At 37.2% G+C, this 72,089-nt stretch overlaps 2 protein-coding genes and 1 non-coding gene across 5 annotated transcripts; 2 read left to right on the top strand and 1 right to left on the bottom strand.

Moving 5' to 3' along the window:
* The first annotated feature begins 12,090 nt into the window (after window positions 1-12,090).
* Window positions 12,091-30,574, top strand: LOC107617892 (uncharacterized). Of its 3 annotated transcripts, none has more exons than XM_088498500.1 (20): window positions 12,091-12,323; window positions 14,856-14,965; window positions 15,299-15,457; window positions 16,367-16,432; window positions 16,547-16,636; window positions 16,806-17,105; window positions 17,265-17,362; window positions 17,773-17,808; window positions 17,884-18,004; window positions 18,119-18,355; window positions 18,597-18,692; window positions 18,795-18,860; window positions 19,015-19,053; window positions 19,172-19,306; window positions 22,103-22,455; window positions 23,044-23,137; window positions 23,560-23,751; window positions 28,097-28,217; window positions 30,033-30,151; window positions 30,228-30,574. In XM_088498500.1, the coding sequence occupies exons 2-18, from the start codon at window positions 14,864-14,866 to the stop codon at window positions 28,193-28,195; spliced, it is 2,283 nt and encodes a 760-aa protein (XP_088354626.1). In that variant the 5' UTR covers window positions 12,091-12,323; window positions 14,856-14,863; the 3' UTR covers window positions 28,196-28,217; window positions 30,033-30,151; window positions 30,228-30,574. The 3 variants fall into 3 exon arrangements, with proteins under 3 accessions (XP_088354626.1, XP_020968038.1, XP_088354627.1); XM_021112379.2 differs by having other exon boundaries at window positions 12,176-12,323; window positions 14,844-14,965; XM_088498501.1 differs by lacking the exon at window positions 12,091-12,323 and having other exon boundaries at window positions 14,724-14,965.
* Window positions 30,575-31,303: 729 nt separating this feature from the next.
* On the top strand, window positions 31,304-33,522 carry LOC148544698 (uncharacterized). The gene has a single exon (XM_088500260.1). It carries the CDS (start codon window positions 31,976-31,978, stop codon window positions 33,353-33,355), a length of 1,380 nt encoding a protein of 459 aa, XP_088356386.1. The 5' UTR covers window positions 31,304-31,975; the 3' UTR covers window positions 33,356-33,522.
* A 33,730-nt stretch (window positions 33,523-67,252) lies between these two features.
* On the bottom strand, window positions 67,253-67,360 carry LOC148544697 (small nucleolar RNA R71). The gene has a single exon (XR_015901348.1). It is a non-coding gene; the product is annotated as a small nucleolar RNA R71 (small nucleolar RNA).
* Between the last annotated feature and the right edge of the window lie 4,729 nt (window positions 67,361-72,089).

The following is a 72,089-nucleotide window of genomic DNA, read 5'->3' as shown; positions in this document are numbered from 1 at the left end:
GTAATAATCTGTAGACATCCTGATCTACTTCCATATCACGTACTGTGTCAGCAATTCGTAAGAACTGTGCCAGAAACTCAGTAGGTTCTTCCTAGGAAAGACCGGAATACTGGCAGTTTTGCTGCACCATGATAATGAGCTGAGGGTTTAGCTCAAAACTGCTGGCTCTGATGGGGGGTATACAGATACTACTCCCATAGGAAGCATTAGTGGGGTTAGCTCCTGGACTGTTCATTTCCACTTAGGTCCATGATGGAGAAAGGGAGATGATGTGGATTGCAAATAAAATATATTTTTATTTTTATTTTATTTAATTAAGAATAAACTAAATTAAAAAAATAAAATAAAATAAAAAAATTCGAATACTAAAATGGCTAATTAATTAAAAAGATTTGAAAATTTTTTTATATAATTTTCGAAAATTAAAGAAAGAGAAAGTGGTTAGGAAGTTTTGAAAAATATATGTCTTAAAATTAAAGATACTTGTAAAAATAAATAAATAAAAGAAAAGATTTGAAAAAGATATGATTTTAAAATTTGAAGATTGAAACTTTCTCAACAAGGAAACACCAAACTTAAAATTTTTCAATCAAAATAATAAAATAGTAAAAGTAATTCGAAAATTATGAATAAGAAAAGAAAAAGATTTTGAAAAATTTTATAAAGGATTTTCGAAAAGTATGAAAAAAGAAAATTGGAAAAGATTTAAAAAAGATAATTTTAAAATTGAAATTCTAACTTGACTAACAAGAAACTACCAAATTTTAAAAATTTTGACTAGGTCAACCTAGATAATTCGAAAATGATGAGTAATTAAAGGAAAAGATATTTTTTTTTGAATTTAATGAGGAAAGAGAAAAACAATAAAATGACACCAAACTTAGAATTTTAAATCAAAACAAAGAAAACAAACAAGAAAACTTTGAATGTCAAGATGAACACCAAGAACACTTTGAAGATCAAGATGAATACCAAGAACAAATTTTGAAAATTTTTAAGGAAGTAAGGACACAAAGGACACCAAACTTAAAAATTTTTATACTTTGGACACTAATAATTCGAAAATGCACAAGAAAAACAAGGAAAGACACAAAACAAGAAAAACTAAAGATCAAACAAAAAAATAACAAGAACAGCTTGAAGTCAATGAAGAACACAATGCATATATTTTCGAAAATTAAAGAAAAATTAAAACATGCAATTGACACCAAATTTAAAGCATGAAACTAAACTCAATTATTAGTTTGTTGGTTTTTATCTATTTATTAAAAATTTTTGAAAAAAAATCTAGCAAAAGAAAATAAGGATTTAAAAAATTTTTAACAAAAACAATAATAAAAGACTCAAATTTAATGACTCTAAACCAAAAAGATGAATTTTTCCTAATCTAAGCAACAAAATAAACCGTCAGTTGTCCAAACTCGAACAATCCCCGGCAACGGTGCCAAAAACTTGGTGCACGAAATTGTGATTACACTTTTCACAACTCCGCACAACTAACCGGCAAGTGCACTGGATCATCCAAGTAATACCTTACGTGAGTAAGGGTCGATACCACGGAGATTGTCGGCTTGAAGCAAGCTATGGTTATTTTGTAAATCTTAGTCAGGAGATTAATGATAAGAGTGATTGTATTTATAAAAACTAAATAACATGAAATAAATAGTACTTGTGATTCAGTAATGAGAAACGGGCTTAGGTTCCGGAGATGCTCTGTCATCTGAATCTCTGCTTTCCTACTGTCTTCTTCTCCAAACACGCATGACTTCCTTCAATGGCAAGCTTTATGATCCTCTCGGATGAAAAATACCAGGTACGATCTCTACACGGCTAATCAACTGTCGGATTTCTCGTCTCGGATGAAAAATACCATGTACAGCTACCGCACGGCTAATCATCTGTCGGTTCCCACTAGCGTCGGAATAGGACCCTTGTCCTTTTGCACACTGTCACTGCGCCCAACATTCGCAGGTTTGGAGCTCGTCATGGTCATCCTTTCCCAGATCCTACTCGGAATACCACAGACAAGGTTTAGACTTTCCGGATCCCAGGAATGCTGCAAAGTGGTTCAAGCCTATACCACGAAGGTTCTGATCTCACGAACTCGGTCCGTGGATCAGAGACCCAAAAGATACACACTCAAGATGTCGCCCAATGACTATGTTGAGCTTAGATAGAATGGAAGTGATTGTCAGGCACGCGTTCATAGAATGGATAATAATGATGAGTGTCACGGATCATATCATTCTCTAGATTGAAGTACGAGTGAGTATCTTAGAATAGAATCAAGTGTGATTGAATAGAAAACAGTAGTAATTGCATTAATCCATTGAAACACAGCAAAGCTCCTCACCCCCACCTATGGGGTTTAGAGACTCATGCCGTAGAAGATACAATATGAAGTATAAAATGTCATGAGTTGTAAACTGAATCTCTAAAAGTAGTTTTTATACTAAACTAGTAACTTAGGTTTACAGAAAAATGAGTAGCTAAGTGCAGACAGTGCAAAAATCTACTTCCAGGATCCACTTGGCGAGTGTTTGGGCTGAGCTCTCAAGCTTTCACGTGCATATGCCTCAAGTTGGAGTTAAACGCCACCCTGGGTGCCAAAATGGGCGTTTAACGCCAAGAATTATGCCAGTTTTGGCGTTTTACGCTAGAAAGTTTTTAGCTGGATTTCAATGCCAGTTTGGGCCATCAAATCTCGGGCAAATTATGGACTATTATATATTGCTGGAAAGCCCAAGATGTCTACTTTCCAAAGCAATTGAGAGCGCGCCAATTGGGCTTCTGTAGCTCAAGAAAATCCACTTCAAGTGTAGGAGGGTCAGAATCCAACAGCATCTGCAGTCCTTTTTCAGCCTCTGAATCAGATTTTTGCTCAGGTCCCTCAATTTCAGCCAGAAAATACCTGAAATCACAAAAAAACAAACAAACTCATAGTAAAGTCTAAAAATGTGATTTTGAATAAAAACTAATAAAATATAATAAAAAAGTAACCAAATCATACTAAAAACTATGTAAAAACAATGCCAAAAAGGGTATAAATTATCCGCTCATCACTCTCCCTTGGGAAGGACTAGCGTTAGTAAATAGAGAATTAGCCAACAACTTTCAATTTAACTAATCACTTGAGCATTCCAACTCACGTGTCTCCTCTTAATCAACCCCCATGTCAAGTTGGGGATCTACTTCATTGACATGAATATAACGCTCACAAAAGTATGAGAAGAAAACATGATCAATTAAATAAAATAGGGATTGAAAATTAATTAAAGGGAAAAGTAATTCTCTGTATTAATAAATCCAAAATGTAACATACCTATCTGAACAGGATTAATAAGTAATCAAAAGAGTAAAGGAATAAGAAAAAAAACTAGAATAGTAACTTTAACGGAGGTGATGACTCTCTCAATATCCAAAGCAAAAGCATAAAACTAGAATTCTATGAATGTGAAGAAAACCTAGAGGAAGAGTAATTTTCTCTCTAGATTCAGATCTAAAACTAAAAACTATGCTAATGAGAATGTGTGTTGAGTCTCTGCCTGTTCCCTGGCTCTAGTCTGTGTTTTTGGGCCGGAAACTGGGTCCAAACTCGGCCCAAAATCGCCCCAGTGTTTTCTGAATTTTCTGCAAATTGCGCATGTCACGCGTACGCGTCAGTCATGCGTACGCGTCGCTGGTCATCTTCGCGTGTCACGCGCACGCGTTAAGCACACGCACGCGTCGTTTTACAGAACTCCAATCCACGCGTACGCGTACGCGTACGCGTCGCTGTGAATATCTCTAGATCACGCACACGCGTGAGCCATGCGTGCGCGTCGCTCCTCGCTGATTGTCTTCTTTATTTCTTGTGCTCCTTCCATTTTTGCAAGCTTCCTCTCCATCCTCCAAGCCATTCCTGCCCTATAAAGTCTGAAACACTGAACACACGGATCACGGTATCGAATGGTATAAAGGGGATTTAAAATACACAAATTAAAGACTTTAGGAAGCAAGTTCTCAACTATAGAACAAAACTAGGAAGGAATTGTGAAATCATGCAAATCATATGAATAAGTGGGTAAGGACTTGATAAAAACCACTCAAATTAGCACAAGATAAACCATGAAATAGTGGTTTATCATTCAGCAGCTGTGAAGCTCGACTCGGCACTCGTTGTTTCAGCAAATTTCAATGCCGTCGTCACCCCAACATCTACCACTACGTCTGCCAGGACTTCAAGCTCTGACACTGTCGGCTCAAAGGGCTGAGTTGTTTGAGTCACTGTCACTTGAGACAGGGGGAGTTGGTTGAGATGCTGAGGGACTTATCCCAAGGCTGAAGGAAGGCACATCATCTTCCCATTGTCTAGGACGAGCAGTACTACAGACGACAGAGAGAGTAATTGATTTTTGGACTAAACAAATTGGTAAACCGAAATTAAACAAACCAGTGAACCGAAATTATGCAGATTTAAACAAGCAGAAAACTTACAAATCAGGCTGTGCTTCTTCTTCCAATTGCCGTGCTGCCAGAGCTTGTTGGCATGGTTGTTGTTGTTCTTCGGGAGGGCTGCTGCATTAAACAGAAAAGAGTTCATTAACGACCCAGAATTATTATCCTATAACATTAAAACTAATAAAAAGAATTCTAATTACAACGTAAAGAAACAATGAAATAGTAGTATATAACACATAAGATGATAAAAAATGATATTAATTAAAACTTACACATTCAATGGAGGTTCTGGCTTCGTCTTCCTTGGGAAAGATTCCTCCACGGCCTGCTTTTCGGGTTCCCCAGGGCAACTGGAAGAAACAAAAGAAAGTCCAAAAATAAGAACACGTTGAATTCATTTTTGGATGCAACTGAACCACAACTAAACCATGTAGTGAACTGAAATTATCAAGATTTGTACAAGTAGTAAAACTTACATATCAACAGGTGCTTCTTGTTCCGATTGCCGTGCCGGTAGGGGTGGCAAGCGGGGAAGCCCACCCTACCAGAAGCCCGCCTTTTGGCGGGCCGCCCCGCGCCTGCCCCGCCTAGTGAGGCGGTCTCAGAATCCCACCCCGCCCCGCCTAACGGCGGACTGGCGGGACGGCAGGCTAAACCCGCCAAATATCCTCTTTTTTTTAACCTATAACTATTAAATAATATATTTAAAGGCATAAAAAAAATTTCTTCTGTTTTTTACTTTTAACTATTATAATTTCTAAAGGTATAAACAAATTATAATTTTTATATTCACAAACATTAAAGTCTTTGTAATTATAAATATTGTTCCCAAAGCAAAATAAATATAATCCAAAACATAATTATAAATATTGTCTTTAAAACAAAATAAACATAATCCAAAACACTCAATTTTCATCTTCATTCTCTTATAAGTTGGGTTGGGGGAAGTTGGGTTTTGGCAAAAAAATTATAAAAATACCCCTTGCTAAGAAAATACTAAGCCCAGCGGGGAAGCCCGCTTCGCCCCGCCAAAGCCCACCAAAGCCCGCGATTTAGGCGGTGCGGGTTAGGCGGGCTTTTGCTATTTGGCGGTCCCAATTTTCCAGCCCCGCCCGCCTTTTTTGGTGGGTTACATAGGCCGGTCCGACGGATTTAGGCCTGTTTGCCACCCCTAAGTGCCGGTGCTTCTTCGCAGGGCTGCTGTTGTGTTTCCGGAGCGCTGCTGCATTACACAGAAAACAGTTCAATAATGACCCCAAATTATTATCCTATACCATTAATATTAATAAAAAGAATTTTATGTGTGACTTACTCGTTATCAGAAGGGATATAGATATAGTCATCTTTTAGTAACTCTTCCTTATGAGAACTCGGAAGAGATATCGCAATAGGATCTCTAGGGATTGTAAAGAAGGAAGAAGTTAATGTTGAATAATGTTGAATAATTAGAATAAGTTTTGAGAAATCGAAAATTGCACATTGAAAAACTCACATTTTCAAAGGTTGAGAACATGTTTCTTCTCGAACCTCAATTATTTGTAGGTCGGAAACAGGTGTAGTGCTACTGACATTTAAACACAATTTCCGTGTTATTAATTAAACAAAATTTATTACCTAAATCTAAAAGAGCAACATAAATATTTTTAACTTACGCTGGTGGAGTTTTAAAACTTTTCTTTTGATGGATTTTCTTTCTTCGAAAAACTTTTACCGGGGTTTTCGGGGTATTTTTCCTAATAAAAAAGATACTAAATTAAAATCAGCAACCAAGATTAAAAGCAGAGGTCTAGAAACACATGAAATTCATTTCTGGACCCCACTGAACCGAAAGTAAAGGCCACACTGAACAAATTTACCTGGTATTGTCTGGGGCATTCACAGACGGTGTGGAGCTCGCTTGAGTCTGTAAGATAGGTTTGCTATCCAGATTTACAGTCGGCAGTCTAAGGAAGATAAATAAATATTACTCAGTGAATGCAGAGGAATTATAAGAGGTTCTATAAAATGTTAGCAAACAAAGAAAAAGAACTCAATATAAGAAACCGAATCTTACGTCTCAGAAAAATCATTTCGTGCCTCTGTGGAGTCAAACCTATATGGAGCAATGATGAGCGGATAATTTATACGCTTTTTGGCATTGTTTTTAGGTAGTTTTTAGTATGTTTTAGTTAGTTTTTATTATATTTTTATTAGTTTTTAAATAAAAATCACATTTCTGAACTTTACTATGAGTTTGTGTATTTTTCTGTGATTTCAGGTATTTTTTGGCTGAAATTGAGGGACCTGAGCAAAAATCTGATTCAGAGGCTGAAAAAGAACTGCAGATGCTGTTGGATTCTGACCTCCCTGCACTCAAAGTGGATTTTCTAGAGTTACAGAAGCCCAATTGGCGCGCTCTCAATTGCGTTGGAAAGTTAGACATCATGGGCTTTCCAGAAATATATGATAGTCCATACTTTGCCCAAGATTTGATGGCCCAAACCGGCGTTCCAAGTCAGCATAAAAATTCTGGCGTCAAAACGCCAGAACTGGCATAAAATCTGGAGTTAAACACCCAAACTGGCACAAAAGCTGGCGTTTAACTCCAAGAAAAGTCTCTACACATGAAAACTTCAATGCTCAGCCCAAGCACACACCAAATGGGCCCGAAAGTGAATCTCTGTATTAATTACTTATTTCTGTAACCCTAGGCTACTAATTTTCTATAAATAGGACCTTTTGCTATTGTATTTTCATACTTTGGAGATACCTTTTCATATTTGGAACTTATATGTTCACGTTTGAGGCTGGCCTCATGGCCATGCCTAGAGCTTTTATTCTTATGTATTTTCAACGGTGGAGTTTTTACACACCATAGATTAAGGTGTGGAGCTCTGTTGTTCTTCATGAATTAATGCAATTAATACTGTTTTCTATTCAATTCACACCTACTTCTTCTCCAAGATATACTCTTGTACTTAATTCAGTTAAGTCAGAATGAAGGGGTGATCCGTGACAATCACCCAATCTTCGTTACTCGCTTAGCCAAGGTCGCGTGTCTGACAATCACAAAGCGATCTACATGATGTTCAACGTAGTCATTGGACGACAGCTGGAGTATACTCTCTTGGGTTTTTAATCTAAGATTAGAACCTTCGTGGTATAGGCTAGAACTATTGGCAGCCATTCTTGAGATCCGGAAAGTCTAAACCTTGTCTATGGTATTCCGAGTAGGATCTGGGAAGGGATGTCTGTGACAAGCTTCAAACTCGCGAGTGTTGGGCGTAGTGACAGACGCAAAAGGATCAATGGATCCTATTCCAACATGATCGAGAATCGACAGATGATTAGCCGTGCGGTGACAGCACATTTGGACCATTTTCACTGAGAGGACAGGAGGTAGCCATTGACAACGGTGAAACCCAACATAAAGCTTGCCATAGAAAGGAGTATGAATGATTGGATGAAGACAATAGGAAAGCAGAAGTTCAGGAGGAAGAAAGCATCTTCATGCGCTTATCTGAAATTCTCACCAATGAATTACATAAGTATCTCTATCTTATTTTATATTTCATTCATGTCTTAATTATCAATTCTCCATAACCATTTGAATCCGCCTGACTGAGATTTACAAGATGACCATAGCTTGCTTAAAGCCAACAATCTCTGTGGGATCGACCCTTACTCACGTAAGGTTTATTACTTGGACGACCCAGTACACTTGCTGGTTAGTTGTGCGGAGTTGTGACAAAGAGTTGAGATTACAATTGTGCGTACCAAGTTGTTGGCACCATTGATGATCACCATTTTGTGCACCAAGCAAACGTCTCAGAGAAATCATTTTGTGCCTCTGTGGAGTCAAACCTATTTGGATCAATGTTTGTTGTCTGAGCACTATCATTTCTTCTCTTTGATCTCTTTTCTCTTAACATCTCCAACGCCTTTCTTCTTCTTTCTGCAGCACTGTCATTCTCTTGTTCAGTTCTGAAAATTCATAAAATAAGTATCAATGAACCTAAAATGAAAGCATAAATAACCAAAAATATGATTCGAGAAACTTACTCCTTGTCAGATTCAATTTTGCTCTCTGAATCTGTGAAAAGAAGCTTTGCTGATTTGGTTTGTTTTTTGGCCACCCTCCCTGATTGTTTTCTTTTTACTATGGGTGTTTTTCCAATTTCTTTTTCTCTGCAACACAGACAAACACATCAAACTTATACCGGAGACAAATATTAGTAAGAAAATAATTTCTAATGCAAAAGGACCTAACTGACGATACTAACAATCAAGTGAATGAAAATGAGACAATACCACTAAACCGAACGTGATTCATTTGCTGAATAAAATGTGATACACATTCAATCATCAAGAAAAGCATTTCTGCATGCAAAAGGACAAGTGAAGACACTAACAATCAAGTGAACGAGAATTACAAAGCTCAATGAACCGAACGCAATTCATGTGCTGAATAAAACAACATTCAGCAAAGAAAAAAAAAAACTAAACCAGTTCGATATCATACAATCACATAAATCAACATCACCCGATACTTACTGGCTTTTAGATTGGCTTGTGCTCTTTGAATCCGTCGACACATGCTTTCTTTTTTTGCTTTCTTTTGTAACCACCTTCTGTGGTTGTTTTCTTTTCTTTGTTGCTGTTTTTTCAATTTTTTCTTCTCTGCAATATATAAGAACAAGCACATAAGAACAATTTTAACCAAATACAAGTAAAACGAAACCAATATGAACATCAAACTTACTAGTTTTCAGATTCACTTCTGCTTTCTAAATCAGTTTCTATTATTGATTCTGAATCTGTCTCAACAATCTTTTTGTTTTTTAACCAGCCTCTGTTGACTTGTTTTCTTAGCTGGCGGTATTTTGTCAGAATCGGATTTGGATTTAGATTCGGAAAAAGTGTCTTCTTCCGAAGAAGAATCCAGATCAACATTTTTCTTTTTTCTTTCTCCCCTTTTCCTTTCTCTTTCCCCTTCAAAAAAGTTAGTTTCTTCTCCACCTTCTTTCTTTTTGTTTTTTCCTTCTTTTTTTGCTTTCTATACATAAGTCCCTAAAACACAAACTTATTTAGTTAGCAGAGTATTTTAGAACATCTGAAATGAGAAAATACGGTAACAATCAGGTGAAACAAAATGAGCTAAAATAGTGAACCGAACACTAATCATGTCATGAATAATACGTGATAAACATTCATTCATCAAGAAAAAAATTTCTGTATGCACCAGGACTTAACTGAACACACTAAGAATCAAGTGAATCAAAATTTCAAACCCCACTGAACCGAATAACATTCATATGGTGAATAAAATATGATAAACATTTAATCATAAAAAAAATATTTCTGCATGCACAAGGATTCAAATGAACACACTAAATGAAGATCACATTTCAGAATAAGTCGATCTAGTAAATGAAGCAACTCAATCCAATAACCTTAAAATGCAACTAGGAGAAATTTTAGGGGGAAATTTTTGTTTAATTTACCATTGTGTCTATTGCTTCCAGTGAAATCCACTCAAGCATTATCTTCTTTATCCAGTGGGCCACCCACGGTGGCGGGGGAGCATCAGATCCATTCAAGCAAGGAAATTTCGTTTCACGGAAATAAATAAGCATAAAAACAAAAACACAGTCGTCAATAGACTGTTTCTTTTCCTTTCTTTTGTTCTTAATTCCCTTCCTCAAGAAGTTGAGCACATGATTTGCCCAATCCCACTGTCGGATGTTGTCCACAGGAAAGATAGGCGGCTTATGGATCGGGGAGGCCATGCTTACCATTGTCGGCAGCAAGAAGCACTTCTGTATGTAGACGACAAAAGTCCTCCGAAATTGTTGCCGGTTCTCTTCCCCTTCAACACTCATATCCAGGACAGACTTTGTCAAAGTCGCCAACGTAACACATTTGAGGCTGTCAAATATTGCCTTGTCTGCCTCATTCAGTTTGCCATACTCAACCTTTTCAGAAAAATAATTTCCTACAATATTTTAATAGCAACAAATCACCCAAAAAGCCTCAGTTTAATTTTCTGTTCCCAAATGAACCGAAATCAAAGGAATCAATGAACCGAAAATAAGCAGAAAGTGAAAAGTGTATTTACTGCCGTGGTGTATTCCCAACACATCTGCTATCTTGCCAGGTGTTACTATATTTTGCCATGGAGAGTTTTCAGGTATCCATGGTATTTATTATAGCAATCAATCAATTCTCTCAAGAGAGCGTGAGAGACGTTCATTTTCGGGACATGTGCCAGGGCACTGAATCCCATTTTTTCAACTATATCTTTCTTTTCCTGACTCAAATTCTTGAACATTGTTACTATTGCTTTTGTTTGGTATCTGCAATCGTGAGTTTTCTGCAAGATTTCAAAACAGAATGTCATAATATATTTATAATACAAAATAGATTTTATTCGAATCAAAGCGGATAAATATATTTAATATGCTTACGTTATAGCGCGGCTTGTCCTTCTTTGTCATCATTGTCTTCTTCGTTTTTGCTGTAAGGACAAAAAAAATTGGTCAATACTCACTCAATATATTGACAAGCACAAGCATGCATATCTTAATCAAGTGAATGAAAATATCCCAACCCACTAAACCGAACTCACTTGACGCACTGAATAAAATATGATAAATTATGAAACACATAGAAAAGCATTTTTGCATGCAAAAGAAGCTACCTGAACACACTAACAACCAGCTGAATAAAAAATTAATAACTCCACTGAAAAGTGATAAACATTCAATCATCAAGAAAATCATTTATTCATGTAAAAGGACCAAACTGCAGACACTAACAATCAAGTGAATAAATATGACCCACCCCGCTGAATCGAACGTCATTTATGTGTTGAGAAAACCTAATAGACATTGAATTAGCAACAAAATCATTTCTACATACAAAATGACTCAACTGAACACACTAACAATCAAGTGAATGAAAATGAGTAACTCCACTGAACTCAGCAACATGCATGTGCGGAGTAAAATGTTATAAACATTCATTCATCAGGAATAGTATTTTTGCATGCAAAAGAAGTCAAGTGAACATACTAACAATCAAGTGAGTAAAAAATAGCAACTCCACTGAATTGAATAAAAATAAGAATACATTTCATTTCAAGCCTTAGTTGCGCTGTAAAAATGGAATGAGAATACGTCGATCTACTAAACGAAGCAACTCTATCCAGTAAACCTAAAATGCAACTAGGAGAAACGGGAGATTACAATATTTAAAATTAATAGTAGTTTTTCTCATACCTTCGTCAGTCTCTGTTGCTGTGGTGGTTCATTTTTGCTTCTTTCTTGCAAAATCTTCTCGCGATTCTTCTCTAGTAGTGGTTTTCGCAAAAAACGTGAGTAAAGTTTGAGTGATTTTGAGAGAAATTCGAAGAGAACGAGCGGTTTCGTGTAGTGGTTTTGTGTTGAAGAAGAAGTAACGGTTTTTTCATAATGAAACGCGAATGAAGCAACGAGAGGTTTCGTGTCTCTTTGGCGCGTGGAGTCACGTTTTATTAATGAGCGTAAGTGAATTTGGGCTTGGGCCAACTTAAATAACTTGGATACACATTTTACATGGATGTGTAGCATGAATGTTTTGTTTTTTAAGAAAAATTATTACTCGATGAAATACAAAAAGAAAATCATTCTTAAGAATCAAATTTCTAATTTTCTTCAAAAGACCAAAAGGCAATTTTATCCTCAGTTAAAAGGTTTTACACCGAGTCAAATCAGGTGCCACACAAAATTCGCTTAGCCTTTTACAGCCACGCTGTTTCACTCATCTCTCTCTCTCTCTCTAACAACCTTTCTCAAGCTCCCCCAGTGGAAACAATATTAGCAGCTAAAAAGGTGCTACACATTCATTCGTCGCCACTGATTGAGGTTGGAGCTTTCTCATTATCTTTTTATTTTTGCCGCTTCTGCTATTACATTTTTTTTCTTTTCGTTTGGTCTTTGTTTGATCTTTTAGTTTAGCTTAGTTTCGATTCCTTCAATTGTAGAGAGAAATCTTATGCATCTCGCAATAAGTTAGTTATGCCGCGTCGAAATGCCTGCTCTAATAATTTTGTTAGCTGGTTAACGGTTCTAGTTTGTTTCGTTTTCTAAATTAATTTAGTTTGGTTAATATATATTGTTTTTTCTGGAAGTTTTTTGGGGAATGATTTCGGGTGTTTGAGAGAGGTTAAGCCAGGTTTGTGTTTGGTGATTCATTATGCAACTACGTGTTTGGATATGGATTCACATTTAAGAGCTCTGTGAATTGGGAGTTTGGAGCTTGGATTGAGTGAAAAGCTTGTGTCTGATGGACGGCTTTAGTTTGCAAAGACCAATGGCTAAGGTTAAACTCATTCAATGGTAGAAAAAAGAATTGTTTTATGCACAAGGTGAGAAGTGATTGGAAGACGGGAATTGTTCTTGGGAATGTGTTTAGTATATGTGCTATAGTTTGGCTCAGTACAAGAAAAGTATTTGCTTTCCTTTATTATTTTTTATTTTTTCCATTCGGGCTTTGGATATCATTGGAGCATTGCTGTCTTGGTAGGTTATTAGATGTGCTTGATTCATTTTATCATAAAATCCATGGGTTATGCTTAGTGTGTTGCTATGACAGGCAGGGGACTTTCCTGGAAGTGTTTGCACATCTCAGCGATGGTGCCCTTGAGATTTTAGAGTTGTTTTGTACTTTTGTTCTTCAAACCTTCTTTATAAGATAAAATGTAAAGTACTGATTTGGTCTTCAAGATTTTTGTCAAAAATCAAAATTGTTTCCAAAATTGTTTTATTTTCCAAATGTCCCTAATGTTGCAATAAACTTTCAAAGTGACCTTCCATTAAGAAATGTTAATTTTTAGACAAATTTGCTCCTAGTGAGTCCCCAATCATAATCCTAACCCTAAATCCAGATCACTAACTCTAACCCCACCCCACCCCAACCCCCACCCCTCACCACCACCCACTACCACCACCCCTAAACGTTAATTTTTAATTTTACTTTTTGTTCTTGATTGTAAGGATTGATGAACACTAGTAAATTCTTTCTTATGTTGGTGGCTTTAGTAAAGGTGGAATGTAGATTTGTTATTGCTGATGGTGATGGGGATAAATTTGGAGCTCCCAAATTGGCAGAGACATTATTTATTTATTTTTTTTTAAAAACCAACAATTTTGGTACCTTGTTATTGGGTCTGGTGTAACGAGTTCGTTTGAGGCAGACCGGTGCAGAAACTCCCACATTACACAGGGTTTGGGGAAAGATTACAGCCGAAGAGTGTAATGTAGGCAATCTGACTTGACAGAGGCATTTGCATAGCTTAAACCCATGAGCTTGAGGCCACATGAAGACAACTTAACCGTTGCTCCAAGGTTACCTTTCTAATGAGTCTGTTTGAGGCATTACCTTAAAGTTCAAAGTGTGGAAATCCTTGATCCAACAAGGTGACTTTTAACCTAAGATGCATGGGTACACTTTTTCTTTTTTAAACAAATATCCTTGAAGAGATGCATGGGCTCAATTAGAATTAAGTGGATCTAATCCAATTTCGAAGGTTTGTTCTTGGGTGGAGGGGTGTCACAATCATTTACTAAGGCCATCTACACCTTATGTATAGGCAATATGAGACTCGAACAAATCCCCCCTTCTCCCTGTTGACATATTGCACCGGACATTTTGAGTATAAAGTTTGCAGGATTGGATATCCGTGGATCGCTTATAAATAGCCGTAAGACGGGATCTGATACCATATCAGAATTGTGTCTAATTTATTATCAAAAGTTGTTTGAAGAGTTTCTCAGTTTATCATATGGATACTGGCTACGTATTCTGGTACCAGTACTTTGGTACACTTTGATGTACTCCATACATGTGTTTGTGTCTTTATGGTATTTCTTGGTCAAGCATTATAATAAGCCAATATCAGTCTAGTATTATGTTGGTTCATGCAAAACATCAAGTATTGACTTATGCCAATACCACCATTTTAAGCATTTGCTGTTACTATAATGTATATTGTGATGTTCAAGTGAAAACTTGGTATCAGATCACTATGACAATGCATCTTATTATTTATTTATTTATTATTTCTATTGTAACTTTTTAACAATCTAGATATCTTCTCTACTGGAATCTCAAGTTAGAATATTGTGGTACCACGTATGTGCAACTGCACTAGCTGGCGTTTCATCAACATAGCTTTTTATAAGGTCAAGGTGGTGGACCTAAGTTTTTATAAAACCCATGAGATGCAACAAAGTATTCAACTTTTGGAAATTATCAGTTTCTCATATTGCTAATCACTTAGTAAATTATTTAATTTAGTATTTATGCCATGTGAGTTGTACATGGTTGAAGTAAATTATTTAATTTAGTATAATACCATTTGTATTTTCTTTATTTACTCCTAGATATTGTCATAGATTTTGCAATGCACCGTGTGGGTAGTTCTGGTAACACAGCAAACAACTCAACTCGCCCTAGAAAGGAGAAAAGATTAACTTATATTTTGAATGATGCTGATGATACAAAGGTGAACTTATTATCTCTTTGTTCTGTTTCCATTTGTTTCTTTTAATTTCTATCTTTATCTCCAGGAATATTTTCTTTTACATTTGCCTATAAACCTGTCAGCTAGATGCAATTGATTATTTCCTTCTTAAGAGTTGACAGCATTATGTATGCATCACTTGGGTACCTAATTTTAGCTGGGTACTTAAAATTATACTGAGAGTGGTGTTATATAATGGATGCTTGCTCTGCATCAATCATGCATTCTTGTACATTCTAGTTTGTAACTTATTAAAATTTGAAAAATTTCTTTGTTATTTATCTTACTCACTTGAATGCTGGTTCCTTTCTGCAGCATTGTGCAGGCATAAATTGTTTGGTTGTACTCAAGTCTGCAGTCTCTGATGTGTCCGATTATCTCTTCACTGGGAGCCGTGATGGCAAGCTAAAACGATGGTCACTAGGTGATGATGCCGCGACGTGCTCTGCTACTTTTGAATCTCATGTTGATTGGGTAATTCTTATATTTATTCATTTTAATTTTCTTCATTTCCATTTATTAGTGACACTCGATTTATTAATTAACCTTCAAAAGATGTTTATTTGTTTTAACCTATGGTTACTCCTCTAATTATTTAACATTTTCATAGGATGGAATTTATGAGTATAAATGTTAATTATGCATGCATTGTCTTGCTTGAATAGCCAATCTCAGTGGTCATGTTGAAGTTGTATATAATGGAGCATGAGGTAGCTGCTTACTATGCAGTATATCTCTATTCCTCATTCATAGGATGTCTTGGATTGACCTGTTTATGATATCTGATTGAAATGTATATATTTTTCTTGTACTTAATCTTTAAGTTTGTAATGGTTGAATCTTGATATAGCATTTTTGTTTCATTTTGTAGAGTGCTTCATCAATTATACCTATAGTTAATGTACTTTTTAATTGCCTTTAGTAATTTCTTTTCTCTTCTTTTTCTTCCCCTTATGATATTACGATGTCAGTAGTCTTATTATAGTAGAAAAGTCAAATCTGAGATGGTAATGTAATAAAAGCCCCTTGGTCTCTGTTGCATACAGAAATGATTCTAAAATCACAATTGAAATTTGTTTGAATACTTAAAGAGAAAATTTCTAGTCTGTGAGTTCCTGAACTTCTCTTGACTGTTATTTCATCATGTGTCGTTTCATACTCTTTCCTTGTCAATGTCTTTTGTTTGGGTAAATATACCTCACAAGTGATTCCAGTTGCTAGTTTCTTCAGATCTTTTCAATTAAAGGCCCTTGAATGTTCACAATTACATGCTAAATCAGTTGAGATGGAAATAATGAACTCCTCGTGCCAACAAAGCATGATACTGACACAGTTCGTAAAAGAACTGAAGTATAATTTTAGCATTTATTCTTAATTTTTCAGGTTAATGATGTAGTTCTTGTGGGAGATGGTACACTTGTTTCTTGTTCATCAGATACTACCCTTAAGGTCTGTTGATTGCTTGCTGTTATTTTGTCTAGTCTATTCACTCTCTTCCCCTAGTATTCCCAGTTGATTTAACTCTTTTCTCCATTTAATTGGATTGCTGTATGTTTGTGCCAGACATGGAATGCCTTGTCCAATGGAGTTTGTAATAGGACACACTGCCAACACTCAGATTATGTTACTTGCCTTGCAGCGGCTGAAAAAAATGTAATGCATTTCAAACTTTCACATTGTTTTTACTAGCAGAACCAGCTAATGGTTCATGTTCTGGTTTGCTCTGTGCTTGAGTTAAATCTAATAGATAGTTTAGTTGACTTTAAAGTTTGTATCTTATAAAATCCATTTTCTAATCCTTTTATAGTCTAATGAATTTTAGAGCAATATCATTGCCTCTGGTGGCCTTGGTGGGGAGGTATTTATATGGGATCTTGAAGCTGCACTTGCTTCAAAGTGCAATGATATTATGGATGATGAAAATTCAAATGTTATCAATGGTTCTGGCAACTCAAAATCTACTACAGCCTTACGAAGCAGCAGCTCAAGTAACAGTATATCCTTGCACAGTACTCAAACTGAAGGATACATTCCAATTGCTGCAAAAGGCCACAAGGAGTCTGTTTATGCTTTGGCAATGAATGAAGTTGGAACCCTTCTTGTCTCTGGTGGCACAGAAAAGGTAGAGTGTTACATTCTATTGAGGCTGCTGCTTTTTATTTTGGAATTTAAACGGCGTTTAGTTGACTTATATTATATTGAATCTTATAATATATATTGTGTGATGTTGTCTCTACTATGAAGAGCATGGCTTATTTATTTCTACTTTATTTTCATCTAGGTTGTCCGTCTGTGGGACCCAAGATCCGGATCAAAAACTTTGAAGCTAAAAGGACATACAGATAACATCAGGGCTCTTCTTCTGGATCCTACTGGGAGGTTTGTTGAGTGACTATATAAATTTTCACAAAATATTTGACCAATTTCTCCATCACCGCCCCTTTCATACCAACAGTTGTTTACTGGGATTTGGGTTGAGCTTCCTCTTGTGCCTTGTCCATTTTATTTATTAATTTTAGATTCTATCTCTTCCTGATATGATTTTCCTCACATGGTATTTCTATATATTGCCACAACTTCTTGCAACTATGCAAGTAAGGAACAGTATTTTCATTGGCATTTTCGCTACATATTGCTATGGTTGATGGTATACTGAATGGTATGTTGTTTGGTGTATTTTGTATTGCATATGACTAGGCACCTTTCATTTCCTATATTTTGTTAGATTGAATAGCAAAGTACTTTTGTCATACGACAGCTAAAGATTCTTTTAGCATTCATCATGGCAGGTTCTGTATATCAGGATCTTCAGACTCTATGATAAGGTAGTGTGTGTATACATTGTAAAGTATTTTTGTTTATTATATCTGGTTGACCCATCTCGCCATTTTGCCGTATAGGCTTTGGGATCTTGGTCAGCAGCGTTGTATCCACTCTTATGCAGTTCATACAGATTCTGTCTGGGCTCTTGCCAGCACTCCTTCATTTAGTCATGTTTATAGTGGTGGTAGAGACTTTTCAGTGAGTGCAGTTTTCCTTTATAAATAACCTTTTTAAGTAATGATGCCTTGATGTGACATCTTCTATTGAAATCATGAGCACATGTTCTAATCCCTAATTCTTTTCTACCTCCAGTTATACATTACAGACTTGCAAATGAGGGAAAGTGTTTTGCTTTGTACAGGCAAACACCCCATACTTCAGTTAGCTTTGCATGATGATAGCATATGGGTTGCATCAACTGATTCTTCTGTTCATAGATGGCCTGCTGAAGGGCGCAACCCTCAAAAGATTTTCGAAAGTGGCAATTCTTTCTTAGCTGGAAATTTGTCCTTTTCGAGAGCGAGGGTGTCACTAGAAGGATCTACTCCTGTATGTTACATTTATCTCTCAATTTCAATTTTCCAATTTTATTATTTTGTCTACTAGTGCTGCACAACTCTGAATATGGGCTTCTAAAGATGAAGCATATTTGGCATTCCTTTGTAATTCTTCCTTTTTGGTATACACAGATCTATCTTCCAAAGAAGTTTCTTTTCAAATTTAGATGTTCTTTTGGTTTTGGGGAACTAATACTTTTGCATCTTGTTGCTGCCATTATAAATATCGTTAGGTTCCTGCATATAAAGAACCAACCTTGACTATTCCTGGTATCCCTGCTATAATACAGCATGAAGTTTTAAATAATAAGAGGCATGTCCTGACAAAGGTAATAATACCATTACCCATTAATAATTAATATTATTCTACTGTTAGTTTCATAATCTTTCTCTGTGTTATGCACACTGCTGATAAATGGCTTTCTTTATAGGATTCCTCGGGTTCAGTGAAATTGTGCGAAATTACTAAAGGTGTTGTTATTGAAGATTTTGGGAAGGTAAGAATTGGTGTTACTTTTGATGGATAACCTACACGTTAGTCTTGTTTGTAGGAATACGCTTAGCTATAGTTTTCATTATTTGCAAAGTTCTAGCTGATGGACCTCATTTGTGATTTTCAAAATATTTCATTCTTCACATGTGAACATTTAGGTTTCATTGGAGGAGAAAAAGGAAGAGCTGTTTGAGATGGTATGATGATATGCTTACTGATAATTTATACATGATCATGTTCTTTATTTGGTTTTTAGTTTAATTTATTCTGGCTTCTTTTTTTTTTTATATAAAAAAAAATTCTGTGCTGCTTCAGGTTAACATTCCTGCATGGTTCACAGTGGATACCAGGCTTGGAAGTTTGTCTGTGCATTTGGACACTCCTCAATGCTTTTCTGCAGAGATGTATTCCGCTGACCTTAATATTTTAGGCAAGCCTGAAGAGGATAAGGTAAATGGATGAATTATGAGTCATGTACCTCTCCTTCTTTTAATATTTCTTTACATATATATGATACGTGCTTCAAATGTTCGTGATATGAAGAGTTCAAGAGTTATTTAGAAGATATTTTAGTTTACATTTTTAGAATATTTTATTTAATGTATTTTGATTTTGTTTATTTAATTACTAGATTGGGCCTTATGTTTATGGGCTTTAGGGTTTTTTTTGTTTTAACCTAATAAGAGGTTATAAATACCTCCTTAGCTATTGTAGTCGTAGTATAGAATTTTTAGAGGTTTCAAAACCCCTTTTTGGTTTCGTGATGAAACCATGGTGTGGACAATTGAGGTTGAGGAGTCCTTCTCTTGTTGCATCGGGAAATCGGGTAGAAGGTTGAGGAGTCCCTTCGATTCAATTTCCAAACTATGGCGTTGACAAGTTAGGTTGAGGAGTCCCTTTCTTGTTGCGTCAAGAAATTGGGTAGAAAGTAGAGTGATTCTCTTTGTACTCAATTTCAACCTATCCTTTTTTGTTTTTATTTCAATTTCAATGTATCTTTTCTATTCAATTTCAATTCTTGTCTTGTTTATTTCTTTTATTTCCGTATCATTTGGATCGAAGGGACTCCTCAACCTTCTATTCAATTCCTCGATGTAACAAGAGAGGGACTCCTCAACCTCAATTGTCCACACCATGGTTTCATCACGAAACCAAAAAGGGGTTTTCAAACCTCTAAAAATTCTATGCTGCGACTACAATAGCTAAGGAGGTATTTATAACCTCTTATTAGGTTAAAACAAAGAAAACCCTAAAGCCCATAAACATAAGGCCCAATCTAGTAATTAAATAAACAAAATCAAAATACATTAAATAAAATATTCTAAAAATGTAAACTAAAATATCTTCTAAATAACTCTTGAACTCTTCATATCACGAACATTTGAAGCACGTATCATTCTCCTCCTCTTCAAAAAAGATTCGTCCTCGAATCTTGTAGGTGAAAAAAAATAATATATGAAAAGGACAATAATTATAAGGAAGATAATTTCTTTTTTTTTTTTTTGGTTTTTTTCTTCCTTTTTTGTTTTTTTTTTCACTTTATTCTTCTTCTTTTTTTTTTTAAATAATGAAACGCAAACAAAAACAAGAACACAAGAACAAAATGAAAGACGCGACAAACACTGGACTCTTTTTTTTATGATAAAAGAAGAACAAATATAGATTAATAAGAATTAATCTAATACCTGAGCTCTGATACCAAATGATACGGAAATAATAGATAAACATAAAGGCAAGAATTCAAACTGAATAAAAAGATACATTAAAATTGAAATAGAAACAAAAATGATAGATTGAAATTGAGTACAAAGAGAATCACTCTACTTTCTACCCAATTTCTTGACGCAACAAGAAAGGGACTCCTCAACCTAACTTGTCAACGCCATAGTTTGGAAATTGAATCGAAGGGACTCCTCAACCTTCTATTCAATTCCCCGATGCAACAAGAGAAGGACTCCTCAACCTCAATTGTCCACACCATGGTTTCATCACGAAACCAAAAAGGGGTTTTGAAACCTCTAAAAATTCTATACTACGACTACAATAGCTAAGGAGGTATTTATAACCTCTTATTAGGTTAAAACAAAGAAAACCCTAAAGCCCATAAACATAAGGCCCAATCTAGTAATTAAATAAACAAAATCAAAATACATTAAATAAAATATTCTAAAAATGTAAACTAAAATATCTTCTAAATAACTCTTGAACTCTTCATATCACGAACATTTGAAGCACGTATCAATATAACTATAACAATTAATTTGCAGCCTATGTAATTAATTAATAATAATAATAATGTTGAGTTTATACCGTTGTTGACATCGTTCATCTACATTCTTGTGTCATTGATTACAGTCAGTAAAACATAATGGTTTTCCTTATGTATTTATTTGGGTAGACAAAGATCTTCCCAATTTTATTCTTTGTTCCATAGTTGTCAAACCGGACTGGCTGATTTGACAGGAATACCAGTGAACTGGACCCCTGGTTTGATGTTTTGAGCATTCATGCAATTAAATAAACCAATCAGACCAGTAAAGCTGGTCAGAAATGCACATGTTAACCAGATGGGTCAGCAGTTGGGACATGCGCACATGACATCATGTTGATGTCATTGTGTGCGCGCCAATTATAAAAAAGTGGCTCCCCTGGGTTCAAGCAAGGGACCTTGAGGATGTGTAACAACTTGACAACCACTGGCTAAGCTGTTCCTTGTTATACAGTTATTATTTTATTATTATTATTATTATTATTATTATTATTATTATTATTATACATAACTAATAGATGATGGGACATAATGACATCGTTTGATCCATGTAGTTGACCCCACCTATTGGGATAAGGCTTAGTTGTTGTTGATAGTTATATATTACACAACTGATATTAAATTATATTTTTAAATATTATATTAATTAGTTTTATTTAAATGGTTCAACTAGTGACCCACTGGTTGAACCACTGAGTAACTCCAGTGTCTTGACTGGATCAATTGCTGGTCCGTGTCTGATAACTATGCTTTCTCCTGTCTGCCAGAATTATCCTTGCCATGTTCTAAATCATGAATGTAGTATTTATTTAAAAGTTATATTTCTGTGGAGGTTTTCTATTATGTGCTTCTATGGTTATCAGATGTAGGAGGGTTGTGGACTCATTGAGAATGCCAACACAGTCTACCAACTTTCGAAATTGGTACCTGCTTTAAATATATCACAGCAATTAATGATTGTTCCTGTTACTCTACAGGTTAACTTGGCTCGTGAAACCCTCAAAGGTCTCTTTGCTCAGTGGTTGATAGAACAAAAGAAAAGAACAGGAAGCCCAGCTTCTGCTAATGGAGATTTGAAGGATATTGCTACTAAATGTCATGCTCATTCAGGAGTTGAGGTTGATGGTAGTTCTGAGAATGATGCTATGGTTTATCCTCCGTTTGAATTCTCAGTTATTTCCCCTCCTTCCATTGTTACGGAGGGAACTCATGGAGTTCCATGGAGAAAGAAAATGACCGACTTAGATGGAACTGAGGATGAGAAAGACTTGCCTCTGTGGTGTTTGGATTGTTTATTGAATAACCGACTACCTCCTAGAGAAAATACTAAGTAACTTTTTACCTTCCGGTTCCTTTCCTTTTTGTAAAAAGATGCTGCAGGTAACCCATGCTTGTAGTAGCAAGGAAGAAATCTTGCTCACAGGCCGCCAATTTCCACATTTTGTTAACGCAGTGTGATTGATTGATATTTTCCCAGATTCAATATTAATTTTATTATAAGAGCTCAAAAGACATATCTTAGGTTTGCGGTGATGATTTTAAGTTTCTATTTTCTGAATGACAACTAGATACACTAACAAAACACAATTGTACTTACCATACCACTCTTAAGAGAAAATAGTTTGCACATTTGAGCTGTAAAAGTCTGCTTTCTCAATCCAATGGTATCTGATGATTGCTTTTCCATGTTGCTCATTGCATTTTTGAACATCTTTAACTTTTGTCCTTTCCAGTAAAGGATTGCTTTTATTTTGTTTGGTCTTACTTTTATAGACCTCTGCATAACTTTGTGGATTTGAGTTTCTGACCATGGTAGCAATTATGTCTGGAAATCTAGGTGATTATCATTGGTCTTGGACCAGTTGTATAATATTCTCTTTAATGTGAATTCTTTTATCTTTTTTGATAACATCTGCAGATGCAGTTTCTTTTTGCATCCATGTGATGGTTCAATTGCTCAGATCCTCACTCAAGGGAAGCTAAGTGCTCCACGAATATTAAGAGTTCATAAAGTAAGCTTTAGTATTTCATAATATTTGGCAAATGGAAATTGTTTCCCTCTCATTTCTATTGTTATTTTATCATTTAACTGACTTGATGGATTGTAAAGAAAGTTGGGTTGTGGAAAATACAGTAGAATCTTGCCTCAAATAATTTGGTCACATGAGAAGATTTGTAGAAGCCCCATTAAGAAGTTTAGATCAATTCGAGAATAGCCCAATATTAGAAGTATAGGAAGGCTAAAAAACGATACAAAAAGTTATAGCTGTTAGAATCTTGCACATTACATGGATGTGTAGTTGACTATGATCCTTTTTTCAAAAGATTTATTGCTTTGTTTCTAAATGCATTTAGTGAGCATATTTCACCTAGACAATTTTTTTTCAGAGCATTCAATTGAGCTATTCTTTCTTCTTTTACCTTTTTTCCCTAGGTTGTTACTTATGTTTTAGAAAAGCTGGTGCTTGACAAACCACTTGATAATGGGAATGCTGATGGAAATGTTGCCCCTGGACTTGCTGGGTCACAGATACAGCACCAAGCAGTTCGGGAGGGACCTACTCGATCTGGATCCAAGTCCTGGCAAAAGATTAGGCCTTCTATTGAAATTTTGTGTAACAATCAGGCAAGTTATATGTTCTCATAAATGCAGTCTAATGACAATGTAAATAATCAACCGTGCTATGTGCACTCAAAAACTCAGATTCCAAATCAGCCACCCATATAGAATATATGTTAGGAATGCAAAATACACATTAAAAGTGTCTAAAAGAATACAAATATGTGATCGCTGATTTTTTGTCAAATGGCGTTTTTGGTAAACAATAGAGTTTTCTAGGGGGTTTACTTAGGAAGTTTGTGATCTATTTTAATATTCTTAGCCTACACATCCATCCATTGATATGTTCTTTAGAATCCATTGGCTATCGTGATTGCAATTTGTTGCCGATTGTGATGTGCCATACACATTATAAAAGGCATATCATACTATTATGTACCCTAGTAATGATGAAAGTGGGAAAGAAGGTTCAAATGAGGAAGCAATAGAGGTAGCACCAGGGTCCAAGCCTTATTCAGGGAGAATTCCATCTTTTGAGGGACCACCAGATATGCAACAAATCCTGCCAGATGGTAGAGGTAGTGGGATGGGTGTGTGATCCTAGGGTAATTCTGTCTTAGGAAAGATAGGAGAGTTGTTTATATATAGGAATGGAAATGAGTTAGGGTATCCAGAAGAAAAGAATAGAAGTAAGAATACTAGAAGGGTAGTCTCTCGAATGCTACCATCACCATTTTCTTTCTATTATTTCTTGCATTTAAATATAATTCCAAAATCTACAAATTGTTATCACTCTGATTCACTCTCTATATAAGCCTGGTATCTAAAACGTGCTCTAGCTGCAGTGGAGGCTAGGATGGATTCGTTGGAGAGCCAGATTCTAGAACAAAATTGAAACATGTAGCTGATAATGAAGCAGCTCTAGGATCTAAGCAACTAGTGAACTCAGGAAGGGCATCGGCACCACACGGACTGAAGGAACCCAAACATGAATGAAGAAGATTAGAATGACGAGAGAACAGAGATTTTGGCTCCTATTCGTGCGGATACTGTGAAGGTGGGGATTCCATTGATTGACAGAGAGGATGCATGTGGATGGCTTGTCTGAGTAGGGCGATATGTTTTTTTGGGTTTCTCAGAGTTAGAAGCTCAATGTAGTGATTTCTCTGAACAGATAGGCTCTTGCTTCGAGTAGTGGGAGGAACAAACACAAGCAGGACTGTTCTAAAGGAGTTCCAACCAGCCGCTAGGAGCACTAGCGAACCCATTGGAACCATTGTTGGAGGTCCGACAGGTGGGGTCAATGATGCAATACCGCTGAGACTTTGAGTTAGTAGCTCGAACTCAATGAAACCTGGGAAACGAGATCCTCATGTATATTTTCATGAATGGATTGAAACCAAAGGTAAGAGCTGATGAATTGAGCCCATGCAATTGACAATCGTAATTTGACTTGGTGCGATATGGGTGTGTTTACACAAGGGAGATGAGGGGAAACAATGACGTGATCGGAAGGAGTAGGTCGAATTCGATTCTCGCCTCGACCTGACCTGGGGTTGCACTAGTGGGTCTAGCCCAGGGAAGACCCAGTCTATTGGGGCTAGCATCAGCAATTATAACCCAAACAAGGGAAAGGTGGCACACTTTTCCAATGAAGAATGAAATGAAGGAAAATGTAAGGGGTTTTGTTTCAAATTTGGAGGAAAATGGAATCTTGAACATATCTGTCAACACAAACAATATCAGATTCTATTGATGGGTGATAGAGTTTGAGAATCAGAGATAAAGTGAAGAGAGAGAGAATAGAGAAAGGATATTCTGTTGTATTGTTACCAAATTAATGCTCAGCTCAGTATATACATGGTTAGAACATATGGAGCAGAAGTGTCATTCCACTCTTTAGTTAGAGTCTCTAACAGGTCTAACAGATTCGGATCCATCTAAACTTGGACCCTTCTAGAACGTCTCTTCTGCTTACTCTATTAATGGGAGATGAGGAAGAAAATGGTGTTGCCGAGGAAGAAGACTTTAGCCATGTTATTGACGAGTTAGAGGGAGAATAACATAGTGGTGGACTGGTGGTGTTAGTAGGTTTAGGAGCTGAAGTCAATTTCATTTCTACTAAAGTAGTGCGAAAATTGTATCTACCTTTGAGGAAGAAGAGAACAAGATCACATGATTGTACTGAAGGAGGGTGGTGCTAAAAACCCACACGTATGTCCCTACAGGTATCCCCTTTGTCAGAAAAATGAAATAGAGATTATTGTGGATGAATTGTTGCAATCAGGTGTGATAAAGCCAAGTACTAGTATTTTTTCAAGTCTTGTTATTGTAGTGAAGAAAGAAGAAGTTTGGAGGTTGTGCTTAGATTATAAAGCCCTTAAGATAATCGTCCTCAATAAATTTCTGATTCCGATTATTGTTGAATTACTAGATGAGAGTGGAGGGATGCAGATTTTTTCCAAATTGCATTTGAAGTCCAGGTACCACCAAATTCAGTTGAATGAGGATGATATTCGCAAAAGAATATTTTGTACTCATGAAGGGCATTATGAATTTTTGGTAATGCCCTCTGGGCTTACTAGTTCTCCTTCACCTTCCAAGCCCTCACAAACAAGGTTTAAGGCCTTATTTGAGGAAATTTTTACTGGTTTTCTTTGATAATATTCTCATATACAGCCCTGACTCCCACTCACATGTTGCATTTGCGGACTGTTTTTGAGATATTGCGGCAGCAGCAATTATTTGTGAATATCAAGAAGTGTTGCTTTGCACCAGCCAAGGGGGTTGCTGTTGATCCAAAGAAAACTCAGGATATGCAAGATTGGTCTGTCTCAAACAACCTCAAGAGTCCAGGAGGATTCTTGGGATTGACTGGTTATTATGGAAGGTTTGCAAAGGGTTATGGAAAGATTGCATGTTCATTGACTCAGTTGCTCAAGAAAGACAATTTTCGATGGGGGATAGAAGCTCAAGAGGCATTTAAGACTTACAAGGATGCCATGACATCTTTACCTTTTTTGGCAGTTCCCTCATTTGAGAGTTTGTTATATGTAGGAGTGGAAAATTGAGGTAGCAAATCCAGAAGAAAAGAATTGAAGAATAGGAGAGGGGTAGTCTCACAAATACTACCAGCACTCTTTTCTTTCTATTATTTTTTGCATTTCAATATAATTCCAAAAACCGAGAAGAAATGTTATCACCATGATTCACTTTCTGTCTCAGCATTTCTGCACTACCCGGTTCTATTTCCTTTATGTCTTGTTACCAACTGTTACATTGTTAGGGACTCGGGTATTATGGAGTATCCATAATCCTTCATCCGATAGTATGAGATACTTGATGTTGTATATTTAAGGAGAGTGGTTCTTCTCCCATAATAGCTAGCTTTTAAGGTGGGCTCCCTACTGTCCTTAGATACTTAACAATAGTATCGAAGTTTTAGTTGTCGGCACCATAGAAAGGGATACCTATAGGCTGGATTAAGGTGACTACCGAATATTGATAGTCAACAGTCAATTGGCTACCATTTGGCCAATGTCGAATTGTCGATAGAGTGAAGCCGCTGTGAACGTTGGCTCTGTACGGGCGGTATATTGTTAGAGACTTGGGTATTATGGGGTTCCCAAAGTCCCGCATAGGATAGTATGGGATGCTTGATATTTAAGAAGAATGATTCTTCCCCATAACATCTAGTTTTTAAAGTCCAGTTCACCACTTTGCTTAGATACATAACACAACAACAACAAAGCCTTATCTCATTAGGTGGGGTCAGTTATGCTTAGATACTTAGCACATACCCTTAGAATTTTGCACTTTCTCCAATGTTTTGGATTATAAACTTCGATATTGGATGATCAATAGCTTTGATGTGGTTGGCCTTCTTATTGCAAAAGTCAGTTCCTATTCAGTTCTTTGCAAAACAAAATATGCTCCTAGTCCTAGTCAACAATAATACTTTTTTTAGGTAATACTTTATTGATCTTATTTTCACTTGTGATAAGAGGGCCAGCTAAATGAGACTTGAAGAGCATTTTTTGCCCCTAAAACATTTTATGTACCACAATGGCCTTTTTTTTTTTCCCAGTATAGTAGATTTGTCTAACTGAAACCATAGAACACTTAAATTGAAGCCTTAAAATTGATCTGAGTAATTGTATTTCATATGTAGGTACTAGTTTTAGCTTTGTTCATACTGACTGTTTTTACTGGATATGTTTTAGTCATGTTAATTAGTTCCCACCTTTTCCCAAATGATTGCCGTACCGATTACTTTTTTATATTGATTCTCCCAAATAAACTAGAGAGAGTTTAGTGATCGATGGCGTTATTGACTAATTAATTTATTTGCTGTTATCATATCAATTTTTCATTGAAGTATGGTTAGTGAACTGTTATTTGTTATTTCCAGATATTGCCTCCTGAAATGAGCTTAGCTACAGTAAAAACTTACATATGGAAAAGACAAGATGACCTAGTCCTAAATTACAGAGTGGTTCAAGGAAGGTGACAGCAAATTGCACTTTTCAGAGGTTGGATAGCTTCTTTGAGCTTTGCTTAGCTTTTCTCAGCTAAATCTGATATTATTGCTTTTGTGGCTATGTTTATTCATTGTTATAAATTTTGCTGTTAGGTGGAAGTGGAAGGTTTGGTATGATGGTATTCTGTAATCTATATTTTTTTGAGTCTAGCTAACATATGTCCTAAAGCTACATATTAAGGTTATAAATTAATTTTTTTAATAAAAATTATACAATAGTTAAGTTTTGGGTAAAGTAATTTTTTTGTTCCAAATGTTTGTGGTTTTTTTTTTCAAAAATACCCCTAACATTTAATTTCATTCAATTTTGTCTTTTTTTCAATTTATGTCAAAATTACCCTGAATATTAACTTCATCTAAAATGTGAGGGACAAAATTGAAACATTCAGGAGGTAATTTTGACATAAATTGAAAACGTTAGGGACAAAATTGAATGAATTGTAAGGATAGGGACAAAATTGAATGAAATTAAATATTAGAGGTATTTTTGAGAAAAATCATAAATATTGGTGACAAAAAATATACTTTACTCTTAAGTGTTCAATGCATTTATTATGTTTTCAATAAAGTAAAAAATTTAAAAATTTTTATTAGTAGGAAAGTTAACATGTGCACGAAGGCTCTGTTTGTTTGTTGTCTAGAAGTGGACATAGATATAGAGGCACAACAGTACATAGACATAAAAATACAAAAGTTTTAGATTTTGTTTGGTAACAAAACACACGACAAAACACAGAAGTTACACTCATCAAAATATCAAATTTACCCTCATCACTACCACCATCACCACTACTACCACCATCACATGATTCTTCATCATCTATAATTAACAAGAAATCATAGCCCAGAAAAATCACCATAACAATCTACCAAAATCAGAAAAATCGAAAGACAAGGAGGGAAATGAGGGAGGCAGCGGGAGAAGGGAGCAGGGGCAGGGGCCGAGGCAGAGGCAGAGGCGCAGCACATCTGCATAGAGAAAGAGTGAAGATAGGAAGAAGGGAGGCAGCGAATAGTGAGAGGGAGGGAGGAAGGATGACAGACTTTGAACAATGAGAGGGTGAGAAGGAGGAGTAGAGGCAGCAGATCTGGGTGAGGGCAGAGCGAGGAGTTGGCACAGACAAAGACAAAGACAGAGAGCCGAGGGAGAATGGGTGGGACGAAGAGTGATAGAAGGGGAGGACAAAGAGAGGAGGACGCAATGGCGGTGGTGGGGGTGGGGGTGATGGAGGGAAGGGGCAGTGGTAGAGGAAGGAGGAGGGAAGAGCAGAGAGTGGTAAAAAAAAGAAAAGGAGAGGGGGGGGGGGGGTTAGGATTAGGATAAAATTGGCAATTTGGAAAATAATTAGGGATAAAAGTGTCAAAATTCGTGTCTTATAAATTGTGTCTTAGTGTCTCAGCTTGAAAGGCAGACAGTGAAGATATGTATTTTGTGTGCATTTGTGCGCTACTACGTTCATAAAAAATCTGTGTCTTAGCAGTAGCAGACAAATAGTAGGATGTGTCACCGTGTCTATGTCTCTCATGGGCATGGAAAATTGGAAACTAACCAAACACTGCCCAAAGGTACATAGTAGCTAAACGATTTTTTTTTTTAACTAATGCAAATGTTGTTCCCAAGTTAAATAATCTGGGGTCATAAAAGAACTTAGGCTTTTGAAAGAGAAGTAATTTTGGCAGAGTGTTGATCATTAATGTAGTCTTAGTAGGATGAATTGTGTATAAATTTAAATTATACCGACTCTATATCATTTGCAGGTCTTCTTTCTCGTCATGATTTACAGACTATTGTTATTAATACTTGCAGCTTTTCTCGCTATTGTGTAAACTACTTCTGAGCATTGATTCTTCTTGGGAGGCCCCTTTGATCTGTGGCTTCATGGAAGATTTGCAAATCCACACTGACTGATCATCAATTTTTTAGTGGTATTCTTCAAACCTGCTTGGATAGATTCTACTTTATTAGAGAGCTGTTACTATAAATTTTGAATTATATATCCAGCTGGTTTGCTTTCTTTCAATGGAGATGATGGAGTCATGGAAGTTTTGATCCTTGCAAGATGTTTTCTAATGGACTCTGTTGAGGATTAGAGGGGATCATGCTCGAGCTGGCATATATTCAAGTAGGTAGAAGGTTTAGATATGACAACGAAAGCATTGTACATTTGACTTGTGCTTAATACATAGCCATAGAAATTCTGTTCTCAAGGTGTATCTTCATATCTTCACTTGTTCTGCTTTCTTTGGTTTTGAAATTTTGTCGATTTTTCTAATTTTTATTATTACATTTAATTGTTCAGTTTCGTCATTTGATGTTTACTGCTAATGCTAGGCTTCTCTTCTCAGCTATCCTCAGTTCTTTCATGGGATTTAATCTCGTGCTGATGTTCCTTTGTGGTTTATACATTGAATTTTCACTCCGAAAGTGTATTCGTGTTTTCTCAGTCTAGAAATTTGTAACTGGAAACTGGAATAACACGGGACTTTTTTTTAAAAAAAAAAAATGTTATTGCATTCCACTGATGTTTGCGAGATTTTTTATTCTAATTTAGGTTTTTCTTTTTAATTTAAAATATATTTGTTTTTACCACTACTCATGTTGTGACTAGGCCACCCAATTCAGCTGAATCTGCAATAAAGTAAACTAGTAAATAAGGTGTAATATAGAAGGAAATGAAGTGTTTTCTTTTTGTATATTCTTGTTTTGGTAAGTTGTGAAATAGAGTTGTGTGAGACTTGGTAACTGAGCTACCAAGTCATCAGGTACACTAGTTTTAGACTTTTAGTAAATAATACTACTTTTGCTCTGTAGCCAATCAATCATCCGGCAGAGAACATGGTTGGAAATTTTGAATGGAAACTGATATTTCAGTGGTAATGGAAAAAATGGATATCACTATCTGTGATTAACTAGAATATTACAGCTCATGATAAAATTATGGCACATAGTTCATGTTCTAACCGCCTTTTCTTTAGTTTTTTTTTTTTTTTTTTGGGTAATTTTTATAGTATTTTTCAATTTCATCATATATTCTAATTCTTGATATTCCTTTCGTGATTTATGAAGTGATTATTTTGTATTGTTTTATATCAAGTTAGAGAATATTGAATTCGTTACTATTTGTGATCAGATTATGATGAAGTTAATGAAAGTAGTATCCTGTTTAAATATTAAACATGTATGACCAGTGTAGGTTTACTCAGTAGTTTATTACAGAAATTCGCCATTTTCAATGTCAAGCTTCTTTTCAGACTTCTTTTTTATAATGTAGATACTCCTTTGTACTGTAGATTTCTTTAGATTCTAACCTTTACTGAAAAAGGGTTTGCTTTATTTTGCTAATGTTGTTTAGCAACGTCAATGAACCGTTTCCGTTTACATAATGTTGAAGAAAGGAATCGAATGTCACACCAAAAGCACCATAATTCATTTTTTCCCCTTTCATCCACGAATTAATGGAATATGATTCCGCACTTTCCTAGACAACAATACCACATAGTGTCAATTTAAGAACTTGAATATAATCCCAATCCTATCCATGTTGATTTCACATAAAGTAGCATTTGATTCCAATCTTCACGCTAAGTTTGAATCTTTTAGCCTTTTTCATTGGAGGGACTTGGAGTCTTCTAAGTTCTAATATCTGATAATCTTTTTTCTCTCTATTTAAGAAGTTCCAAGAGTTCTTGGAACCAAATCACACAAGGGATAGATCTCTAGGTAGTGTGTCTTTTTGAGAACTATTAGCCATGGCACAGTATGGTTACATGTATACGAGTGCCTCCTCCTACAATACTATTAGAGAAGAGTCTAGAGGACCTGCTATAAAACCATTTGTTCCCTTTGTCCCCAATTCCAATTATGATCCCAGTACTAACTCTGATGGCTATGCCACCAAAAAGAAAATAGTTCCAGTTGCTAGTAGACCTTATGATGATTATGATGATGATTATAAGAAGCGTAGCTCCCCAACATCCGGTGAATGGAATCATAGGCAGAGAAGCCCTGATCATGTCGCCCAGCGAAAAGTAGATGACTTCCTCACCAAGGTGCAAAATGAAGCTAGCCGCCCGCAGTGGAATAGTCTTCCTACAAATGATTGGCGTCATTCCCCTCAGGCAACATCTTATAATGGTCCTGCCTTTTCCTATGCCAACGCCAATGGTAGTGATTATGTTGGCAACAAAGATGTGCGCAAACCAATTGCAAGCACCATTCGGGATGATGGTTATGCTGGTCCTAATGGCTATGGTGGATATGGTAATCATAACAACAAAGAAGGCCATAGGCCTAGTAGCAGTCCGAATCGAAACGACAAATACTCTGGTTATGGTGACTATGACAACAACGAAGGGCATAGGTCGATCAAAAGCCCCAAGTATGGGGGCTACAATGGTGGAAATGCCTATGGTGATTATGGCAACCACAACAAAGAAGAGCTTAAACCGATAAGGGGTAATGAGGGTTATGGTGCTCCTAATAGTGGTTATGGTAGCTACAACAACAGAGAAGAGCAAAGGCCATTTGGAAGTAGCCCAAAGAGTGTCAACTATGGTGGAAATGGCTATGGTGACTATGCCGGTGATTACACCAACAAAGATCGACACAAGCCAATTAGTGTATCTTGGACTCATCCACCAAGAAAAGGGACTCAACTGAGTGAACCAACAAATAATATGGACAAAGCTCTTGAATTGTTGAAGGAAGCGGCGAGGGTGTCATCTAATGACCTTAGCAACAAAGGAGGGCACAAAGCTGCTAGTCCAACTGCTTTGCCATATGAAAATCGTGATGATTACCTGCTCAGACATGGTGGTGCAGATAAATCAGCCTCCTCAAACAGCTGGGCTGCAGGGCTTGGTAAAGCGCCGAAAAGCAAATTCGACAAGAGTATGGAACTGGTGAAGGAAGCTGAGAAGCTGAAGTCTATTGTGACGGCTCCTTCTGTTGACAAGAGGGACCTTACTAACCAGTTTGCAAACTTGAACATCTCATCAAAGCCAAAGACACCACCAAAACATTCCACATTCATTGGCAGAGAGGTTGATTATAACAGAAGAGATTATGGAAATGCACCGATCATTAATAGCAGGACTGCTGAGGAGATTTATGGAGGCAGGAGGATCTGAATATGAAAAATACCATAATGTATCTTTAGTGTCCTTTTAGATAGTTTGTTTGTGTTGTCTATGTACGCCTGAATTATGTTGTTTGTGTATGCTGTATTAAGGAAGGGTGGTGTGAGATGTATGTTGTAAGGAGTGAATAAATATTATCTACAATGCTAATTAATTAACTAAGGGTCTCTTATGCTAGTTCATGTTCATGAAAATTGATGATTCTATTTTGCATTTCAAATTTTAGGATAAATTATCAAAATAGTATATAAAAGTTGGCTCAATTTTTTTTTTTAATATTGTAGACAAGGGAATATCTTTAGTGGGAAAAGTATTTTCAAGACTTTGCAGGACCATAGAATAAGATGTCAAATAAAGGACTGGAATGACATCCGTATAGCAATTGTTGAAAATGTTAGTTTTGATCCAAAGTTTAATGTATTTGTAGATCGGTCTAAGTTGGTTTGGTTGGACCAACTATTTAATGACCGATTTTTTTTGGACAAATTGATTTTTTTTGGACTTTGTAACATGAGTTACACCCACATCCCACCAAAAAAATACTGTAATACAAAACCCATAACCCCAAAAAATAGCTTGAATTACTACCCACAGTCCACAAAAAAATTATTTCATATTTAATGACCAACACTACTTCAAATTTTTAATGAAACCATATTTTCTTGTACAACTTCATCTTTTATAGTGACATATAATTTTTTTTCTAAAAAAATTTGAAGGAAATTGTTCATACCCTGACCCAAAGCGACGGCCAGGCCTAATTAAGTCCAAAAAGGCCCAATCTAAAGGATTGACCTTCGTTGATCCATCCGACCTCTTCAAAGAGGCCGGATTCGATATAAGCTGGCAAGTGACACTTATTCAAATAAGTAATTGCCTCCTTAATTCTCTCACCCACTTCTAGAAGTGGAGATCCCAACAACTCTAAGATAAAGGGACGGTTATCCACCATCAGAAGTGGAACTACTTCAACGGTGGTTATTGGTAAACCTAAGTTCCAATACTCTAAACCTGCTTACCCTCTTGCTAACTTAGGCATCAGAGTGTCTTTGCAGGTACCACCCTCCATCCTTTCACATACCCAACTTGGATGGCGGCTCCCAGACATAAACCAAGTTGGAGACCACCCTCCTCTAGTGCTTGGGCATCACAAACAAGTCCAACCACCATCCGATTCTAGGTAAGTCCCGGAACATTGGCGTCGTTGCCGGAGACCTGGAAGATCAACGCACGATGGCGGACGACCAACATGAAGACGGACACACCGCATCGGAGTCTGAGCAAGAGCACCAGGACACGGTCAACAACGATAGAGCAATAATATCCCTACAAGGAACGGAAGGACAGCATGGCGAAGGTCCCTCCAATACCAAGGGATAAAAAAGGATCTCATTTGAAGTTCATCAGTCTGGAAAAGATGGACATCCTCACTTTGCTGACCTAATGGGATTATTACATGGTCACCAAAGTCGATTCGAGCAACTAGAACAGGAGTTGGAACGACAGTGTGAAGCAGAACGAAGCCTAAGGAGAGAGATCGAGTGACGAAGAGAGCTCGAAGAAAAGCTCTCAAGGCTGGAATCCAATCTCCGAAATAAGGATTCCCGCAGAGATCGAGAAGACACCCTATTGGGAGAAGAAGACACGTTCATTGAGGATATCATGAGGGCTAAAGTTCCCAGAAACTTTAAAAGCCCTGACATGGATCTGTACGATGGGACGACTGACCCGAAGCATCACCTCAGTAATTTTATAAGTCGGATGTACTTAGCCAACGCATCGGACGCTACTCGCTGCAAGCCTTTCTGACGACCTTGATTAAGGCGGCCATGAAGTGGTTTGATAGCCTTCCCCCTAGGTCGGTCACCAGCTTTGATGACCTCTTGTTCAAGTTTCTCATGCGCTTCTCAATTCATAAGGACAAAGTCAAGCATGCACCTAGCCTACTAGGAGTAAAACAGGAGGTCGGAGAACCCCTGAGAGACTACATGGAAAGATTCAACAAAGCGTGTTTGAAAATCCAAGACTTACCCACTGAAGCAGTGATAATGTGCCTAGTCAATGGACTCCAAGAAGGACCCTTCTCCCAGTCCATCTTAAAGAGACACCCGACTTCTTTAAGTGATGTACAAGAACGAGCTAAGAAGTACATCAATATGGCAGAAAACGTCAGGTTACGAGAACCGAGTTGGCGGATAGGGCATCCCCACCAATGAAAGGAAAAAAGAGAAGGAGCCCAAGAAAAAGGAAGAAGTCGGATCTGAAAGGCCTAGAAGATATCACTCTTACACTCCTCTACGAGTTTCCCTTGTAGACGTATACAGGAAAATTTTTCCCACTGAAAAACTTCCTCCCCCGCGACCCATCAAGAACAAAAAGGGGGGAAGTCGTAATGAATACCGTGAGTATCACAAGTTGTATGGACATTCTATTAACGATTGTTACGACTTAAAAAAATGTGATAGAAAAGTTGTCCAGGGAAGGTCGGCTAGTTAGATATCTCATGAAAAGGTTAGACCATCATGGGAAGAGAAAAAAAGATGACGAAGGTCACGGACGAAGAAGTCCGCCCCCATAGACCCCCGAGCGACACATTCGTATGATAGCAGCAGGGTTTGCTGGAGGAGGGCTGACCAAATCATCTCAGAAAAGGCATCTGAAGGAAGTCTACCAAGTCAGGAATGAAGGGCCTGACCTCCCAACTATCTCATTCACCAAGGAGGATGGACAAGGCATTGTGCCTGGACACGAGGACCTAGTAGTAATCACTATGATTGTCGCCAACGCTCATCTCATAGAACTCTGGTGGATCAAGGGAGCTCGGCTGGCCTCTTGTTTAAACTAGCATTTGACAAATTGGGGTTGGACGAGTAAGAGTTAAGGGCCTACCCCGACACCCTCTTCGGATTAGGGGACACTCCCATTAAGCTGCTGGGTTTCATTTTCCAACACACAACTTTTGGAAAGGGGATAAAATTGAAAACCTTAAGCATCGACTTTATTGTTGTCGATGTAGCTTCTGCCTACAATGCCCTAATAGGCAGAACAACCCTAAATCGGCTGGGAGTAGTGGTTTGTACACCCCACCTCTGTATGAAATTCGCAACACCAGAAGGAATTACGACCATCAGATGAGACCAGAAGCTGGCGAGAAAGTGTTACAACGAAAGCCGAACCTAAGAGGTAAAGACAAAGAAGTCAATGTCATTGACCTCGGAGGAGTCCGAGTCAAGGAAGAGCTACGGCCACAGCCCGAAGAAAAAATCAAAGAAGTACAGATCGGGCAAGAGGTTGGGAAGAATACCAACGTAGGAGCCAATTTAACAGAAGATTTGAAGCAGAAGCTAGTGCAGCTCCTACAAGAAAATTTCGATCTCTTTGTCTGGAAAGCTTCCAACATGTCGAGAATAGATCCAGAACTCATGTCACACAAATTGGCTGTCCATCTAGGATCCTGACCTGTTCAGCAAAAAAGACGGAAGCTAGGACCTGAATGGGCTCAAGTGGTCTAAGAGCAAGTACGAGCCCTGCTTGAGGCAGGCTTCATTAGAGAAGTCAAATATCCGGCCTGGCTTGCAAACGTAGTGTTGGTCAAGAAACAGAATAGAAATTGGAGGATATGTGTCGACTACACCGACTTAAACAAGGCATGCCCTAAAGACTCATATCCTCTACCAAATATTGATACCCTAGTAGAATCCAACTCGGGGTATCAATACTTATCATTCATGGATGCCTACTTAGGATATAACCAAATCCCAATGTACAAACCATAGCAAGAGAAGACATCGTTTATCATGCCCAGAGCAAATTATTGCTACGTAGTCATGCCATTTGGATTAAAAAATGAAGGGCCACATATCAGAGGTTGATGAATAAGGTGTTTGCACCTCATCTGGGAGAGCTAATGGAAGTATATGCAGATGACATGCTGTGAAGACCAAGGATGACGGCTACCTCCTGAAAGATCTCTCCCAAGTCTTCAACACCATAAGAATGCATGGGATGAGATTAAATCACGACAAGTGCATCTTCGCAGTGGAGGCTGGAAAATTTCTAGAATTCATGCTAACGGTGCAGAATTTATAACCCACAAATTAACCGGCAAGTGCACCGGGTCGTACCAAGTAATACCTCAGGTGAGTGAGGGTCGATCCCACGAGGATTGATGGACTAAGCAACAATGATTAAGTGATTTACTTAGTTAGACAAACAGAAGAGAGTGTTTGGGTCTCAATTGCATCAAACAGTAAATTCAGAAAATCAAAAAGCAAGTAGTAAACGGGTTGTGAAATATATGAGTAAAATAGTTAAGGTTTTAGAGATACTTATTTTACGGATTAAGTTTTCTTACCAACTATTTTAATAATGCAAGATTCAATTCATGGCAAACTATATGTGACTAAACCCTAATTCCTTAGACCTTTTTAGTCTCCTCTAACCTTCTTCAACCGCCAATTCCTTGGTCACTTGATTCCAATTAGAGGGTTAACTTCAATTCTAGTTTATATGCCACAGAAATCCTAATTACCCAAATATAAGAGGATTATATGTCACGTATCCCGTTAAGACAAGATAATTAGAAATTTAGGAGAAATTATTTTCAAGATGTTGTTCAAGCAAAGAGCTTTTCCAAGTTTTACAAGAACTCAATTAGAACAAGGGTCATACTTCTGTTCCACCCATATTCATAAGATAAAGAATGAAAATAATTCTTGAAATTGAAATCAATACATGAATTAAAATAGAACAGTAATAGTATTAATTGATAGAATAAACAGAGCTCCTAACCTTAACAATGGAGGTTTAGTTGCTCATGATTCAGAGAGAAAACAAGGATTCTGAAAAACTCTAAAGTGTGGAATGAGGTAAAAGAGAAGAGAGAAGTCTGAAGGGCTGATTCTTTTCCCTTTTATATCTAATCCTAATTAATGTAAAATATATTTTCTAAAACTAAATAATATCTTTTCCTATTTGTAAATAAAATAAAAGTTTTAATTAAAACCTAATTAAATCTCGTTGCATAGCTTGATGGATGCGGGACCACTTGGATTCATATGAACTGGCGCCTAACTTGGGAAATTCCAAGTTAGGCGCCACCCTTGCAGTGCTTCCAGGGTGTCTTTTGCATTGAAATGGCGCCTAACTTCAAGAATTGAAGTTAGGCGCCACCCTTGCAGTCTTGAACATGAGTCTTGGTGATTGAACTGGCGCCTAACTTCACTTTTGTGAAGTTAGGCACTACCCAGGCAGCCTTGAACTTAGAGTTTGTGCTTCTTCCGGCGCCTAACTTGGGATTCTCCAGGTTAGGCGTCACTATGCTAGCGTTCCTTTGACGGAAGTATAGACTATTATATATTGTTGGAAAGACCTGGAAGTTAGCTTTCCAGTGCTATTGAAATCATGTCAATTGGACTTCTGTAGCTCAAGTTATTCTTGTTTGAGTGCAAGGAGGTCGGGGTTGACAACATCATTCGCTTTCTTCCTTTTCTGCTACAAAACTCTGTCAAGTCTATCCGAATGCTACCTGAAATAAATAAAAATTGTAAAAAACTCAAAGTATCATTTATAGTGGCTAAAAGTAATTAAATCTTGATTAAGCTTAATAATTCAAATGCAAATTCACTAGGAAAAGATAGAAAAGATGCTCACGCATCAGCTAACACAAAGGGGGATTGAAGTTAACCCCGACAAGTGTAAAGCGGTCCTGGAAATGAAAAGCCCAACCTGCTTAAAGGATGTCCAATAGCTGAATGGCCAACTTGCAGCTCTATCTAGATTCTTAGCAGGATCAGCATTAAGATCTCTACCACCTTTTTCCTTAGTAGGATGCCAGTTCGAATGGACTCCAGAATGTGAAGAAGCATTCCAAGAGTTCAAAAAGTATTTGAGCCAACCTCCCATTCTTTTCCAGCTAAAAGCAGGAGAAGAACTCGTGTTATACTTAGCTGTCGCCGAGAAGGCTGTAGCGTCAGCATTAATACGAGAAGATGAGGTCGGGCTGCAACCTGTATACTTTACAAGCAAGGTGTTACAAGGCCTCAAACCAAAGTATCAAAAACATGAGAAGTTTGCATATGCCTTGATAATAGCATCTATAAGGTTTTTGTCTTATTTTCAATCTCACACCATAAGAGTTCGGACGAACCAGCCCATGAAGCAAATTCTTCAGAAAAAAGACGTTACGAGCAGAATGGTTCAATGGGCTATAGAGTTATTTGAGTTTGACTTAAAATATAAAACTCGAACAGCCATCAAAGCCCAATGCCTCACCGACTTCGTGGCTGAGTATGCAAGAGATCAAGAGGAGGTCTCCACGACTTGGGAATAGTACGTGGATGGTTCCTCCAATAAAGTCGGAAGCGGTGTTAGCATAATATTGGTTAATCAAGAAGGAACTCAAATAAAAGTCTCCTTGAAATTTGAGTTCCCAGCCTCCAACAATCAGGCAGAATATGAAGCCCTGATTGCCGGTCTAAAGCTAGCCAAAAAAGTCGGTGCAACCAAAGTTGTAGTCTTCAGTGACTCTCAAGTTGTGACTTCTCAAATTAATGGAGAGGATCTGGATAAAGACCTAAATATGAGAAGGTACTTAGAAAAAACTATGGAGTATCTTGGGCAATTTTCCAAAACCGAGGTCAGACACATAACTCGGAAACTCAAAAACAGAGGAGACGCCCTCTCCAAGTTGGCAAGTACCAAACTAGGGGGAAACAATAGAAGCCTGATTCAAGAAACTCTCCAAGAACCCTTAGTCACGAAGACAGAAACCAAGCTAGATGTCTTAGAAGCTTCCGGATTAGACTTCGGATGGATGTCTCCTCTGGTCAAATGCTTAAAATTTGACATCTTATCGGAGGAACAAAAAGAGGCCAAGAAGATCTGGAGGGAGCACAGAACTACACTTTGGTGAGAAATGTCCTTTACAGAAGAGGGATATCTACGCCATTGTTGAAGTGCGTCCCGACTTCAAGGACGGAAGAAGTCCTGGATGAAGTACATGGTGGCATTTGTGGAAACCATCTGGGAGTGAGATCTTTAGCCAGAAAGATTATCCAAGCTGGATTCTTCTGGCCGACCTTGCAAAATGACACTGCCGACTTCATAAAGAAGTGCCAACCATGCCAGATGCATGCAAACTTCTATGTCGCTCCCTCTGAAGAACTAATTAGTATAACTTCTCCATGACCTTTTCGCAAAATAAGGACTGGACCTACTCGGACCGTTTTCTCAACTGCCTGGACAAGTAAAATACCTTATAGTGGGATAGATTATTTTACAAAATGGATTGAAGCAGAACCTCTAGCCACCATTACAGCACAGAGAAGTCAAAAGTTTCTCTACAAGAATATCATTACCAGATTTGGAGTCCCCAACTCCATCATCACGGATAATGGTACTCAGTTCACCGACTCTACATTCAGGAACTTGGTGGCCAGCATGAAGATAAAACACCAATTCACTTCGGTAGAACATCCCCAAACAAACGAGCAAGCCGAGGCAGCTAGCAAAGTTATACTGGCAGGGCTTAAGAAAAGACTTCAAGAAGCAAAGGGAGCTTGGGCTGAAGAGCTTCCTCAAGTATTATGGGCTTACCGAACTACACCTCATTCTACTACTGGAGAGACACCCTTTTGACTTGCTTACGGCATAGAAGCCATGATCCCTGTTGAAATCAACGAACAAAGTCCTAGGGTGAGATTTTACGATGAGGTCGGTAACATTCAAGCTCACAAGGAAGAACTCGAATTGCTCCCAGAAGTCCGAGAACAAGCCCAGATAAAGGAAGCAGCGCTGAAGTAAAGGATGACGAATAGATACAAAAAAAAGGTCATTCGAAGAAACTTCGCCCTAAACGACTTGATCTTGATCCGAAATGATACAGAGTAAATAAGTCGGGCGATGGGAAGCTCGCCGCAAAATGGAAGGAACCCTACAAGATAGTTGAAGTCTTAGGAAAAGGATACTATAAAGTGTCCGACCTAGGGGGATCCGAGCTTCCAAGGTCATGGCATGCTTGCAATATGAAGAGATATTATAGCTAGAAGCGAACCTCGCTCCTTGATGTACTCTTTTTCCCAACTTCACGGTTTTTTTCCAAAAAGTGATTTTTTCTGGAGAGGGTTTTAATGAGGCATCAAAGCAAGGGCTAGGAGCAGAAAATTTTTCCCTTAGTAGCAAAAGCACACTTATGAAGTCACATTTCATTAGTAATAATATCTCCTCCTTTCTATTTCTTTATTTCTCTCCAAAATTTCCATTTATCATTACTACGATATGCACTGACTTAAGGCCGAAAAAGCGTAAAAATTCGTTGACTGACCTACACGGTCGGCAAGATAAAGCGACGATGTACAAGTCAGTGTAAAGAGGTTATAAAAAGTTGATCACGACAGCTCGAAAATAAGATAGCTAACAACTTACAAGTCGGAAAGCTCGAGCACAATAAGTAAAGCAAATTTGAACATATAGGATTACGTTAAGCAAAAAATAACCTAAATTACGATTCAATAAGTAAAGCACAGTTGAACGTATAGGATTACGTTAATGGAAAGCAAAGAGAGACGAAAGTCCCTTAGGAGCAGGGCTCTTTCATAAAAACCTCACCAAGACAAAAGAGTAAAACGAAAGGTTTTCTTCTAGCTCCACTGGATAATAACAAAATTATCCATTTGATGAAAAGCTCTATCAAAAAAGTTTTAGAAACCCAAAACAGTTGGCATTTCCCACAAAAAGCTTTCAAAACAAAAGTTTTACCAGGTGGCACAGAAACAACATCATAGGCATAATAAACTACTTTTTAAAAGTCCTATCCAAAAAGGACCAAAATTAAAATTCGTTGCTTAAAGGCCCTATAAAAAGGACCAAATGTCAAGAATCATCAAAATATAAAAACAAATAAATTGTTTGAGAAAAGGATCTACAAGCCGGGTTTTAATAGCTTTTATCACTTAGGACCAAGGAGGGGGTTCGAATCATCACCAGGAAGGGAGGTCGAAACTCCGTCCGCAGAGGTCGGATGGGTTGGAGGAATCTCTTCGGCATTAGGAGCAGGAATCACCTCAGGAACAAAGGAAGACGTTATATCAACCGCACGAGGAGGGGATTCAATTATACACTGCTCCGCCGTCTTCAACTCGGAATCTGTAGTAGGGTGAGGAAGAGATACTATGGCACCATCAATAACAACTTTGTCAGGGTGCAAAGGCGACAGATCCAAGTCGGGGGCCAAAACCCGAACTTGCTCTTTTAGCACCTCAAACATCACTTCAGTCCCCTCAGCCACAGACTCCTCCAGTTCCTGCTATCCCTCCCTAAGCTTGTCCAGTTCCTTCTTCAATTCTATATTATCCGAAAAAAGGTGAACATAATTTTGTTCACCATTCTCATTTAGACCCTCAGCCATTACACATTGGCCCATCAACTTTCTCTCTCTCTCCAGGACCGGCGCAAGTTCTTCCTTCAGCTGAGCATTCTCCTTCTGTAACTTTCTCTCCTCCTCATGATATAAAGCAATTCTCCCTTGAAGGTGCTCCACAGAAGACTGGGTAGCACTCAGAGGGGTTTTTTTTCTAGTATATCTAAAAGGGAGGTACAGACCCCAGCAGTCCTAATTCCTCATCAGATTAAAATTTGAAGATGATTACGGATAGCATCATCATCCATAGCAATTTGGCTATGAGGAAGGATGTGCTTCCTAGAAAATTTCACTCCGTCAAAGCTGGTGTCTCCGACCTTGGAGGCACCAGCTTCTGATATCTTACGTTTCTTTTTCTCAGGCTCCGAGGAAGAAAGAACTGGGGGAACAGGGGTAGGAGGAGGAAGAGAAGGAGTAGGAATTGGATTTACCAAGATTGGCTGAGAAAAAGTCCCCAAACCTGAGCTTTGGCGCCGAGGAGGAGTGGCAGAAGTCCTGACCTCTTGTGTAGCAGCTCGGGCGTGAGCATTCCTCTTGGCTTCCTGCACTTTTTGATAGGCTTCTCTCGAACCGCTCTTAATTTTTTCAGAAAAAACGAGATAAAAGGGGTTACCACACAAGTCGGAAGTACCAGCTATCTATTCATGAAGACGAAAGTTAAAGCCAGAAGTAAAAGCTACCTAGCTCGGTCTGAACAAAACTCGGAGATCCGAGAAGAAATTTTTTGGTGTCAAGATTGGGAGCTGGTCCCCAAGCCTCTCGAAAGAACCCCACCACAGCCTCCTCAACCTCATCCAAATCCACCAAATTGTACTTCTCTACAGGGGCATCCTTTGCCCAGTACAACTGAAAGTGGGGTTCATGGCTTTCATTAAGAAAAAAAGGGGATGATGGCCCTCGACAGCATAAAATTTGAAGAAGAAATTTTCAAAGTCATGAAACGACTCGTCGAAAATAGAAAACACCTTCCGACCTTGAATAGCTCGAAAGGAGACCCACTGTTGTTTGTTCTGAGCACTAAAGGGCTTGTCAAGTGAAAAAGATAGAAAAAGACCTTTAAAGAAATCGGAAAGTCAAGCTCTTGGCCGATAAGTTGGTAAATTTTCAGAAAACCTCAGGAATTAGGAAGAAGTTGGGTAGGAGCTACTCGGCAGTGGGACAAAACCTCCATCTCAAAATCAGAAAAAGGGAAAGTAACCCCTAAACGGGTGAAAAAACAATCATACATAAAAATGAAATGAGGGTCAGACTTAGTAAGCCTCCCACAGCAAACTCTATCCTCCGGGTCTGGGGCTGCTAACTCATACTTGGGTTCATCAGCTTCAAGGCCACAAGCCCTATGATGTTCCCTAAGTTCAGTTATAAAGACATCATCTACTAGGGGACGTTCAGATAAAATGAAAGAATCTACCCATTGCAACAAAGCCTCAGGAACACGTGAAGACATTTTCAAAAGTGGGGAATGAATGATAAAAACCTACATTGGCACAAAGAAAAAGAAACCATCAACAAACAGGGATCTGGAGATAAGGTATCTCGTCCAAAGCAAATAAGGAAAACTATCAATAAAAGAAACGATTTTTGTAAAATAATAACACGAAAATCCCAAAAATTTCTCTCTACAAACAACAAACATGCGTCAAGAACATACTCAAACCCCCCTTCCGGCGTACTATATTCCAAGTAGAAAGAAAGAAAATACGGAAAGAACAATAAAGGAGAGCCAGAGAAATAAGAACTAACCTTCCTTGTAGAGTCACAGAAAGAAGGAACTCCCGTAGACGAAACGTGAAAACGAAGCACCCACGAACAAGAAGGTCAAAAAGGATTTGAGTAAACGAAAAGGACAGAGAAAGGAAATTTAAAAAGAAGACGAAAGAAAAGAAAGAGAGAAGGAAGGAAAGGTATTTATAAGATACTAGGGACATAATTGTAAAACGACACAATCATTAAAAGAATGGGCCGTTACCAATGTAACCGCCCCCCACGTGTAAATGCAAAAACCAAACGGACGAGAAGTTTGATTAGACGCGACGGTTGAAAAATTCAAAATCACATTGGTACGTTGGTTTCAAAATCACGTCGGTTTCCCGACTTAAAAAGAAATATCAACTTAAACATCTCCGAATTCAACTAATATTCGAATCCAACTCATAACCAAAGAGATCATACTCGAGTAGGGGCACTGTTCATACCCTGGCCCAAAGCGATGGCCAGGCCTAATTAAGTCCAAAAATGCGCAATTCAAAGGATTGACCTTCGCTGATCCATCCGACCTCTTTAAAGAGGTCGGACTCGACATGAGCTGGCAAGTGACACTTATTCAAATAAGTAACTGCCTCTTTAAATCTCTCACCCACTTCTAGAAGTGGAGATCCCAACAACCCTAAAATAAAGGGACGGTTATCCACCATCAGAAGTGGAACTACTTCAACGGTGGTTATTGGTCCATCACCTATAAATACACTGAAGTACTAAGGTAAAACTAAGTTCCAATACTCTAAACCTGCCTACCCCCTTGCTAACTTAGGCATCGGAGTGTCTTTGCAGGTACCACCCCCATCCTTTTACATACACAACTCGGGCGGCGGCTCCCAGATATAAACCAAGTAGGAGACCACCATCCGGTTCTAGGTAAGTCCCGGAATAGAAATGAAAAAAAGTTTATAATAAATCTCAAGTGATTTCAAGAATTATAATAATTTAGGGCTAGGTGTATGTAAAATATTTGTAGGTCTTTTTTAAGTTATTGTAATTTGAATTTATATTTGTAGGTCTTTTTTAAGTTATTGTAATTTGAATTTACACCAAATTTAAAAGAGATAGCTTTACAAAAAATTAATAATGGGGAACACTATTGAAGTAAACAAATATTAATTAGTGTAATCAAAGAAGAAAGTTGAAGATGGAATTGAGTATGAGTAGAAAAGTTGGAATACGATTCAGGCTGTAGTAGAAGCCATTAATATTGTTAGTAAACAAAGCACCTGCATAGGTGATTTAGTGCTTGTTTGGATTGACACTTGTCAAACTGGAGTTTGAGCGAGAGTGATTTTGTAGAATCTATTTTGGGTAAAGAGAGTTTATGCCAACATGATTTATGTTTGGCAATTTTAGACTAAAATTAATTTTTATAAAATAAATATTATTTGGATAATATTAATTAAAATCACTTTTAGAAAGATAATTAGTTTATTACTAAAAAAATATAATATTAAATTATAATATCATTTTTTTAAATATATTTAATCTTTTTTTATACTTCTTTTAGTATTTTTTATATAATACTTTTTACAGTACTCTATTTTAATATGTTATAATTTTTTATTATTATAATAAAAATTAATATTTATTTATGAAATTAAAAATAACATATAAAAAATGACAACTTTTTAAGTATTTTTTTATAATAAAAATTAATATTTATTTATTAAATTAAAAATAACATATTTTAATACTCTTTTTAAATACTCTTAGTAATCTTATTTTTATTATTATTTTAGATTTTAACTTTTTACTAGTTATGTTTTTATTATTGTTTATAATTAATTTTTTATTTAATTTATCATTTCTAATAGGAACAATAATACATATTATAAAAAATTAGAATAATAAATCGTGCACAAAAATTATAATGATAAATTTTACAATATCAAAAAAAAATATTCTGTAATTGTTTTAATATTCTCAGTATTTTTTATTTGATATTATTTTGGACGATAACATTTTATTAGTTATGACTCTATCGTTATGTATGATCAGTTTTTTTTATTTATTTTGTCATTTTTAATAAAATCAATAATTCATATTATAACAAAATTACGATAAAAAATTTAATTAAAAAAATAGAAAATTAGAATATAAAAGAAAGTACTAAAAATGATAAAAAGAAATTATAAAAAAAATTATTAAAACCAATAATGACAAGCAACAAACCTAAACGCACGTTAAGTGAATGCAGAAGCTACAATTTCTTGCTTCAAGTGAACGCACTTTTAGGATATAAAATCATGTCTACGTTCAGAAGAAAAAAGTTGCCAAACATCAAAGAACAGCGTTCAAAGAACTTAAACGCATTTGTATCTTTTTCAATGTGTTTGCCAAACACACCCTTAATAGTAATAGTGTATCAAAAACTATAATGTCTTGTGTTGAGCCGAATGAGTACATCAGGTAGATTCCTAAAAAGTTATATACCAATATAATCCACAAAATACTAGTCTGATTAATAAAGAAAAGGATAGCAAGATTGATCATCTTCCAGCTTCATCGCGACATCGGACCTGCAGTATTGTGACTAGCTCAATTGAGATGATCTCGAACACCCCAACACCTCTGGACTTGAATTTGCATAGGCTGACAAAGTTTGCCCAGCCTCTGAAAATTACCCCGAAGTTACCGTCTCGTTTGCCACTAAATCTGGTGTAGGTGGCTTCCACCTCAATGTGGTCGTGTGCAAGGATGAGTGTGTGCCTTTGACTAGTGAAATTACAGAATAAATAACAACTAATGACTATACTAACTAGTGAAATGGAATATGCATAGAAATAAGGACCTTCTAGCATATCATTTATAGATTTCTATTTCCAGAAATAACGACTGAATTAGAACTTAATCATAACCCCTCAATCATAGCAAAGGAGATGTATCTCATTGATGCACGGAAACTTGTCTCTTAACAAATCTCCCTCAGCAAGTATACCGAATTGTCGTCAAGTAAAAACTCACAATAGAGTGAGGTCGAATCCCACAGGGATTGATTGGTCAAGCAACTTTAATTGGAAGAATGTTCTAGTTGAGCTAAGCAGAATTTGGTTTGAGAGTTGCAAGAAATTAAATGGCGGGAAAGTAAATAGCAGAAAATGTAAATGCTGGAAATAAAGAGCTGAAAATAGATGACGAAAAATAAATTGCAGAATCTTAAATGGGAATGGGGAAGATGATCATAAAAGTAATTGGCAGAAATTAAAGAGAATGGGTAAGATCAGAAATGGGAAGTTCATTGGGCTTAGGAGATGTTGCATCCTCCGGATCAAGTTCATTTTCATCTCTTCCTCAATCAATGCATTCATTGATCTCCTTGTCAATCTTAAGTGATTGAATTCCAATTCCTTAGTAATTCAATCTCTCAAATCTTGATCAATAGCCAATTCCTTGGTCCAATTGCTCATGAGAAGAGATGAGGTATGGTCACTGATTATACCACATGTATTTCCAAATCAAAGTGTTGGTAGGATTATATTTCACTATATCCATCCAAACCCCAATTTGGTCCAACATGAGAAAGCATTTCTAACATGATCTCTTCATTCCTCTTCCAAGGTTCCGAAGAGATCCAAGTATGAATAGCTTCTTTTCCAAGATAACTACTCAATTGGATGAAGATTGAAAGCTTTCTAGTAAAATCAAGAGAAAAGAAAGAAGAAGAAAAATGAAAACTATTATTGATCCATCAAATTACAACAGAGCTCCCTAACCCAATGAAAGAGGTTTAGTTGTTCATAGCTCTGGGAATGAAAAACAAAGATGGAGAATGCATTCTGAAAAGTTAACTAGAAGTTGCAGAGAAAGTAAAAAATATAGAGAGTAATTCTAATAATGCCCAAAAGTCTTTTCTAGTTCAAAGTTCTCCCTATTTATACTATTCTTCTGATCTTCTAGTTGCTTCTTCAAGTCTTGGATATGGGCCTTTGGATCTTGAGTTGAAGCTGTTATCTTCTTCAGTGGGCTCAGCTTTACTTACAGAGAAAGTGTGTAGTAGGTATGGACTTTAGCTTGGGGCGTTAGTGGTGTTAACGTTAAGTGAAACTGTGGGGTCGAGAACGTTAGTGACAATCACCTTTTTCACTAATGTTCCTAACCGAAAAAATGGTCCACGTTAACTTCAACGTTAGTGGCACTAACGTGACCACTAACGTTGCTTCTTGGCCCTTCGCAAACGTTACTGGGGTTTACCTTTTCCAATAACGTTGAGAGTACCGCTTTCTCCCTATGTTAGAGTTCACGTTAGTATAGTTAACGTGGCCTTTAACGTAGGCTTGCTAAATCTTCGAGAGCGTTAGTGACACTTACCTTTGTCACTAACGCTTCAAAACGCCCCTACTTCTCACGTTAGAGTTCACGTTAACTAGGTTAACGTGACTTCTAACGTGGTATTGATAGCCATCTCCAACGTTAGTGACAAAGGTGAGTGTCACTAACGTTGGCTCATCATCCCTCTTCTCCACGTTAGCTTCCACGTTAATGTAATTAACGTGGCAACTAACGTGGCTCATAGTGGCTTAATCCAACGTTAGTGACAAAGGTGAGTGTCACTAATGTTGGTGATTCCTTGCTCCCTCCACGTTAGAGTCCATGTTAACTAGGTTAACGTGACTCTTAACGTGGCAAATATGAGCTTAGTCCAACGTTAGTGACAAAGGTGAGTGTCACTAACGTTGGCATTATCTTCCTCATCCACGTTAGAGTTCACATTAACTGAGTTAACGTGACTCTTAACGTGGCCAGCTGCCACTTTGGAACGTTAGTGGCACTTACTTTTACCACTAACGTTGGAGTTCTACTTCTCTTCCACGTTAGCTTCCACGTTAACATAGTTAACGTGGCAACTAACGTGGGCTATGATGGCTCACGAAGGCGTTAATGGCGATCACTTTTCTCATTAACGTTACAAGCTAGCCTCCATTCCACGTTAGCGGTCACGTTAGCTAGACTAACGTGGCTACTAACGTGGTTCTTCCTTGCTTCCTTTGTCCTGAAATCAAGCAATAAAGTGCATCAAAGCTCTAATCCAAGTTATGAGACATGCATCATTCAATTTTGTCATTTAATTTATGCATAATTCTCATGAAATCATGTAAAATTTACAATGTTTGCTTGAATCAAGATGTAAGTGATTATTTACCCAAAACTTGCTTATTTCCTAAGAAAATACATGAAACTACCCTAAAACCATAAAGAAAAGGTCAGTGAAACTGGCCAAAATGCCCTGTCATCACTCATTATCAACCCATTGACCACTAATTAGAGTTACACAGACATCAGTATCTTATGAAGCAATTGTTATATAAGACAGTAATCACATTAACATTAATTAACAATTACTATTTTATTGGAAATCATCTAGTTGCACAATCAAAATAAATCAAGAATTTTGAATTTCACCAATCAGTGACCTGTGGAAACCAAAAATTAACATTCTCTTAAAAGTGTTTGAATTCTAGAGCTAAAATCCTAATCACACACAACTGGAGAATACACAGTTTTGCTTTAAAAACAAAAGAAAGCCAGGAATCTGTGTATCAAATTATCCAAGTATCAAATAAAATAGCACACCTTAGACAAGAATGGTTCAAGAACAGTAATAATATTGACAAGTTCAGGGTCCAACCCAATTTCCTCCTTTGCTTCTCTCTTTTAGAGGCTTTCTTTGGACCCCTCATTTTTGTCTTTTCAATGTCTATCAGGCTTGATAAATCATTGTCACCCTTTTTCAATATTACCAAGTTCAAATCAGAGAGGTTACTGAATATGGAAGAATCAAAACACAGAACACAAGACTTGAATGAATTCTCTATACATTGTGCATCCTATACTAATTGTCATTATAATCTAAGTCTCAAAGAAAATTAAAAGAGACATATAATAGTATAGTGTATTACCTCTATGGTGCAAGAGGTGAACACAACTAGGGGTCAATACTCTTGCTTCACAACCTCCAGTGATCTTGTAGACGTGGCCTTTGAATTCTTGTTGGTAGAACAGTAATGAAGATGATTAGGACAATCTCAAAATTGCTTAACTAAAATACAAAGTAGAATGTCATAACTCATAACATAACAACGTGCCACAAAAATAATCCATATGACCAAAACACAAAGTAGTGAAAAGATTACAGCTTCTGATCATCATCAATATCGAGCTTCCTTTGGCATCCAGTGGTGGGATTTGCAATGTTAAATTGAGAAAGCAAAATGTATACAACAAGAAGTTTGATTCGATCATGTCGCCTATGAATTTGAAAATTTCAAGGGATATGTTAAGAATCCGGTGTACTTAAAAATGAAGTTGATATTGAATCATTATTATGTATCCAAATTTTAGTTCTCTTATGGCCTCAGAACACTTTGTTGAGGAAATAGAAATCTGGTTGGAGACAAGGTTTATTGATTTTATTTTCACTAGCAATTCTCAATCTGAATAAACATGTGAGATGTCCAAAACATGTCTAATTCAGTATCTTTAGTACAACTATATTTCTTTAATTTAGATGTCCAAAGCAAGTAACAAACCCATTCTTTCCTGTATGATTTTCTTTAGAGCCTCCAGCTCAATGAACTTCCTTTGTGGCCTATGAAAATGCTGCTCACAGTAAAATTTGTGTCACTTCTTGAAATTATCCTTCATCTACAATCATTTGAACCAAGCTATAATAAGATACATAATTAAATAAATTATTAAAATCCTAGAAACCAACGAAGAGATCAGACTATAATTTTGAGCTACTTAAATGTTTAAGAAATTAGATTCTAAACTTTAAAGTAAGCACAAAAAAACAAAGAAATATGAGTGATAGAAAATTAGGAATTAAAAAACCCTAAATTGAGGAAAAATGTGAAAAGATGTAAAAAGACCTAATATGCACTGATGGATGGACTTGGCCATGTCGGACTTGAAGATGAGAATATGGAGGCGCCGCTTGAGGAAGTTCTCGACAGTGAGAGAGAGGATATAATCGATCTTGTTCTGCGTCTTGTCGAGGAGGTTGTAATGGAACATCCTCAGAGGCTTGGGCGTTGCGACCAGATCTGGAGAGGCGATGAACTGCGGTGGCGATGGCAACGACGACGGCGAGGCAAGCCCTCTCTCCTCTCTGAATCTCTCTATTTTCCTCTTCTCTCAGATCTCCTCAGCTAGCGGCACTAATTCCATGCCCAAACTGTACTCAGAGTGCTTCACATCCATCGGAGCAAAAGCAGAACAAACGGCAAAACTTGCCGGGAAAGACGACACAGCAATGACACCGTGCGGATTTGACACGCCATAGTTAGAGGGAGCTTGCCTTGTGCTTTAGAGCTCTGACACAGTGGCACATTGATATAGGCTCAGATGCGGGTGAGTCGGTGGTGGTGGGAGGAGTTGGAGATGTGGCATCGTGGTGTTTCTCCTCCATTAGAATCGAAAAATTCTTATTAGGGTTTTGGAGTTCAATCACTCGATCTCCTCCACCGTAAGCACCATCTCCTTCTATGGGTTCCAAAAGAAGCTTGCCAGTGACCCCAACCTAATTTAAACCTACCTGTTAATGGATTTTGGTGCTTTCTTGTAATAAGAAATTCTAAACTTTTTCTGAATTCCTCCCAACCGTTACTCTGGTTTATTTGTGTACCAACTCATGTATTTTTTATTATTGGAGTTTACAACCTGGTCCTTCAAGGTCCAGATTATTCTTTTTCTACCGAAGAAAGCTCCTATAAACAATTGTGTGATATGTTTTGATATTTTGGTATGAGTTTTACATTGCTATGGGGCAGTTTTTAACTTTTTAAAAGGCACAAAAGTGTGATAATAATTTTTTAATTATTTAAATACAAAACGGCGACAATGTTTTGATTAAAAATACTTGTTAAAAGTTTTTTATGCATAAAACAACACTACTATTTTGATTTTTTATTTTTTTTTAATTTACAAAATGAAAAACGTCATTGACATTTTGCTAAATTTTTATTTTTTTTAAAATTAAGATAATTAAAAACATCATTAATGTTTTGTTACATGGGACATTTTTAAAATATTATCTGGTTAAAAATATCATTGACATGTTGCAAAAAAAGTGAAATTATAGATGGTGTTTTGTGCTAGTAAAAATAAAAAAATATAAAATCAACTATAAAAGAGTGTTGTATTATGCTAAAATGCAAAAATGAAGTAATGAGAGTTTTGTTTTGCATATTGAGAGTGTTCTGCAAATTAGTGAAAAAAATGTGCGAGTGAGTGTGACGAGTATATAAAATAGAAGGTTATGTTAGTTTAAAAATATACTATAATGATCAGATTTTGCTTCATACACATGAAGATGTGAGCTTCTTATTTGAAAATCCATGTGTTATTGTTGTTCCTCTTTCAATAACATATGAAGGATTTATGAGTGTACTTTCTCAAAGTATAGATCAAATACTATAGAGAGTAACAAATATTTTGTACAGATAGCATGTGCTAGTATTTGGTAGTTTGGTTCAATTCAAATAATGTTTGTGATTGATGAAGCTAGTATGCAAGGAATATTTTTGACCTACCATCAAACTAGAGCACATGTCTCATTTATCGAGTTGTATGTTAAGTTCAAAAAAATTGATGATGTTGATTTTCCGGAACCCAACATAGACTGGATGGGTTATAATACTGAAAGCAACGAAGAGTTTGAAAGTAATTATGAAATTGTTTGGTCCAGCTAAAGATGTGGAGGAAGATGATATAATGATCGAGGGAGATGTGGCTAATGTTGCAAATGCACTAGGGGGCCAGCATCTATCTGGAGAGCCATCTGTTATGCGTACTTTAAATCTTAATCCCATGCTTGCACCAAAATTTTCTAAAGACATCAATATAGGTAATTTTGTGATTATTATTATTATTATTATTATTATTATTATTATTATTATTATTATTATTATTATTATTATTATTAGAAATTTAGAATAACATTTTGATTTATTTTTGTTTTATTATTGGTGTAGTTGCCACTGTTGTCGTAGATGGTGAATTCGTCGTCGAAATGGAGTTTAACTTTAGAGAGGCTATTATTGCAGTAGTTAAAGAGTATACCATCCGGAGAGGCGTCGATTACAAGGTGTATAAATCAAAACTGACGAAATTCTATGCTAAATGCATAAAATACAAAACAAGCTATGATTGGCTTATCAGAATTAGTCTTATAAAAAGACAGTATTGTTGGGTGATAAGGAGGTACAATGGTAGTCACACGTACACCAGAAGTACCATCTCTCAAGATCATGCTAAATTGGATTCTGATACAATTGTAGAAGCAATAAACCATTGGTTGAAGTCGTCCCATCCATAAAGATGAAATCTGTTATTGTTGAAGTGCAGTAGAAGTTCAACTATACGATAAGTTATTGTAAAGTATGGTTGGCCAAGCAAAAGGCAGTCGAGAAAATATTTGGTGAGTGGGAAGCTTCTTATGAAGCTTTGCCCATATGTTTTGAAGCAATGGTGGTAAAAGAACCATCAACAACTGTTGAGTACGAAACTGCATATGGCTACCAAGGGGTTGAGTTGGTTGATGATCTCCGGATTCTTACGCGAGTATTCTGGGCTTACTACCCTTATATTAAAGCATTTAGAAGTTGCAAGCCGCTGGTCCAGGTTACACACACTTGTATGAAAAGTATAAAAAGGAAATTTTAGTTGAAGTATTACAAGATAGCAATGGGAATATTGTTCCTCTTGTATTCGCCCTAGACGAGGGCAATATTGCCGATCCCTGGCACATTTTCTTGGCCATTTGCAAATGACATATCTGGTTAATCAAGATGGTGTTGCCCTTATCTCTGATTGACACGAGTCAATTATCTCAATTGTAGGTCATAGTAACGAAGCATGGCAATATCCGAGAGCTATTTACATATTTTGCATTAGACACATAGCATCCAACTTCTTGAGGAGGTTTAAGGCACCGCATATACATAAGCGTATTGTCAACATACGCTATTCTAGATCAATGTATGAATTCAATATGTGTTACCAGGGATTATGTGAGCGGGGGTGTGGCTTACAAGCAGTGGCTTGACAATATCCATCGGTCGTTATATGTCTTGGCATATGATGATGGACATCGCTGGGACCATAAGATCACCAACCTAGTGGAGTGCATTAATAGAGTACTAAAAGGGAACGCAATTTTTTTATCATAGCCCTTGTTAAGGAAACCTTTTACAGGCTAAATGCATTGTTCACAAGGAAGAAGGCTGAGGTTGAAGCTCGTATAACTGCAGGTAATCTATTCTCTGAATATACAACCGAGAAAATTTGGTCAAATTAGCATGCATCGAAAAACATCCAAGTTAACTTATTTGATAGGCAAAACGAGTTCTTTGAAGTACACGAGATGCCTATTGGTTTGGAGTTTGCAATAAATTTATTTCTTTGGCATTGTGATTGTGGTAATTGTCAAGTGCATCGAATTTCTTATTGCAATGTCTTTGCTTGATGTGCAAACCAGCGCTTGGATTGAAAATAGTTTGTGCATGAGGTATATATGATGGGAGAGATCCAAAAGGTGTATAGAATCTGATTCAGGCCACTAGAAAATCCAACAACATGGTCTGTCTGTGCATCAAAGACTAAGAGTATTACCTAATCCCCACCTCAAGCGAGTGACCAAAGGTCATCCTAAGAAAACTTACTTCCTGAATGAAATGGATATACGTGATCTATGTGCTCCTATGTATTGTAGACTTTGTGGAGGTGAGGATCATAGTCGAAGTAGTTGCCCGTATCATGGTGGAGCTAGTGCTAATGGCTCAGCTCTAAATTCGTAGTTCTCATATTAAAGGAGTTTGTGATTTCAGATGTGTGAAGTACTTTATTTAGTCTTATATTCAGTTTTAGTTTGTCTCTTTTGGATGTATTTTGTTATGTTATGGGTACTTTTCTAAAATTATTTTTCAAGTTCACTTTGCTAAAATTTTTTAAAGCCACACAACACATAGAAAATTAATTAAAACAACACAATGCGTAGAATATTACATTGCACATATCCACTGACTAAACTTATAATAACTTATTTAAAGATATTTTTCTACATGGTTTGCACAATTTTATAGCATCTTTTTTTTATCCTTTTCTTGATCCATGATGGGCTTCATCTAGGTCGACCCTTATAGGTCAATCCTAAGGTCATAACCCTTACCGTGAGCATCTACTTGATAGCAAAAATAACAACATGATCAATTTACACTAATATAAGTACCAATCCTGATCAATCATAAATACAAAGTCAATAGATAATAATGACAATCAAATTACCTAAACTAGACTCATCAACCATATCATCACTTGAACAATTTGCATCAACCACATTATCATCTGTACTAGACTGATCAACCACATCCTCACCTAAATCAGGCTGATCAACCTCTTCCTCATTTATATGAGTCTCATCAACCGTATCATTGTTCTCCTTCTCGTCACCCTTAGGCATAGGAATTCGTGTTGGGGTTTGGCGACATCTAATCCTCCTATGAACATTCCTAACTGAATCAAGAGAAGTTCTTGCCCTAGAGTGCTTAGAATAGGACTGGGGTGGATGTCTCGCATCCAAAGATAATCGTCTGGGAACAACTTGAGGCATTGGCACCTGTAGAGGATCTTGGGTAGAGAATAAATCATTAACCCCTGAGATGACTCTAGACCCTAAACCCAATCAATAATGTGTCTATATTATTCCTTATTCTGTGCCACTATGCCTAGAAGTTGTGACAATGAATATGGCTATGTCAGTATGTATTCTCCGCACATGGTGGATGGCTGGCCGTATGGATGTGTAGAAGGTTGTGTGAAAGGTTGTGCATATTTCTATGTGTATGGTGAGTATGAATGTGAGTAAGATGGTATAAAAAGTTATATGGAAGGTTTTGTATATTTCTCTAAGTAAGGTAGATATGGATATTGTGGTGGATATGAATATAACAGTGGGTATGGTTGTTGCTATCATGATGGGTAGGTGTATGGTGGGTATGCATATGTCGAAGGATATGGTGGTCGTATTTTCTGTGGTGGTTGTTCTTGCTGTGGTGGTTATTGTGTTCGTGGTGATTACTAATGCATGAGCATCTTAAGCACTTTTCTTGGGCAATTCTTATAGAAAATTAATGATTTTTTCTTGGTAATTATATGATTTTCAAGGCTATTCTATTAGTACTTTGATTTCTTTGGTTTCATGATTCTTGTAGAAAAATGTTAAAAAAGAGAAGTAAAAGCACAAGGAGGAGCTAAGAATTGAAGACAAGTGCAAAGAGAATTCGTGGATGCTGTCAACCCTGATCTCTTCACACTCCAATGCGCATAACTTGAGCTACAGTGGTCAAATGATATGGTTCTAGCAGAATTAAAAAGTCAATTTTCAGAGCTTTTCTACGATATATAATAGTCCATACTTGCTCTCTGTCATCACAACCCTAAATGCTGCGACATTGGCATCCAACGTTAAACTGCGTCCAACGCTAAACCGGGTCCAATGCTAAACCGCGTCCAACACCAAGAAGGAAGTCATGAAAACTACTAGGTTGTGTGTACGCATCTCCCATGCGTATGCACAAGTCATGAAAACTACTAGGTTGTGTGTACGCATCTCCCATGTGTACGCATGACACCTAGTTTGCATGCCACAAGAGAATTCAGCTGTGGGATGCCTGAACCAAAACAGGGAGCATTTAAAGACAAATTTCCTTAGCTGTGGGACATGGAAAATTTGGTGTGGCACGTGAGTTCTTAAATAGAAGCTATCCAACCTAAATTGAAGGCCACGCGTTGCACGCATGAAGGGCATGTCCCATGCACCAATTGGGTCACCTCCGAGGGGCCTTAAATCACCCACTAAGTCCTCTAATTCTGCAATACTTAAGTGATTAACTCAAGGCTCAACTTAAGCCCATGAATCATAGCATTGATTAAGAACTACAAGGGGAAAAGATCCAAGCTTGGCTGGAGGAAAATATTTATGAGTTATATTTAATTTTTTTAATTTAATTTAATTTTAAGTTTGAATTTTGAATTTCTTTTAGGTTAGTATTTAAGAAGGAAGTTAGATGTTCTGGGGGTCCGCTCAGCTCCTCTTCTCTCTTCTTTGTTAGTTTTAGGTTTTACATATTAAATTAGAATTTGAATTTGCTACACTATGGGCAACTAAACCTCCATTGTTAAAGTTAGGAGCTCTATTTATTTTGATGGATTAATATTATTATTCTTCTATTTTGATTAATGCGTTGATTTTTATTTAAGAATTGAGTTTCATTCTTCATTCTAAGGATTAGAATATGTTGGAAAATAACTTTTTTTCTGAATTGAATTCCTTTGAATCTTGGAGAAGTTAAAATCATTAGAATTAAGCTTGAAACCATTTTCTCATGATTCTTCAATTATCTAGATTTAATTTGATACGTGACATATAATCAGATTTCTTTTGGATTTTTGAAAATTGTGTGGCCTTTAAACCAGAAATTGGATTTAACCTTATAACACAATTAATTGATCAAGGAATTGATGGTTGGTTAAGTTAGGAGAAATTGAATTGCCAAGGAATTAGAATTCAATTACTCAGGGTTTGCCATGAATTTTATCTTTACATGATCAAAGTAGATAAATATAATTATTAATCTGGAAACTTAAGTATCTTTTACACCTTAACTATCTTTATCATATTATTTTCTTAACCAATTTTTGTTTGTTCTTGTTTAATTTTCTAATTTCATGCTATTTACTATCGAAACCCTTATTTTGGATTGTCTGGCTAGAGTAATCAATTGACTATTGCTTGCTCATTATGTTAATCCTCGTGGAAATGATAATCCACTCCTGTGGTATTACTTGATACGATCCGATACACTTGCTGGTAGTTTGTGGTTTGTAAAATTCCACGTCAAGTTTTTGGCGCCGTTGTCGGGGATTAATTGTAATTAACAAACTACCAGTTAATTAATTTTGCTAGATTAGACATTTTTTTCTTTTTTCTATTTCTCTTCTATTTCAAAAAAAATAAAACACAAAAATATTTATTTCTATTCTTTCTTATTTTCCTCTCTTTTTACCACATAGTGTGTTTAATTCAGTTTAGTATTTTGTGCTAAGAAAAATAATAGAGAGAGATCATATGGGTTACTACTCACACTGAAGGAATGATTCATATTATTGTAGATGGAGAAACTATCTAGAGTTTAGTTCGGAAAGTCAAGACCAAAAAAACTTCAGTGTTTCATATTCCATTCATCAAGAAGCACCATCTCCTTACTCATACCAAGAACCATCTGATAAACTAGTATTTTATGGTATATTTTGGATTGAATTGAGTGGATTTTGTCAACTATTCTCGCACTTATTCATGTAAATTGCATGGTTTTAAGTTTCCTTCCTAATTTTGTGCTATGATTGAAAACATGCTTCTTTGGCCTTAAAATTGCTAATTTTTAATCTTCTCTTATTACCATTCGATGCCGTGATATGTGTGTTAAGTGTTTTTAGGTTTTATAGGGCAGAAATGGCTTAGAAGATGGAAAGAAAGCATGCCAAAGTGGAAGTAATACAAGAATTTGGAGATTTGAGAAGCTGATCTCGATGCGTACGCATGGATGACGCGTACGCGTGACCAAGCCTTAGTCCAAATGATGCGTACGGGTGGATGACGCGTACACGTGGCCAGTGAATTATCAAAGCGATGCATGCGCATGGCCGACGCATACGTGTGACAAGCGTCACATGCCTCAGTAAAGAGAAAACGCTGGGGGAAATTTTTGGGCTGCTTTTGATCCAGTTTCAGGCCCGAAAATGAAGACAAGAGGCTGGGTAGTGAAGTTGGACGGGGGATTCATCATTCATTCACACATTTGAGTTTGAGATGTAGGATTTTAGGGTTTCTTCTTTCAATTTCTTCTTAGGTTTTAGGTTTAGGTTTCAGTCTTATTTTAATTTTGTTTTCTCTTACTTTTATTTGTTCTAGCACTTTAGTTCACCAACTCTTCTTGTTAATTTCTTATTTTGCAATTTTAGTTTATGAGTTCTTTTGTTACTTTCAGTTTCCTTTCTATGCAATTTTATGTTTTCATGTCTCTTGATAATTGCCTTAGTTACTATTATTAATTTCTTGTTTATGTTAGTCATAGCCTTTATTACTTCTTGCATTTTGTGATATTTACTTTTATTACATGCTATGTGTTTAATGAAATATTTCTTTTGGTTATAGAGTAGATTTTTTGATTCTTGGCTTGGGTTGGTAACTTGGGTGACCTTGAGTTGCTAATGTCTAAGTGATTGATGATTGATGTCCATTGACACTAGCTTTCATTATTTCGATTAGTGAGTGGCTAGGACTTATGGATTGGGATTGATGAAGCTTATTTAACTTTTCTTTAATTGTTAGAGGATGACTAAATGAGATTAATTCCTACAACTATCATATTGTGGTTAGTGACAAGGATAGAGATCTTTAACCATTAACCCTTACTAAGATCTTTTTACTATTTGAGTTTTCTTTACATTCTTTCTATTTAAATTTCTTGTTCCTTATTTCAAAACCCCAAAAGAGGTACATCATAACCAATAATAAGCACACTTCCTTGCAATTCCTTGAGAGATGAGCCGAGGTTTGAATACTTCGGTTTATTTTTATTGGGGTTTGTACTTGTGGCAACCTAATTAAACATTGACCAAGGATTGATTGTTGTTTTAGAACTATACTTGCAACATGATTATTTGTGTGAAATTCTTTACCAACATTTATGTTCCGTCAAGTTATTGGTTATTGTGAATATTATGAATATGTTTTCCTTTTGCTTCTTTGTTAGTCGTTGCTAGTTTTAGGAGTTTGTTTTCATTATTTCTTATTAGCTTTTGATTTTGTTTTGTCTTTTCACTATGAATTCTCACCCCTTTGGCTATGAGTATAGTTACAACTATGTTGTAGGAAATGGGAGCTATAATGAAAATTTGCATCAAGGATGGGATAATCAAGGGTGGGAGGAGCCATATGCTTGTGATCAACCATCTTGGCAACAACCTCCTCCAATGTACTATGAGCAAAAATTTCCTGTTGATGCATACCCATTTAATGGCTATGGTGGACTTCCTTGTGACTACCAACAACCACCACCATATGCCTATGAACCCCCTCCTCAATATAGTTCTCAACCTACCTCACAAGTCCTATTTTACCAAACACTATCCTATGATCCATACCCCTCATACAACCAATCACCCTTACCTCATCCTTGTGACCACTATGAAAGACAACCTATAGAACCACCCATATTCCAACACAATTACTCCCAAGAACCACCATGCTCACATATACTACCTCAATATATACCATTTCCATATCCTTATCAAGATGAACCACCTTCCTATCATGAACCCTTCCTCCCAAGCAATGAACCCTCATATCCACTCCAATCTCCAATGGATGACACCCTTGGTCTTCTTCTTCAAAGGCAAGGAGAGATGCAAAGGACGACACTAGAACTCATGGCTACCTTGACCGAGGTAGTAAATAATTTAGCCTCCCTACACTTTGACACTCAAAGTAACCCCATGGCCGCATGTGGAGAATCTAATGAGGTGCATAGCATGAAGGAGAGATTAGAAACTCTGGTGGAAAATGAGGAATGTGACTTTGTATTGGAACAATTGGAGGAAGCCATAATTGTTGAAGAGAAAGAAGTGGTTGAAGACTTAAGAGATGCTGAACCTCCTTGGGAATCTAGAGTGGTAGAGTATTTCTCCAAGAAGCTTGAAATTGATGTTGAAGAGGATAGTGCACAACCTCAAAGGCATAGTCCCTACAAGGAATTGGACAAAATAGAGCAGGAAACAAGTTCCTTTGGTGATGAAAATCCTACATCACATCCTCCTAGTGATGAACTTGCATCCGCAATTGAACCCCTTGAGTTTGAAGAACCTTCTCCGAGTGAATCTGAAAGTGATGTTGAGGTAGAATTTTCTCAACCTCCAACTTATGAGTTGAGTGATGGGGAAGAATTAGAAGAACTTGATAAGGAAGAGGTTGCAGTGAAGGAAGCGTGTCAAGAGGTGGAAGTTATCAAGGAAGAGTACAAGGGAGTGGAGCTTGCAAGATCATTAGAAACACCTCTCCCCAAGCCATTGCCATCAAATACAACATTCAAGTAGGTAAAATTCTTATCCTTAACCTTTACTTTCCCACTTGAATATGGTTTACTTGAGACAGATGGTCAACTTAGAGCTCTTTGTGGCTTTAAGAGTAAAAGGGAAATGGTTAGTGGTTGGAGTTGTCATGCAAGGTTCAATATGGTTGCATGCTCAAAATCTAAATGCAAAGATTGGTGTAGAGCTTGATTGAATGGGTCTAGGAAGTTGTTTGGATGCCTCAGTGAGAATTCGGATTGCTTGCCACCCGGTTGGAATAATGATGATCAACTTGAAAACGGATGTAGAAACAAGATTTGGGATCCGGGAAAATATGACGATCAATTTTGGGAGCCCTTAGCTTGTGCAGAACTTCATCAAAACTTGGAGCTATTAATTTTGAACTTTGGAGCTTATTGTAAGTCCAAGCATTGGTGGAAGTTTTAAGATGAGTTCAAGCACAAGCGACCATGACAAGGAGCTCACCAAATGTCCAACTTAAGGACTTTAACTAAAAGTGCTAGGTAGGAGACACCCTACCATGGTAAACTCTTCCAATTTTTCCTTTTATTTATATTGGTAATAAGTTAAATTTTCACTTTTAGTTAGGTTTATTTAGCTCAAGTTATGGTTTATCTTGTTTAATAATATTTGGCATTGCTTTGGGTAGCTTGTCAGTTTTCTTAAAAAAAAGGGGGGGGGGGGGAGGGGATGCCACGAGTACGTGTGACCGACGCGTGCACGTCGACGCCATATTTTGATGCCTGGTACAAAAACCAGAGAGTTGTGTTGAAATTGTGCGAGTGTTGTTCGAAGATCATGATGCACCTCCACGCGTACGCATGACTGACGCGTACGCGTCACCTTCTCTTTTCTGCTTCTCACGCGTGCACGTGGACGATGCTTATGCGTCGCTTCTCTTCTCCCATTTCTTTCCTCGTTCTTCTCTTCTTTATTCCTTTAAATTCTCATCTTTATTCTCTTTCATTCTCATCTACTTATTGCGTTTGCATACTTTCATTCATTGCATTTTAACTTTGCTTTTGTAGCTTGTCCTTATTTTCCTTCTTAAGTTACTATTTTACTATTGGTGTTGAATTTTCCTACTCAACTGTTGATAATTCTTGAATCATTTTGGTGCTTCTTGACTTGTTTGATATTTAGTTGACATGCCCTTTGCTTATATTGCTTTCTCACTTGCATGTTGTCGCTTCCATGTAGTTGAGAACCCCACTCTTATTTGGCATTAGCTCCCACCTATATTCTATTTGTTTTGATGTCTTCGTTTGTGGGCTTCATCATCTTTCTTTTTCTCTCCTTTCAGGCTGGCCACCAAGAGGGGAAAGGGAAAAGCTTTTAAATGGGGCGAACAACAAGTCCCTCTGCACATTCCTTTGAAGAAGGTCATGAGTTGTAACAAACCATCCTAATCCACCTTGCTCATCTTTGAATGCACCGAGGATGGTACAATCTTTAAGTGTGGGGAGGTCAAGACCGACTTCTGTGGATAACTACTTCGTTTTCCAACACCAATTCTTAATCTTCTTTATTAGTTAGTTGTTGCATTGCATGATAGATTGCATGTGTAGTTAGTTGCTTGCATTTAAGTACTACTTGGTTGAAGTAATAATTTCTTTTCCAATAAACTATTTTAGGGCATTTCACTAATTTGAATTAAAATTTTTGAACTTGCTTGAAGAAATTTATTTTGGACCATGGTTTTAGAGCTAGAATGTGCAAGCCTAGTGAGCTTTTTGAATCTATTTGATTGGTTCCATCTTATCAACCAATATTTTGATTCGGTGTGTGTTGTTCTCTCTAAAATTGTGATCTTTACCTTGCTTGATTCTATATTTCCATTGTTTGATGTATGCATGCACTCATGTGATCGAGGCCTTTGTTTCACTATGCTCACATACCCATATGGCCTTACCCTTTCATCATCCTTTGCAAACCAATGTTGAGCCTATTTTACTCCAGTCGTTCTTTATTTTAGCATATCACTAACTCTAAGCAGAAAATAATAAATATCCTTAATTTGAATCCTTGGTTAGCTTAGACTAGTGAAAGTGTGCATGATTTAAGTGTAGGAAAATTGGGTTTGGGAACATTTGGTTTGGGAGTTGGGTATGTTATACTTTTTGTAAAAGTGTGAAAAAGATAGATGAGCACATGCTCGTACATTCAATACCTTAATCATATGCACTGAGAAAAAAAAAAGAAAAAAAAGAAAGCAATAAAGGGGGACAAAAAGCCCCAAAGTAAATGGTGGTAGCAATGCATATGTATTATACTAAATTTGGGATGCATGAATATGTGGAAAAGGGATATTCAGTGGGTAATTAGGTTTTACATTTTAATTCCATGGATTGTTTTAGGTTAGGTGGGAAGTTTAGGTTAATCAAGGATTCAGATTTTTGTCCACTTGACCAAATACACTCCTACCTTGACCCTAACCCCATTACAACTATTAAAAGACCTCGTGATATGTGTGTTCATGCATTAAATTTTTGTTGATTGGTAGAAGAAGAGCAAGCCTTAGAAAGCAAGATTAGTAGAGAACCGAGAGAATCGACCCTCAAACACTAGAGTGATTAGAGTGTATACACTTCCGGTGAGGGTTTGATGCTCGATTCCTTGTTCCCAGCTTTCATGAGCTTTCTTCTTGCAAGTCTATTTGTGCTTCATTTTGTGATTTGAATTAGTGTGATTCTTTAATCATCATACTATGTTAGCCCTATTTGTTCATATATATTCTTGGAGATTGATTTACTTTTGACCAAGTAGGTATAAGTATTTAGCATGTAGTTGCATTCATATAGATAGGTTGCATTTAATAAATCCTACCATCTTTCTTCATCCATTTATGGTATATTTTTGGATTGAATTGAGTGAATTTTCTCAATTATTCTCACATTTATTCAAGTAAATTGCATGTTTTAAGTTTCCTTCCTAATTTTGTGCTATGATTGAAAACATGCTTCTTTGGCCTTAAAATTGCTAACTTTTAATCTTCTCTTATTACCATTTGATGTCGAAATATGTGTGTTAAGTGTTTTCAGGTTTTATAGGGCAGGAATGGCTTAGAGGATAGAAAGGAAGCATGCCAAATTAGAAGGAACACAAGAATTTTGAGATTTGAGAAGCTGATCTCGATGTGTACGCATGGATGACGCGTACGCGTGACCAAGCCATAGTCCAAACGACACGTACGCATGGATTACGTGTACACGTGGCCAGTGAATTATCAAAGTAACGCGTGCGCGTGGCTGATGCGTACGCTGGGGGCGATTTCTGGGCTACTTTTGACCAAATTTCAGGCCCAAAAATAAAGACAATAGGCTGGGTAGTAGAGCTGGAAAGGGGATTTGATAAACCACTATTTCATGGTTTATCTTGTGTTTAATTGAATATTTTCATCAAGTAATCATTTTCCTTCCTAGTATTGTTTTATGATTGAAAACGTGCATCCTAGAAATCTTTAATTTATGTATTTTAATTCTCTTTTATACCATTCGATGCCGTGATCCGTGTGTTAAGTGTTTCAGGCTTTATAGGGCAGGAATGGCTTAGGAAATGGAGAGGAAGCTCACAAAAATAGAAGGAACACAAGAAACTAAGGAGATGACAAGCGAATACTGACGCGCGCGCATGGCTCACGCGAGTGTGCGGAATGGAGAAATTGCAGCGACGCATGCGTGTGCCTGACGCGTATGCATGGATTGGAGTCTGCACGAATGACACGAACGCGTGGACGACGTGCTCGCGTGACAAGAAAATTCGCTGAATGACGCGAACGCGTGACCTGCGTGATCTGCAGAATTAACAGAAAACACTGGGGGCGATTTCGGGCCGCGTTTTGACCCAGTTTTCGGCCCAGAAACACAGAATAAAGCCAGGAAACATGCATAGACTTGACAGAAATTAGATACACAACACAATTTCAGATACATTCACACATTAGGATAGTTTTAGTTTTAGATCTGAATTTAGAGAGGATTACTTTCCCTCTAGGTTTACTTTACATTCATTACTTTTGCTTTTGGATATTGAAGAAGTCATTACCTCCATTGAAGACATTATTCTAGTTTGTTTCTTTACTTACTCTTTTATTTATTTATAACATTTTTAATTCTTGCTTAGAGTAGTAATTGGATTATTTTCATGGATTGTTAATGCAGAGAATTACTTTTATTTTTAATTAATTTTGAATCCTTATTTTTATTTAATTCATCATGTCTTCTTCTATTATTTTTATGAGCGTTATATTCATGTCAATGTAGTAGATTCCATACTTGACATGGCGATTGATTAAAAGGAGACACTTGAGTTGGAAGGCTTAAGTGCTGTTTAAACTGGAAATTGTTGGCTAGTTCTGTATTTACTAACGTTAGACCTTCCCAAGGGAGAGGACTAGGATTTGCGAATAAGAGTTAGCTCAATCACTTGAATTTCCTTTATTTAGTAAGGGTTAACTAAGTAAAAACAACAACCTTTTTAATACTACACTTAAGAGATCCCAACAAGGATAGAACTTCCAATTAATCATTCCCCTAGTCAAGGCTTTTTATTTAGAATATTAATAATCATTCTTAGTTTTTGTTACTTTAATTTACAATTATTTAATTGCTCATTATTCAACTCTCAAACTCTCGTGGAAATTCCTAATTAATAAAATAGCATACTTTCTCGCAACTCATTGGGAGACGACATGGGATTCTTACTCCTAGTATTTTTATTCTAAATTTTTGTGACACCTTTCTAAATTGGTGAGGCAGATTTTAGCTGGTTAAGGGCTATACTTGCAACGCTGATCTCTTATTTAAAATCTCTTAATTGGCCTAACTTCTGCCATGTACCAGTTTTTGGTGCCGTTTCCGGGGAGTTTCAATTGTGTGCTAAATTATTAATTAGTGTACATATTTTTATTTTTATTTGCATATTTTATTTTTATTTTATTACCATGAGCTATATGTTTCTTTCATTGAATGACGCGTTCACTGCCTGATCCGAGCTTAGCTGCATTTGATCCTAAAATTGAAAGAACTATTTCACGTATTAGACGAGCTCAACGTCGGTTAGCCTCTGAGGGTGGTGAAATGATTGTTATCGATTCACCAGTCTCATCTGAGGACGAATCTAAACTGCCATCTGAGAACAAAACAAGCTCCTTTACTACTAATTCAGTTGATTCACGTGTAGATAACATGGCAGCACCTCGGAGGATTACTCTCCAGGAAGCTGGAGCCCCAGATTTTACACTACAGCCGTATCAAGTGCAATATCCAACTCTGGCTGCAGATTTTGAGCTGAAGACTGCATTAATAAACTTGATGCCCAAGTTTCATGGCCTACCTGCGCAAGAGCCTATTAAGCACCTAAGGGATTTCCAGACAGCCTGTTCTACTATTAGGCGTTATGGTGCGAATGAAACTTCTATTCTTTCGACTGCCTTCCCATTTTCTCTTGAGGGAAAGGCAAGGGAGTGGTACTACTCCCAACCTGAAGCGACTGTTACTAACTGGGATACGCTCAGGAGAAAATTTTTGGAAAAATAATTTCCAGCTGAAGTTATAGACAGACTAAGGAAAGAGATCTCATGCATTGTTCAAGGTGAATTAGAGACTCTCTATGAGTACTGGGAGCATTTTAAGAACCTTCTGGACATATGTCCCCATCACATGATTGACAGACTAATGTTGATCAGCTACTTCACTCAAGGAATGAAGCCTCGGGATAAAACTACATTAGATGGTGCTAGTAATGGTTCTCTGAAAAAGTACAAAACCGCAGATGAAGCATGGCAACTGATCAGCGACTTAGCTGAGTCTACTAGGAATCACAGGCACAGGAGCACCCACTCAAAAGCCGTTGCAGAAGTTTTCTCCAGCACTGAAACTTCTGCTCTTACACAGAGTATATGTGAAATGACCAACCTACTAAAGCAAATACAGTTGAACCAACAACAACAAGCTCAGCTTGCCACACCACAACAAAGCCAACAGCTAGTCCCACAAAGAGTATGCAGAATCTGTGCTGACTATAATCATTATACTGATGAATGCCCGCAGCTCCAACAAGAAGATAACACTGTGGCAGCTACTCATAACTTTTATGACCGCCCAAATCAAGGATACAATCAACAAGGCGGCAACTGTAACCAAGGAGGAAACTATAACCAAAGATGGCAGGACAACTCCAACCAAAGTTGGAGAGATAATTCTAACCATGGCTGGAGGGACAACTATAACAGAGGAAGTAGAGATAATAATGGAAACTAGAGGTGGAATAACAACAACAGACAGCAGAATCAGAACCAAGATAGTCACAAGGACTCCAGCACAACCAACAACAAGTCCCACAGATCACTTATCCCACTTCCTCATCAAATGACGAGATGCTTCATTCTCTTGCACAAGGACAACAAGACATGTAGACTACATTGAACTCTACTTTAAATGGTCTGAATGCCACTTTACAAGCTCTCGCCGCCCGGATAGAGTCACTATCTGCTTCCACCAACTAACCTTCAAGCTCCAGTGGAATTCCTTCTCAACCCTTACCTAACCTCAAGGGTGGCATCAATGCCATCACTTTGAGGTCCGGAACCACACTGCCAAAGAGGAATCAGGAGGAGCCAAACCCAATAGTACATGCCCCAGCTGAGGATGTGATAGAAGCAGAAGATGCTGAAATGGAAGATGCTGAAATGGAAGATGCTGAAGAGGAAGATAAAGTACAAGACAAGGATGAAGAAGAATTAGCTCAGCCAAGGAATGGAGCACCAAAGGATACATAAGCTGCAAGTAGCGCCATCCCTATACCATTCCCACACCTTGCAAGAAATCCCAGAAAGCAGACGGAACTTGATCCCAAAATGGTAGAAATTTTCAAAAAGGTTGAGGTAACTGTTCCCTTTTTTGATGTTATTCAGCAAGTACCTAAAGATGCAAAGTTTCTGAAAGATTTATGCATTCATAAGGATAAAATTAATGACTTAGAAACTATTCTTTTAGGTAGTTCTATATCTGCTTTAATGGGAAGTATACCTAAAAAATGTAGTGATCCAGGTCCATGCATGGTTAACTGTACCATTGGAGGTGTAATATTTTCTGATTGCATGTGTGACTTAGGAGCATGTGTTAGTATAATGCCATTGTCTATATATGATACCTTAAGGCTCCCTCCCTTAAAAAGGTTGGCAGCTCGTTTTGTGTTAGCAGATAAAAGCATTATTACAGTAGTTAGAATTGCTGAAGATGTATTAGTAAGCATTAAGGGGCTCATATTTTTCATTGACTTCTATATCCTGGAAATGCCCCCTAATGACTCAGGAAAACCATCATCAATTCTTCTTGGAAGACCATTCCTGAAAACTTCAAAGTTCAAGCTGGATGCATTCTCAGGAACTTACTCCTTTGAGATAGATGACAGAACAGTAAGTTTTAGTTTAAATGAAGCTATGAAGCACCCACCGGAAGATCATTCTATCTTCCAATGCGATATCATTGATGAAACTATAGCTGAAGTTCACCGAATAGAATTAGAAGAGAAGCACATAGAGCAAGGTCCAAGTGTGGGGACACCCTCTGAACATAATGAAGACAACTTAACATTACCATTAGCCCCGAATGATCCAGAGCCTAGCCAAGAGCCTAAATCAGAATTGAAGCCCCTTCCTCCACACTTCAAGTATGTTTACCTTGAGGATAATCAGAAGTTCCCAGTTATTATTGCAAGGGAACTCACTTCTCAACAAGAGAAACAACTGCTTAGTGTACTAAGAAAGCACAAGAAAGCAATTGGATGGAGCTTGGCGGATATAGTAGGCATCAGCCCTCATGTTTGTGAGCACAGGATATATTTAGAAGAGGACTCGAAATCTGTCCGTCAACCCCAAAGAAGATTGAATCCTACCTTCTTAGAAATTGTCAAGAAAGAAGTGACCAGGTTACTTGAAGCAGATATTATTTACCCCATCTCAGACAGTGAATGGATCAGTCCAGTACAAGTGGTGCCCAAAAAGTCTGGAGTCACAACAATAAAGAATGAGCATGGAGAACTCCTGACAACCAGAGTGCAGAATTCATGGAGAGTTTGCATTGACTATAGGCGTCTCAACCAAGCTACTCGCAAGGATCATTACCCCTTGCCATTTATTGATCAGATGCTCGATCGCCTGTCAGGTAAATCCCATTATTGCTTTTTAGATGGTTATACAGGCTACTTTCGAATTCATATAGCTCCTGAAGATCAAGAAAAGACCACTTTTACATGTCCCTTTGGAACGTATGCTTACAAAAGAATGCCTTTTGGCTTATGTAATGCACCTGCTACTTTCCAAAAATGCATGATGAGTATCTTTTCAGATCTTATTGAGAACTGTATGGAAGTATTTATGGATGATTTTAGCGTATATGGTGATTTATTTGACCTTTGCTTGGATAGTCTAGCTAGAGTATTAGACAGATGTGTTAGTACAAACCTTGTATTGAATTTTGAAAAATGTCACTTTATGGTAAAACAAGGGATAATTCTAGGACATGTTGTCTTTAAAACTGGTATTTCAGTAGATCCAGCAAAGGTGGATGTCATTTCTAGTTTACCTTACCCCTCCTCCGTGAGGGAAGTCCGTTCGTTCCTTGGCCATGCAGGTTTTTACAGGAGATTCATTAAGGACTTCAGTAAGGTAGCATTGCCTTTATCCAGATTGCTGCAGAAAGATATTGAGTTCGAGTTCAGTGAGGATTGCATGCAAGCATTTGACAAGCTGAAGATCGCCCTGACTCAAGCTCCGATTGTAAGAGGACCAGACTGGAGCCAGCCATTTGAAATTATGTGTGATGCCTCCAACCATGCAGTAGGAGCAGCGCTGGCCCAGCGCGAAGGTAAAGACCCTTTTGTAATTGCTTATGCGTCTAAGACTTTAGATGCTGCTCAGTCTAATTACACTACTACTGAAAAAGAGCTTCTTGCTATTGTTTTTGCTCTGGATAAATTCCGAGCCTATTTACTTGGTACTAAGGTAGTAGTATACTCAGACCATGCAGCTTTAAAATATTTATTAGCTAAAAAAGAGTCCAAACCAAGGCTAATACGTTGGATACTGCTGCTACAAGAATTTGATTTAGAAATTAAGGATAGGAGTGGTAACCAGAATTTAGTAGCAGACCACTTGAGTCGCCTTGAGCACATTAAGCATGACTCCACCCCTATCAATGATACTTTCCCATTTGATAGTTTGTAAGAAGTATCTGAAGTAGTTCCTTGGTATGCACCTGTAGCTAATTATCTAGTTAGCCATACTTTTCCTCCCAATTTTACTAAGCATCAAAGGGACAAGCTGAAAAGCAAATCTAAATATTATATATGGGATGACCCATATTTATGGAGGTATGGTGTTGACCAGGTAATTAGAAGATGTGTGCCCCAATCAGAATTCCAGTCAATTTTAGAGGCCTGCCACTCTTCTGAGAGTGGAGGACATTTTGGCCCTCAAAGAACAGCTAGAAAAATCTTAGACTGTGGATTCTGGTGGCCTACTCTTTTTAAAGATGTTGCTGAATTTTGTAAATCTTGTTCCCCATGCCAAAGGTTTGGTAATATATCCAAGAGGGATGAGATGCCTCAATAGATTATGGTTTTCTGCGAAATTTTTGATGTTTGGGGCATTGACTTCATGGGTCCATTTCCAAACTCTAATGGTTACCTTTATATACTGTTAGCTGTAGATTATGTTTCTAAATGGGTGGAAGTAATTCCTACCCGTACTGATGATGCTAACACTGTTGTTTCCTTTGTTAGAAACCATATTATTTGCCGCTTTGGATCACCACGAGCAATCGTGAGCGATCAAGGCACTCACTTTTGTAACAGGAGACTAATAGGATTACTGAAGAAGCATGGAATTGTTCACAAAGTAGCAACAGCTTATCATCCCCAGACCAATGGACAAGCATAAGTGTCTAACAGAGAAATTAAACGCATTCTGGAGAAAATAGTAAAACCTCATAGGAAAGACTGGAGTGCCAGGCTACAAGATGCACTCTGGGCATATAGAACAGCGTACAAGACACCCATTAGAATGAGCCCTTTCCGCTTGGTATATGGAAAGGCTTGCCACCTTCCAGTAGAGGTGGAACACAAGGCCTTCTGGGCTGTAAGGGAATGCAATATGAATTTTGAAGAATCTGGTGCTGAAAGAAAACTGCAACTAGCAGAATTTGAGAATCTTCGCCTAGAAGCATATGACAATTCCAGGTGATACAAGGAAAAGATGAAGGCTGTCCATGACAAGCACATAAAAAGGAGATAATTCAGACCAGGGGAGTTAGTTCTTCTTTATAACTCCAGACTGAGGCTTATGCCAGGCAAACTAAGATCAAGATGGGAAGGTCCCTATAAAGTAGAGAAGGC

The sequence above is a fragment of the Arachis ipaensis genome, chromosome B9 (assembly GCF_059453495.1).
Source record: "Arachis ipaensis isolate K30076 ecotype BB chromosome B9, ASM5945349v1, whole genome shotgun sequence".
Classification (NCBI taxonomy): Eukaryota; Viridiplantae; Streptophyta; class Magnoliopsida; order Fabales; family Fabaceae; genus Arachis; species Arachis ipaensis.
Note: the sequence above shows the minus strand (reverse complement) of the source record. Positions and strands in the feature narration are given on the sequence as shown.

What these genes read in the sequence shown, in the direction of transcription:
- LOC107617892 (XM_088498500.1), top strand. Translation starts at nt 14,864, where the DNA reads ATGCACCGTGTGGGTAGTTCTGGTAACACAGCAAACAACTCAACTCGC. An exon ending in TCTCTGGTGGCACAGAAAAG is followed by an intron (nt 17,106 to 17,264) that starts GTAGAGTGTTAC and finishes ATTTTCATCTAG; the next exon opens with GTTGTCCGTCTGTGGGACCC. An exon ending in AGAGGCATGTCCTGACAAAG is followed by an intron (nt 18,693 to 18,794) that starts GTAATAATACCA and finishes CTTTCTTTATAG; the next exon opens with GATTCCTCGGGTTCAGTGAA.
- LOC148544698 (XM_088500260.1), top strand. Translation starts at nt 31,976, where the DNA reads ATGGCACAGTATGGTTACATGTATACGAGTGCCTCCTCCTACAATACT.